The sequence below is a fragment of the Caloenas nicobarica genome, chromosome 28, assembly GCF_036013445.1.
Source record: "Caloenas nicobarica isolate bCalNic1 chromosome 28, bCalNic1.hap1, whole genome shotgun sequence".
Classification (NCBI taxonomy): Eukaryota; Metazoa; Chordata; class Aves; order Columbiformes; family Columbidae; genus Caloenas; species Caloenas nicobarica.
The window spans coordinates 4,966,680-5,037,220 of record NC_088272.1 but is presented as its reverse complement, the minus strand read 5'-3'; the positions used below and the strand labels follow the sequence as shown (position 1 = coordinate 5,037,220).

Sequence of the window (70,541 nt, the reverse complement as noted above, 5' to 3'; positions counted from 1 at the left end):
TCCCGGATGATGGTACAGCCTTTGCCTATGGAACTGAATAAGTCAATAAATTAACCACGGACTCCTAGGGCTCAGTCCACCCACACCTGACTCTACACCTCCGGGTAGAGCAGCTCCAAGACAAACACACACATGCAAAGACTGACGCTCCACAGAATGCTACAAACACCGCCACTCCAACAGCACCAAAAACGTTCAACAAGGAGAACAACAACAACAGATGGCACCAAAACAAACTACAGGGAGGCAGTGGTGAGGTGAGAGGCCTCTACTGCAACCCCAAAACAAGAAGGAGCCGAACATCACGGCTCCTTACGAGACGGCGGCACTGGCACCACAAACCGAGACAGCGGCACGGGCACCACAAGCTGCTGCAAGACCTCAAGACTTCAAGATGCTGGGACGAAGTGCCAGTCCATTAGACTGGATGGGTAGATGGCAGAGCTGCCAACACAGCCCAGAACAACACTATAAAACACAACTGACCAGAAATGTCTGAGGCGCAAGAACCATCTACGCTTTCGGCTGCTGATACAAGAAAACCAGCACCCAACTGGCAATAGGCCAATTGGCACCGGCATTCCAGACCCCGGGACAGCACCCGAGATGCCTGTGGTGCCCCTCGGGCACAACAAGACCCCAGGATCATCTGAACAGCGCAACACAGGCTTCCCGAAGTACACACCAACGCAGACACAGGCTGGAGCTGCCCTGCCCAAGCTGGCATCGCACTGTAAGGTTCCCTGCGCCCTTCAGCCACCCAAAGGGAACTGGTCCTGGACGGCCCTTTCCCCTCTGAGAACTTTAACTTCCCCCACCCCGCAATTCTCAGCCCCCGTGCCTCCACTTATCTTTCAGAGGGCCAAGGGACTGAATTCATCTGCAACATACAAAAACACCACATGGGCTCACGGGGATCTTCCTGCAGTTGCCACTTTCCCCTTCATCCCCTGCAATAAGAAAAGAAAACAGACACACACTATTGAGCACCAGGATAATATTTACCAGTACTAGTCCACTAGCCATTGCTCACCTTGGCTGAGTTCTGGGAAGGACATTTAAATGATCCACCAGGGGCCACCGCACACTGCAAGGGTTCTGGGGACAACACCGTGTTCTGTGGGTGATCAGGGAGGCGATGAGCCACCCCATAGCCAGAAAGACACTCTGCCTTATCGCCCCGCTGCTTCCTTCAGAAATGCTAGAACTCCATCTACAGATACGAGACACTCACTCTAACCCCCACTAGATAACCTGAGCATCAGTCCTAGGAGAAGAGATTATATCAGCAGCTTGGTATGCAGCAGTAAAACCAAAAAACAACACTGCGTTTTCATTGCAGTCAGAAGTTCAGGGAAAATGCAAAGCTCCTAGAACTGAATCAATAAATTAAGCATAGTTACAAACATACTTTCTAGTACAGCTGCTGTTGAACCTTTGCTGCTCCTGGAGCTCTTACCTCAAGCAGACACCTCCACTTCTCCAAACACGTCTGTCCATGCTGACTAAACAGCTCAAAAGCTGCCAACTGCTGAAGGAGCAGCAGAGAACCAGCACCAAAGCAGCCCTGGAGCAGAATGAGCTCTCTGCCCAGGGGCTGGGGCTCAAATACCCCGGGCCCCGCCCACCCCCTTCCCACAATCCTCTGGGGCAGGGGCGGGGAGAATCATCCTGGACCCCGCCCACCATCCTGACCAATCACCTGGGGAAGGGGTGGGGTCAATCACCCAGGCCCCACCCACCATCCTTAACAAACCACCTGGGGAAGGGGCGGGGTCAATCACCCAGGCCCCACCCACCACCTTTACCAAACCACCTGGGGAAGGGGCGGGGTCAATCACCCAGGCCCCGCCCACCAAGGGACCAAAGCACCTGGACCCTCACTGGCAATGACAGCACCTGCACTTTTCTACCTCTATTGCAACCGCAATGGAACTGAGTACAGATTTCAACTTAGTTTTTTTAGGATGTAGATAGAAAATTAAATACAATAACTATAGTATTAATAAAATTGTGTCTTGAAATTTCCGATAAAAAAATTAGGATGCTATTGTGTTACACTAAATTTCTAGCAAGACCACAGATACTACCTGACTTGTACCAGGTGTACATTCTGGGTAGGACTGAATGACAAAGCATAATTAGATTCCACAAGAATCTCTTCTAAGGAATAACCCAGCACTTGCTTTGTCTCCCCAGGACCCCCCTCATCTTCCAGGGCTCCCCGGACCCTCCCCAGCTATCGCCTCGTCTCCCTGGGGCTCCCCTGAGATCCACTGTCCTCCCCAGGGTTCACATCGATTCCCCGAGGCTGCCAAGTTCTCCCCAGGGCTCGCCTTGGTTCCCCAGGGCTCCCCAAACCGTGTCTTGGTTCCCCAGGGCTCCCCATTCCTCCCCAGGGCTCCCCAAAACGTGTCTTGGTTCCTCAGGGCTCCCCATTCCTCCCCAGGGCTCCCCAAAATGTGTCTTGGTTCCCCGGGGCTCCCCATTCCTCCCCAGGGCTCCCCAAAACGTGTCTTGGTTCCCCAGGGCTCCCCATTCCTCCCCAGGGCTCCCCAAAACGTGTCTTGGTTCCTCAGGGCTCCCCATTCCTCCCCAGGGCTCCCCAAAACGTGTCTTGGTTCCCAGGGCTCCCCATTCCTCCCCAGGCCCCCCCACAGGCCTCCGTCAGACTCTGTCAGACTCGGCCGGGCGCTGTCAGGCCCTGCCGAACCCTGCCAGGCCCTGTCAAGCCCTTGAAGGCTCCGTCGGGCTGTGTCAGGCCTTGGCAGGCTCCGTCACTCTTTGTCGGGCTGTGTCAGGCCCTGTGGTGCTTTCCTGGGCTCTGTTCAGCTCTGTCGGGCTCTCTCGGGTTTCTTGGGCTGTGCCAAGATCGGTCGGGCTTTGTCAGGCCCTGTCGCGCCTTGTTGGGATCTGTCAGGCCCTGCCGGGCTCTGTCGGGCCCTGTCGACCTCTGTCGGTCTTTATTGGGCTTTGACGGGCTCTGTCAGGCTCTGTTGGACGTTCTCAGGCTCTGTCAGATTTTGTCGGGCTTTGACAGACTCTGTCAAGCTCTATCAGACTTTGTTGGGCTCTGTCGGGCTTTATCGGGCTTTGTCGGGTGCTGTCAGGATCTGTTGACTTCTGTCAGGTTCTGTGGGGCTATGTCGTGCTCTTTCAAGTTTTGTCGGGCCCTGTCAGGCTCTGTTGGCCCTTATTGGGCTCTGTCGTGTTCTATCGGGCTTTGCCGGTTTCTGTCGGTTTCTCTCGGGATCTGTTGGGCTCAGGGCCGTGGTCTCCAAGCCGGGACTCGGTCCGGGTTCCCCTTTGGGTCCTAGAGCCCCCCCAGCCCCGGGGACCAGGACAACCCTTGGGGGATGGGAGGCGGGAATCCCCTTACTCCCATTTGGGGGTGCACAAAAAGGGGGCAGGTGATGGCCTGACACCAGCCCGGGGGCGTTGGGGGCTCCTTGGGGGGGTCACGGCAGCTCGTGGGTGCTGGGGAAGGAGCCGGGGGGATCCCCACGGCATTTGGGGGGCTCTGGAGGCGACGCCCCTACTCAGATCCAGGCGCCTTCGTGATTCCCAGGGCGGTCCCCTCGGTGTCCTGGGGGAGGATCTCTGGAGGTCCCCTCAGTGTCCCCGGGGGGTCCCCGCTGTGTCCTTGGCTCCCATGGAGAGGGGTCCCCCAGCCCCTATAGACTCTGCCCATAGCCCCCCCGAGCCCCCGCGTTCAGCACTGGGGGTGGAGCTGTGTCCCCAAACGGCGACCCGCCCCCCAGCCCCTCCCAGAGAGCAGAGACAGTGGTAAAATCCATCACTTTAACGCAATGGGGGGCCCAAGGGGTGACCCCACCAAGACAAAACCCAGGGCCCCACGGTCCCCCCAGTCCCACACACCCCAGGGGGGGCAACAGGAAATAAATTACGGAGGAGGGGCTGAAGGGCAAAGGGGCGCAGGGGGGTTGGAGGTCACCAAGCACAGGGTGCCGGAGGGGGTCAGGGGTCCCCAGGGTGCTGGGGGGGGGCTCAGGGGAGCTCATAGAGGCTCTTGAGTGTGTGGAACTCGAGGCACTGGGGGGCACAGAAGCAGCGGAGGCAGGGCAGGGGTGGCCCCATATTTTTTTCCTTTTTCTCCACTCTCTCTATTGAGTGCCACTTTACGGGCAAAACAATAAAGTAACACTGATGATTGAATTACAACCCCTTGGCATTTTGGTTGCCTTAATTTTGCGCTTCGAGATCAAGGTAAACGAACCATCACAAGCCCATCACCAAATGGACTGTGACAGGCCTGGAGCACAAGTCTTATGAGGAGCAGCCGAGGGACATGAGGGTCTTTACCTGCAAGAAAAGAGACTGAGGGGAGACCTTATCGGTCTCAACCACTACCTGACAGGAGGTTGTAGCATGGAGGGTGTTGGTCTCTTCTCCCAAGTAGCAAGGGATAGGACGAGAGGAAATGGTCTCAAGTTGTGCCAGGGAAGGTTCAGATTGGCTATTAGGAGACATTTCTTCATGGAAAAAATTGTGAAGCAGTGGAACAGGCTGCCCAGGGAAGTGGTGGAGTCACCATTCCTGGAGGTGTTTAGAAGACATTTAATTGGGTTTCTTAGGGACATGGTTTAGTGCCAGAGTTAGGTTAGGTTATGGTTGGACTTGATGATCCTGAGGGTCTCTTCCAGCTGAAATTATTCTATAATTCTATTGACAAATCAAATTCAGGGCAGTTATTCCCTTTAATGCCAGTTACAGGCCTGCAGTGTTACGTGAGGTGCCAAGGCTCTCGCACACCCCTACATGCACTGGGCAGGGACAGCGATGGTCCTGTCCAGGGCAGCCATCCCCATCCACAGCGAGTGTGGGACAGACACCCCAGACAGCACTGCAGACAGATTCGGTGCCTTTGTGCAAGAAACTCATTCCCACCTCTGAAGCATCGCAAGATCTGTCCCTTCTCTATCCAGTAGATGTAGGGCAGCCCATGAATAGGAAGCGCTTCACACCGCGGTATCCATGCATATAGCAACACTTCCAAATCTCCTTTTTTTCTTTTCACAAACCAGTTCTCAACCCCTTGATATCATAATCAAGGAACAGACAAACCATTGTCACATTGGGCCTGTCAGCAGCACCTTGTCATTCCTAGAGATCAGTGACACGTCTGCCCAAGTACCTCAGGGGCAGCAGAGACGCCACTGACAAAACACACGTTTCCTTCCAGGTCTGTCATTGCCAGCCCTGTTTCTCTCTGGCCTTGGGGACAGCAGGGCTTGCTCACTCTCCTGTTGCCCAGTTTCAGCCCTAACTTTCCATCTGCCAACCACTGTGACATTGCTCTGCTCTGAAGTCAAACCTTTGCACACATGGGGACCTGGATTCTTGAGACCAACCAGATTTCCCTAAGCCTCTCAGAGCTTGGCCGGGTGCTACAGCTGAGGTGCCACAGCCCAACTGTGCACTGATGCCCTGAGCCAAGGGCACAGCCAGGACAAGCTGCAGCCTGTGCTGTTTGACACCCATGGAGTCACCGCCAGGCGTGGTGGGACAAGTCACACAGCTTGGGGTGCTGCAATGGCTGGGTACAGGCTTTTCAGGAGAGACGGGCTGGAAGGGTCAGCAGTGGGATTCCCTCAGAGTGAAGAAGTTGCTGGGATGTATGGAGCTCCTTTATGTGGAGAATGACAAGATGGGTTTTCCCTTGTGAGTGTGAGCACCAATGACAAAGCCTGTGGGGGCACATGGCCATGCCCCCCAACAATCTGGTGCCACCGCAAGTGGGGCACAGCAGTCAGGGAGAGGCACCACCATAAGGAGGAGAAAGCAGCACTGAAAGACTGTCCTAGGGAAATTGGAAATTATTTCCTTTTTCTTGAATAAACTCTGGATGGAACCCTGCTACTGCTGCCATTTTAGTGGCCTCTTCCTGGGCTCAGGAGAGTCCTGGAGGCCGAGGCCCCTTTTCTTTAGGGGGCACCGGGGGCTCCCCGGGCGAGTGGTCCCTGCCCTGGCTGGAATTGGAGGGACCGTGGCTGCAGCAGCCCAGGGAGAGTCCAGACCTGGAGAAACTTTGGGGTTCCCCCATCAGGAATCTCTGAAGTTTTAAAAGGAGAAGCGGCCAGTCCTGTATCGGGGCAGGACAATAACCCCATCCATCAGGACAGAGCAGGACCTGACACGCTGAGCAGGGACCCTGAGGAGAAGGGCCTGGGCACTACAAGGGCCGCCACACAAGCCTGTGCCGCACGCTCACCATGACCAAGGCAGCTGCACACGGGGCTGCATGAGGAGGAGCGTGGGGACCCAGACACCTGGAGTTCTCATCCCATTCGGTTCAGCACTGGTGTGACCCCACACACACGGGTGTGTGCCAGTGTGCGGCTCCCAGTTTGGAGAAGCAGGGAGCAACTGGAGAGTGCAGGGCTCTGCCAAGGCAGGGGTCAGGACCTTGTGCACATGGTGTGGGATGCTGAGGGACCTGGGCTGCTCTGGCCCAGCAGCGCTGGGGAGGCTGCAGCAGTGTAGGAGTAGCCTGAGAGTGCTGGAAGGGTGGTTTCAGAGAGGGTGGAGGTTTTCTTCATAGTGGGAAACAGCACGAGAAAGAATGAATGGCACACAGTGCAGCTGAGGAGGTCCAGGCTGGACATGAGCAGGAAGGAATGTGAGTGGAAGGGCAGTGCTGTGGTGGAGCAGGTCACCCAGAGGCAGTCTGCATCAGCCCAAGGCTTTGTGCTTCAAGGAACAGCTGGGGAGGATGGAGAGAGATCAGCAAAGGAAGGAAGATGCTCAGACAAGAGCAAGGTGGGGCAGCAGGGGGGATGTCTCCAGCCTGCAGGGAAAGAGGTGCAGGGGATGCCACAGCACAGGACAGGCTGTTGTGGAGATGACCAAGGGATGTAAAGAGGCTGAAAGCCCCAACAGACATGAGCTCCTTCTCCCCTTGGCTATGGCTGTTGTCTCCAGCTCTGATGCCTGTGAGGAGACACCTTGTCCTTACAGCACAGGGGCCTCATGGCCTCCTTGTCCCCAGCCAGGAACCTGGGAGGTGTGGGACCATAGTCCTGCCCTTGGCCTTGCACAGCCCCACATCACACTGTCCCAGGAAGGGCCCTGGGCAACGTGGGAGGGACTGGATATGCCTTCCCAGGGCTGGGGGTCAGGGCTTGGCCCTTTGGTTAATGAAACACATCCAGGTTTACTCAGCATCAGAGAGACCTTCACCTTGCTTGTCGTGACCTGTGTTCTCTACCTCCAGTTTCCTTCTCTAACCAGACCCTGGGGACATTTCCTCAGTAGTGTTCCTCAGGGAGACCCAGTACCATTACAAGAAACTTTGGAGTTCGAATCTGACTTGGACTTCTTGAGAGGTTTCTTCAGCTTCCTCCAGGGTCTGAGGTTCATGGACTCAGCACCAAACCCACCAGAGGGGTCATTAAAGCGCCTTGGGCTGCTCCTGTGCTGCTGAGCTGGGCTGGGCTCCTGGGACAGAGGGAGCTCATGGCAAGCGGCAGCGCTGCAGAGAGACAGCTCTGCCCAGGAGCAGCTCCTCTGCAAAGCGCAGCAGGGCTGAGGGCTCTGCCTGGGGATCTCAGGGAGACGAGCAAGGCAGAGAGAGATGAAAGGTGGTCAGGATGGGGAGGATGACTGAGAGCTCACTGGAGGAGAAATCTTTGCAGCCCTTGCCATGGTAAGTCTCTGGGTGCAGGGCAATGCAGGTGCAGCTCCTGGAGGCATCTCCTCAAGTTAGCACAGGCACAGCTTGAGGGATCTGTAAGGAGGGGGCTCTTGTCAGGCAATTTTGAACAGCTGTGAAGGTGGGTGAGCAGCCAGGGGTGCCCAGGGCTGTCCTGCAGAGCAGGGTCCCTGCACCCCAGGGCTGTGCCGGGGCAGGGACTCTGCCGCCTGCCAGGGTCAGCGCTCAGCCTGCCCGGGGAGATCCCAACAACACTGAGGGGAGAAGCTGTGGAGGGAACGAATGACCCCTATCAGGGCAGGAAAGGTTCTTCTGCTGTGGAGAGGATGCTGTGTGGGTCAGGGCTGCTCACAGCTCCAGATCACCCACAGGATTTTTCCAAGTGGATGCCTCAAGCAGAAGATCAATGCAAGGATTACCAGAGAGATAGGGAGCTTTCCTGAGCCTGTCTTTTCAGTTTCCTATCCCAAGGGTTGGGGGGTGCAGGAAAGGATAAAATGAAGATGAGCTCTGAGTCACTGAGACTCCTGAACTGCAACTCAGAGTCTTCAGTACATCTGCCAGAAGCCTCATAACATCCCTTCAGCTGCTGCTCTGCCTGTGCACAGCACCAGCATCACATTGGCTATACCTGTCAGTCTTACTCTGACCTGTCCTTTTCCCCAACCTACAAACAGGAAGATGCCCCCAGGCAGTGCCCTGTGAACAGGCAGGATCTGTAGGGCCAGGGTGAGGGCACAGAGCATGGGATGGGGTCTGTGAGTGCTGACAGGGAAGAGACATGGACAGGGAAACACCTCCCAGGAGGAGAATCTCCAGGCAATAGGGAAATGATCAGAAATGAGAGGAAACTAAACCTGGAATTGTTCTGGGAGGAAGAACACAGAAAACTCCGTATGATCCCCGCAGTGCAGATCCCTCCTGTGAGCAGCCCCCTCGCCTCCCCTCCCACCCAGCAAAGCCTCTGCCCTCAGGGCCGGGGGCTCCAAGGCATGAAGCAGCTCCTGTGCAGCCAGAGCTCCAGTTCCCTCTGCAGAGCACAGGGGCTGAGAGCAGCTGCCCGGCAATGCTGGTGTGTGGGAGGTGGCTGCACAGCTGGGGAAGGGTGACGCTGTCTGAGTGCCCGGCTGCCTCTGCCCTGGCCTCTCTCACACCCACCCTCACCGCAGTTTCCTTCTTGCTCCACTGCTCTGGGTCACTGTTGGTGTGATCTGGTTCTTGCTGTCAGGCTCTCTGGGGATGGGAGTTTCAGCTGCAGAGTCACAGCCTGATCTTGTGGGTCCTTTCCTGCAGCTGTGTCCATGGGAACACGTGTCCCAGCTTTGCTCTGAGCTGTGGGGCTGCGGGCAATGCAGTCTGTGGGGCTGGGGAATGAGCATTATCTGAACTCCTCACAGAAAAGTGCAGAGATGCTATGATGGAGGAAATCCTGCTGGGTTTGTGAAATGAGCTGTGTGTGTCCTGGGCTAAACATGGGGTGCTGAGACCTTAGGAAAGGGTGGGACATGTTATGGTCTGAGGTAGATCCCTCTGCTCTCAGCAGTGCCTGTTGGCTTTTCTGGGTAACATGGCAGTGTGATCACCATCTCAGAAAGGTGCCGGCCCAGGGCAGCTGAAGCAAGACAGGAGGACAGAGCAGCTGCCCTCACTCTGCACTGACCCACAGGCATCCTCTGGTCTCGCAGGACTCGCTCTGTTCTCCCTGAGTGCAGCAGAAATGCTGAGGGTTTCTGACACCCAACAACACTCTCCAGGGGAGTTGCAGGAAGCTGCAAAAATACAAGCCTCTCAAACTGCCTTGTTCCGTCCTGGTTCATTATCACTAGGAGAGGAGATGCTGACAGTCCCTTCTGCACCAGGAACGGGTCCATCTGACACAGCTGAACCCCAGGTCTGTCCCCTGCCCCCCGTTCCATGACCCCTGCTGCAGAGCAGGGCTGACTCCTGGGCAGCCAGCGGGCACAGGCCCTGCTCCTCACGGCACCTCCAGCCAGCACCACCCAGGGCTCAGCCACGGACCCGAAGGAAGGTCTGCAAAAGGACAAGGGGTGTGGAGCGGGGGGAGGGGGTATGTGATTTTGCTCAGAGAAGTTTCTCCTAAATTGTCACTTTCTTTTGCTCCTGTAACAGTGCCCCACGGTCATCAGCAGCAAATGTCCAACAGCAGCTCCATCAGCCAGTTCCTCCTCCTGGCGTTCACAGACACACGGGAGCTGCAGCTCTTGCACTTCTGGCTCTTCCTGGGCATCTACCTGGCTGCCCTCCTGGGCAACGGCCTCATCATCACCACCATAGCCTGTGACCAGCACCTCCACACCCCCATGTACTTCTTCCTGCTCAACCTCGCCCTCCTCGACCTGGGCTCCATCTCCATCACTGTCCCCAAGTCCATGGCAAACTCTCTGTGGGATACCGGGGTCATTTCCTTTGCAGGATGTGCTGCCCAGGTCTTCTTTCTATGTTTCTTGTTTGGTGCAGAGTATTCTCTTCTCACCATCATGTCCTACGACCGCTACGTTGCCATCTGCAAACCCCTGCACTATGGGACCCTCCTGGGCAGCAGAGCTTGTGTCCACATGGCAGCAGCTGCCTGGGCCACTGGGTTTCTCGATGCTCTGCTGCACACGGCCAATACATTTTCACTGCCACTGTGCAAGGGCAATGCCCTGCACCAGTTCTTCTGTGAAATCCCCCAGATCCTCAAGCTGTCCTGCTCAAACTCGTACCTCAGGGAACTTGGTCTTCTTCTGGTTAGTCTCTTATTAGTATTTGGGTGTTTTGTGTTCATCGTAGTGTCCTATGTGCAGATCTTCAGGGCCGTGCTGAGGATCCCCTCTGAGCAGGGACGGCACAAAGCCTTTGCCACCTGCCTCCCTCACCTGGCCGTGGTCTCCTTGTTTGTCAGCACTGCCATGTTTTCCTACCTGAAGCCCCCCTCCATCTCTTCCCCATGGCTGGACCTGGTGGTGTCTGTTCTGTACTCAGTGGTGCCTCCAGCAATGAACCCCCTCATCTACAGCATGAGGAACCAGGAGCTCAAGGATGCCCTGTGGAAACTCGTATCTAAGTGTTTTCTGAAGCAATAAACTGTCCATCTCCTTCTACGTATCCGTTTTAATGTAACTAGTTGGAGGCCCAGCCTCTCATCTCAATTTTCTGTTGTTATTGATGTTTTTTTTTATTGTGATAACATTGTCATCCCCTTTCTAAATTACTTTCTGCTTTGCTTTTATAACCACTGGTTGTGTAAATGAGGAGCCATGATCTGTGTGTATTTAAACAAAATAAGGGGTCCTGTAGTGACTTGTTTTTCAATATATATCCTTCCTGCAAGGCCTTTTTGAGCTGCATGGACAGCTCTTGTGTACATGGGAGGAGGGGAAAAGAGTCCAGCCTGGCAGCACTGCCAGGGAGCACCAGCGCTTGGCCTTCCAGAGCTGTTCTCGTTCCACTCCCACACTCTCCTTCTCATCCCTTGTGTTGGTGCAAGGCCTGAGTGCTCTGGCAGCCTGGTCACCGTCCTGCTGTGTGTCAGTCCTGTGAGCGCAGGCAGGGACAGGCCATGGGCACTGCTGTGACAGAGCTGGCCTCTGTAACAGGACTTCTATAAAGAAGAGTGATCTCCTCAGGCAGTGCCGGAAGGCTTAGGTCTTCTTACAAACCTTCTCTCAAAAACTTGCCCACAAAAGTGGCCACAGATGCAGACACCAGTGTACAGCTGCACAGTGTGTGTGTGCAGGGCTGGGCACACAGCAGTGTCCTCTCACAGCCAGGCCTCCTGCCAGAGACCTGCAGGACCAGCAGAGCAGGGGCTGGGCTGTGCCCCTGTGCACTGGACACCCCGTGGAAGCTGCCCCAGGGCATCGCCATGGACTGGCCCCTCACAACCAACATTTCCTCTCTCCCCAGCTCAGAGAGGTTCTTTATCCCTCCATGGAGGGACACTGAATGAGTATTTCAGCTGTTCATGTTGCATCATACAGATGAGATGTGAGCATGCACATCATGCAGGAGAGGTGAGATGAACCCGAGTCAGCAGAAACGCCATGAGCTATTCCTGTGGGTTCCATTTTGGCCTGTAGGACAGACAGGGTCTTGAGGTCATTTCTCGTTGGGAGTAACATCCCATGGAAACTGCCTAAATGCAGCACTGGGATGTGCTTCCTTTAACCAATGTCCCTGTGTCCATTCCTCATGACGTGGGACATCTCAGATGAGTGCAGAGCAGGGTGACACACCACAGGGCTGAGGTGTCTCCCGTCCCTTTGAGTGGCAAGAGGAGGCCAGATGGACACTGTGACTCCTGCCTCTGTGTGTAAAAGGGACAGACTCTGTCTCTGAACATCCCTGGGTGCATAAGGAGTCCACGAGGCCGGTCCCAGAGGGAATTGTCCATGGATTTGGGGACAGTGGTGGAGATGGAGCCCAGGTCCAGGAGGGCGAGGTTGAGCAGGAAGAAGTACATGGGGGTGTGGAGGTGCTGGTCACAGGCTATGGTGGTGATGATGAGGCCGTTGCCCAGGAGGGCAGCCAGGTAGATGCCCAGGAAGAGCCAGAAGTGCAAGAGCTGCAGCTCCCGTGTGTCTGTGAACGCCAGGAGGAGGAACTGGGTGATGGAGCTGCTGTTGGACATTTGCTGTTTCTTGCTATGGGGGCTCTCTTCTGAAAAGCAAATGACAAGTTATAATCAGGACACACTTCTCCAAGAAAGCCACTCCATTTTTCGTATAAATAATCCCAACTGAAATGCATTTCCCTTCTCTGGTCTGTGCTGGCTGAGTGTGCTGTGAGGAGCAGGACCTCTGCCCATCTGGGGCCAAGCAGCCAGCTTTGGTCGGCTGCAGTGGGGACATGGGAGCTGGTTGGTGAGAGATCTGACATTCACAAACAATGTCAGATTTTATGCACCATTAATGGAAAAATTCAATATCTGCACTCGTGACACTTCAGAGTGTGGGCTGCAGATGAGAGGCTTAGCATGTCATTATTAAGATTTTGACTGTGTTTTTGATTTTCCACCATCACATCTCATGACTAGATTTTTGTAGGGGTGTATGTAAAAACAATTTTATAAACAAATCTCTCTTTAAAAGAAAACCCAAAACTGCACTCACACTGGAGCAGGGAGCCCTATGTGAAAGGGCAGATCTGCAAACTCTTCTCTGCCCCAGCCCAGAGGTGGAGACGTGATGGAGAGAGCAGGACACGACCCCTCACAGAGAGAAGCAAAGGACTCTGGCAGGAGAGTGTGGACCCCAAGGAAAGGCTCAGCACTCCTGGGATCCTACAGCAGAGCTGGGCCTTTCTGGGTCAGCTGGTGAGCCCAGCAGGACAGGCAGAGCAGAGTCAGGGCTCCTGGAGATGGGATGTGCTGAAGGGACAGTCCGATCATTGCCCAGCAGACAACCCCCAGCAGCCACCTGCAGAGCAGGAGCAGAAGAGCTCCTGACCAGCCCCTGCTCTGCTGCCTGGAGCTGTCTCTGCCTGCAGCTGTGTCTCTCTGCCCAGGTCTCCTCCTGTCAGTGTCACAGACCCCATCCCAGCCGCTGTGTGCTCAGCTCTGCCCTGCAGACCCCTCCCAGCAGCTGGCACTGCCCAGGGGCAGCTCTGTGTGGGCCGGCTCTGATCAGAACATCAGACCAACAATAATGAGCATGGAAAAGTGATCCTGATCCTGTCTGGAAGCCAGGGTGTGTTGATTTCTGATACTCGCAGGTTTATTCACCTCTAAGAGAAATGGATCTGGAATTTCAGTGCCTCCTCCTGAACTGAGACATTAATTTCTGTGTCCCATTGGCCACATAGACAATGCAGAGTATGAGATTGTTAGAATAAGATACTTCCCTTTCACAAAGCCGCTGTCTTACTGTGCTTCTTTAAAAGCCTCCTGAGAATGTCCTTTAGTGAACTAGAGCTGTGAACAGCCCTGACCCATGCAGCCCCCATTCTATTGCACGACCCTGCCCTACCAGATATTGCTCCTTCCCCCCACAGCTTCTCCCCACAGCACCGTGGGGATCTCCCCGGGCAGGCTGAGCACTGACCCTGGCAGGCGGCAGAGTCCCTGTCCCGGCACAGCCCTGGGGTGCAGGGACCCTGCTCTGCAGGCCAGCCCTGGGCACCCTTGGCTGGAAAACCATCTGCTTTGATTTTCAAAATTTGGGAACAAGAGTCCCCTCCATAGGGATCTCACAAGCTGTGGCTGTTCCAGCTTCAGGAGATGCCTCCAGGAGCTACAGCTGCATTGTCAGCACCCAGAGACGTACCATGGCAAGGGCTGCAAAGATTTCTCCTCCGTGAGCTCTCAGTCATCCTCCCCATCCTGACCACCTTTCATCTCTCTCTGCCTTGCTCGTCTCCCTGAGATCCCCAGGCAGAGCCCTCAGCCCTGCTGCGCTTTGCAGAGGAGCTGCTCCTGGGCAGAGCTGTCTCTCTGCAGCGCTGCCGCTTGCCATGAGCTCCCTGTGTCCCAGGAGCCCAGCCCAGCTCAGCAGCACAGGAGCAGCCCAAGGCGCTTTAATGACCCCTCTGGCAGGTTTTCTGCTGAGTCCATGAACATCAGACCCTTAGAGGCAATTGAGGAAACCTCTCAAGAAGTCCAAGTCATATTCAAACTCCAAAGTTTCTTGTAACGTTAATGGGTCCCACTGAGGAACACTACTGAGGAAGTGACCCCAGGGTCTGGTTAGAGAAGAAAACTGGAGGCAGAGATGACAGGTCAGGACAAGCAAGGTGAAGGTCTCTCTGATGCTGAGTAAACCTGGATGTGTTTCATTAATCAAAGAGCCAAGCCCTGACCCCCAACCCTGGGAAGGCAGATCCTGTCCCTCCCACGTTGCCCAGGGCCGTTCCTGGGACAGTGTGATGTGGGGCTGTGCAAGGCCAAGGGCAGGACTATGGTCCCACACCTCCCAGGTTCCTGGCTGGGGACAAGGAGTCCATGAGGCCCCTGTGCTGTAAGGACAAGGTGTCTCCTCACAGGCACCAGAGCTGGAGACAACAGCCATAGCCAAGGGGAGAAGAAGCTCCAGCTGTTAGTGTTTACATGCAGACGGTTTATCCTGATGAGGGTGTCTATCCCAAGATAACATCATGAGGAGTTACAGGACACTACGAATATCACCTGCAGGAGAAACTTTGCGGTCTTGGGGGGCTAGTGCTCATAATGCCAGAGGTCTGGACTTAGAGGGGAAGTTTCCCTTCATGTGGGAGAACATCAGGAATGCGTGGAGCTCTGCCTGGGGACAGAGAATATCAGCTGAAAGTTGAGGACTCAGCATGAGAGGGCAGAACAACATGGGCAATGTTGTGGTGACTGGACATCAGTTGCTGACTCACTGATGAGGAGGAGGAATTAGATGAGGCCTCCTTCAGACAAAGGAAAGAAGCTTCATGTTTCCAGGGCCGTGTCCTCATGGCAAACCTAAGATATCCCAATATCTGCAAGGTACCAGCCATGCAGGAGGGGTTTGGAGCTCATGGACAACATCTTCCTGACACGGGTGACTGAGGAGTCAGTGAGGTGAGGTGCCCTGCGGGACTTCACACTTACAAACCAGAAAGGGTTGGTCAGGGATGGAACAGTCAGGGATGGGGAAGTGGAGTTTAGGCTCCTGGAAGATGATAACAAGGCAAAGAGCAGGATTTCAGGAGAGCAGGCTTTGGCCTGCTGAGGGACCTGCTTGGGTTCTATGGGATATGACCTTGGTGTTTGCAGTGATTTTTCTCTCACATTTCCTCCCTCCTCTCTCCCACCTGCTGTTGTGCAGCATTTTTTACCCTTTCTCAAATACAATATCACAGAGGTGCTGCCAACATCCCTGAGTGGCTCAGATTTGGCAAGGAGTGGGTCCATCTTGGAGCCAGCTCATATCGGCTCTGTCTGACATCAAACTCCTGTTGTCTTCCCAGAGAGGTGACAACTGTAGCACACCCACACTCACCCCAGTTCCAAGACTTTGCCATGTAAACCCAATACAGGGTGATAACGTGTTGGGTGTTACAAACTACTTGACCATGGGGAAGAAATGGAAAAGATCTTCTGTTAGTAACCTGAGGAAGTCACAAGTCAATGAGTAGGTTCCTATGGGGAACTGTAATTGCCCTGACATTCACTGGCCAGGCAAAGCGGCAGGTGCCAACGGTCCAGAGGATCTTGGGACAACTTCTTAACGTGGCTGCCTGCTGGGCCAACAAGGGTGATGCTCACATGGATCTGGAACTGGGAAACAAGGAAGAGCTGGTGAGGGATGTGAACATCAGTGTCCACCTTGGCTGTGGTGACCCGGCAACAGTGGGATTCCAGGCACCAGAGGGGAGGGAGGAAGGCCAGCAGCAGAGCACAGGCTGGTGGTCTCCAGAGGAGAAGACATGGACATACTGGGGGATGGTGGCCAATAAAGGTGGTGACATGGAAGTAGGTCTGAAGGGTGAAGGAGCTCAGGAAATCTGAGAGGCCTCACAGGACAGCCTGCTCCAAGCACAAGAATGATCTCTCCAAGTACCCATGAGAAGAAGACTTTACATCATGAGGCTGCTTGTCTGAACTGACAGAGCTCCAGGGCAAAAAGGCAGCACATGGGAGGTGGAAGCAGGTCAAGCTGTAAAGGAGGAATTTAGAATCCTTGTCCATGGATGTGGGGATGATGCCAAAGCTGCCCTGGACGTGATACCTGCAGGGGAGGCTGAGGGCAGCAAGATGAGCTGACATTGCTTCCTTAGAGTAAAATTATAGACAGGGTGAACGTGGGCCTGCTGCTGAACTTTGTAAGAGTAGAATCAGACAGGACCGATGTACTTCACGGCTTCTTTGCCTCCATCTTCACCAGCAAGGTCTCCTGGGACTTTGTTCCTGAAGGCAGGAGTCTGGAGAACAGCCAGGAGTGGATGGGGCTCAAGTCAGGAGTTACCTGAGCAAACTCAGACACCATTAGAGAAAAGGAGATGAGTCATTTGACCATCTCCCTAAACACAAGTATCGCTGTGCTGTGGCACCTGAGATTCCCAGGAACTCCCACCTCTTGGTCCAGAGGAGGGTGATTCCTCTGGAGGTGCTCTGGTGATTTAGGCACCCACTTTTCTGACACATCCAGTCTTTATCAGGAGATGCTCCACATCAATATGAACAGGAGACTGCTGATACCACCTGTTGTGGAAAGGGAGGGAAGGGTGAGGAGGAAAGGAAATAGAAGAAATACTGTTTTATTGCTCTTTATTATGGAAATGCTCTCTGCTTGGCTATTCCTGAAATCTCTCTAATCATCCACACCAGACTTCAAGCATTTAGAAAAATGATGCACAAAGCCTGGCCATGTAAGGGCATTTTAGCTGTTAATGAGCCCTCTGCTGCCGTGATCCTGAACTGCAGCTACTGAAAGAATGAACAAACCCCTAATGAAGTGAAAGGCAGAAACAAACCCCAAGTTTCTGAGGGTGTTTGGGACCCCACGAGGGGCCATCGCTGACACAAGCAGTCCCTGTCCCTAGAGGCTGCTGAAGGAAAAGCCTGGAGACGATGGTCAGAGGTGGTAAAGGCGATGTGGAGGTGGCTCTGGTGCCCTGTCAGCCCTTCATGGTTGTTTATCACCAGAATGGCCAAGCCCTGACCCCCAGGGCCTGGCAAAGGAGACCCTTTCAGTCAGATGTTTCTCAAGGCTCTGCCTGTGGTCACTGGGAGGGTATTTGTGGTTTGGGTGTGGGTTTGGTGCCAAGTGCTGCTGCTTTAACCACAGGGCTCTAGTTTTCTGAGGATTTGGCAATGCATATGAGGCTCCCCAAGCCCATGCAGCTTCTTTCATAGACCTGCAATGGTCACCAATCACCTGAGCTGTCCCGGTCCCAAACTTGCTTGAATCCGCTCTTTGGATCCATGCCCCAGCACTGAAAGCACACGTTCCTTCTTCTGCTGCCCGAAAATAAAAAAGAAAAATCAATCTATTCCACATTAGCACGATCATCCAATAGTCTTTAGGTCTTCTTCTTTAGCACATTTACTACTACGCATAGACCCGTCTCTTCCTGCACTCCCATGTGTCTCTCAGACCTTTCACTCTTGTCCTCCAGTAATGGGGCAACACTCCAGGAGGTTGGTGCTTCCTCCGGGCTCATGGATGATTCCTGAGGACCATCCAAGCATGGGGAGTGCAAGAGAGGAGCAGAGCAAGGTCAGCTCATGGGCCATGCCTGAGCACAGCCCCCCCAGCAGCAGCCATTCCCATCTCCCAGGCACAGCCATGCCCACAGCATGCAAATGTCACTGCCATGTATGACTAGTCCAAGAGAAGGCTGCCTTCTTTCCAGGATCCCCCAAAGTCTTTCTCCTATTCCTCCTCCACCCACAAACATCAACCACATCCCACTTGCAGGCTCAGACATGGTCGTAAGGATTTGCTGAATTCATCAGCTGTCACCCTTCTCTACCTCACATCCCCTGACCCTCCCACACCACACATGGCCGCTCACTGCTGCTCAGGGCCTCTCACTCTTCAGAAGAGGCCTTGAGCTTCCTGGTTCTTCCTGGTGCTTATTATCATCTGCCTCACTCCCTCCAGAGCTCATGGTGAGGTTTCTTGTCCATAACAGCACCTTTATGACCATGTTTTACTAAGTGGGTGTCTTTTTGTGAGCATTTGTGCAGAAAGAGTAGTCACAGGAAAGCACCAAATATATAAAAACTGATGCCAAGTGAAATGCCATGAAGACCTGATGAGTTACTCCCATTGCTGTGTCTCTCCTGGAAGGAGTCTGTCCCAAGAAGGGCATCCAGCTTCTGCCACTCTCTGGAGAGGCACATGAGCAGTGTCCGTGCACCTGGGGAGGAACAGGGTGATTTTTGCCAGACCACCCTTCATCTGAACCACTTAGATATGTACTTATGGATGGGGTGTCATGCCTTATACTGCAAATACCTATTGGATTGGCACTGCCAGTGGGGCTACCACAGATGCAGACTGCTGTGTTACAGATATTTATATGTAGGCAGATGAACCCTTTTCTATTTTTTTAATTATTATTATTTTTAATACTGACACTCTTAGGGAAATTACACAAAGATTTGAATGATTATTGATGCCTTTTAACATGACTATCCACAGAAGGCCCAGCAGCTTTGCATCTCAAGAAATGGGATGCCAGAGGGCAAGGGAAGGATGGCTTGGGCTCTGTCCTGGCATCTGGAAACTGAAGTGTGCGCCCATCTCCCAACACCTGCCCTGCTCAGTGAAGGGTGTGAGAAACTCTGAAGTCACAGCCATGACAGGTATCTTATGTCTAACTGCAGACAGTGTTGTCCTGCCAGCTCAGGATTGGAGCTTCCATCCCTGAAGGTATTTAAAAGATGTGTAGACATGGCGCTTAGGGATATGGTGTAATGGGTGGACTTGGCAGTGTCGTATTTATGATTGGACTTTATGACCTTAAGGGTCTTTTCCAACCTAATTTATGATTTGAGCTAAAACCATTTCAATTCCCATCACCTCCAGCTTCCCCTGAGGTCGACTGCTGTGTGGCACCACTCACCTGGCTCTCCAAGCAGGTTGGACACTGGTTTGGTGCCTGCATTGGGAGTTTTCCCCTTTCTGGGGTAAAAGATCTTCGATGAGAGACAGTTGTAGAGATCTGAGTTGCAGAGATTTCAAGCAGTCCTTTCAAAATCTGAGCAGGCTCAGTTTTGGAGCCAGCGAAAAATAGAGACAATCTCAAGGATGTTTTTGAAAAGTGGTACAATCACTAATAAGAATAACAGGGAATTCCTTATTCCTGATGATGATGATGATGATGATGAACTAAAGTTTTTTAACTTCATTCCCAACAGTCGTTCTTGCTTCTCAAAACAGCTGCTATGTCTCAGTAGCTGACCTCTTGCATGGAGTTCTTTTTAAGAGCTTTTCCTCTCACTTCTACCATTTTTATCATTTAGAAAGTATTTCTTTGGACAGAATTGCCCTGAAATCACCCCTTTCATACTTTTCCCCCTTTTTTTCTGGTGTGAGTGGAGGTGATACAGGGCAGATTACTTCTTTTTTAGGCAAAGAAGGCCAAGGAACAGATCTCAGGTCAGTGCAAAGGCAGAAAGGAAGCCAGAATGTTTATGTGGTGTGCACTGACACACACCGTCACCTGCATTTCCAGTCTCTGAAGTTCCAACAGTGCAGCAGAGACTGGAGTTCTGAGCTCCCTTCATCTGCCCTTCGTGACACATGTAAAATGAAACTACCCCAGCCAAAGAGTTGGTTTTGATTCTCTTCACAGCCTGAAGCACCACATGGGTCAGGAGACAAGCCAGGATACCCAACGAGGACTCGCATGCTCTGCACTTAAAGTTCAGGTGTTCCCGAGAATCTCAGCAGACAAGTTGTGCCGATTCCTGGGTGCAATGAGCTGGTCAAGAGCCTCGTCTCCATTTCTGTAACGATGGCTTTGCTGCCTGGCTGGTGTGCAGACTCTGTACATGGATGCTGACACCTGTTGAGCAACCTGCTCGGAAAGGATGAACAAGGTGGGCATGAGGACAGCAGAACAGAACAACCTGGGTGGGGGCAAATGAAAAGGGATGCACAAGATGTGGTCAGGGCTGTTTGGGGGCACTTGTAAAGCAGCCCTGCACCTCATGTGAATTATTCCTGTGGTCAGAGAGAACCTGAGAGCTGTCCCTAAATTGAAAACATGAAGGGGATGAAAGGACAGCATCATTCAGGCTGGATGAGACCTCGGAAGGTGTCTTGACCAACCTCCTGCTCAAAGCAGGGTCAGACCAGATTACTCAGTGCTTTATCCAAACACATCTTGGACACTTTCTGGGACAGAGTGGATGTGCACCCCTGGGAAACAGCTTCCAGTGCTTGACTGTCCTCATGACTGGAAAGTTTTTCCCTTTCTATAGCACCTTTCCAAGCCCGACCATCCAGATTGGTTTTTACCCATCTACTTACACACTGACACAGATCATAATATCCTACCTTGGACACAAGAATATTGTGGGGGATGATGCTGAATGCCTTGCTGACTGCCAGGTAACAGACCACTGCTCTCCCCACATCCAGCAACCCTGTCCTTTCCTCACAGAGAGCAAAGAGGATGGACAGACACAACCTGCCCTGGGTAAACCCTGTCACCTTCAGACACCCAGAACTGGGGTCCCAGTGAACATGCTCTGGGGCACAGCCCTCAGTTCCCCTGCTCACCCATTGGCCATTTTTGAAAAGTGCACCCAATGTGTGAGAGCTGCCAGTGGTCAGGGAGTCCCCCCAGTCTCCATGAGCTTTCCAAGAAGGTGGAGAGTGGCCTCACTGTGACATGGTCCTGCTGTCTCAGCTCCTGGGATGCTGCCCCTCCTGTCCCATAGACTGGAAAGGATTGTGTTAGTTCCAGGGACCCCTGACTTGATCCCCATCCACTGCTGGTTGTTCTGCCTCCAGTGACAGAGGCCTGGGAGAGCTTGCTGGTGAAGATGGAGGACCAGAGACACAGAGAATATCACTTCTTTCCCTTATTAAATTCATCAGTAACTACAAGTTGTTTGTTTCTCCTTTAACGGTTCCTACAGGAGTAACAGCTCATTATAGGGCTCTTGAATTGACTTACAGATCTAGACTGAGTTTTGATCTGGACTGTTGCTGTGCTTGGAGGCTGCTGTCCTTGCAGACCAGATGAACTAACTTCTGCCACCCTGCCTTGGCAGTTTATTCCATCCGTGTCACAGGTCTGTCTGCAACGCTGACAGCTCCAGCTCAGCCAGTCAGGTCCCTGGCTGAGGACATTGCCTCACATCTGGGCTGAACCACCCCAGCTGTGGCTCCAGGAAACCTCTGAGTTGCCCCGTGGAAACCTGGTACCAAGTGTCCAAGATCCCATGTGTGCAAAGGCTTTGCTTCAGAGCACAGACGTGACGTGGCCAAAAGATTGCTGGATATCTCTCTAGACCTATGAGTATAAAACCAAAATATAATGCCTAAATTCATTCTGGTGAACATATTCCTCCTCCAGTTTTTAGAAATTAGATCCTTTCCTGTAACGTTCTTTTTGTCCTGCCTAATGATGAGAGAAGAAAAGATGATCCTCATACCAATTTACTTTTTAATACAAAGAACACAATGCTGGCAAGAAGTGTCACTGCTGAAGAGAGAGAATCAACATCACTGATTACTTGAGGTTGTTTCAAAGGATGTGCCCCTGGAGCCCCAGGGACAGCTTGAGGGAGCCCAGAGGGGACAGAGGAAGGGACATCATGGGCTGCTCCTGTGCTGCTGAGCTGGGCTGGGCTCCTGGGACACAGGGAGCTCATGGCAAGCGGCAGCGCTGCAGAGAGACAGCTCTGCCCAGGAGCAGCTCCTCTGCAAAGCGCAGCAGGGCTGGGGGCTCTGCCTGGGGATCTCAGGGAGACGAGCAAGGCAGAGAGAGATTAAAGGTGGTCAGGATGGGGAGGATGACTGAGAGCTCACTGGAGGAGAAATCTTTGCAGCCCTTGACCCGGTAAGTCTCTGGGTGCAGGGCAATGCAGCTGTAGCTCTGGGAGGCATCTCCTCAAGTTAGCACAGGCACAGCTTGAGGGATCTGTGAGGAGGAGGCTCTTGGCAGGCAATTTTGAACAGCTGTGAAGGTGGGTGAGCACCCAGGGGTGCCCAGGGCTGTCCTGCAGAGCAGGGTCCCTGCACCCCACGGCTGTGCCGGGGCAGGGACTCTGCCGCCTGCCAGGGTCAGCGCTCAGCCTGCCCGGGGAGATCCCCATGGTGCTGTGGGGAGAAGCTGTGCGGGGAAGGAGTGACCCCTATCAGGGCAGGAAAGGTGCTTCTGCTGTTAAGGGGGTGCTGTGTGGATCAGAGCTGCTCACAGCTCCAGATCACCCCCAGGATTTTTCCAAGTGGATGCCTCAAGCAGAAGATCAATGCAAGGATTACCAGAGAGATAGGGAGCTTTCCTGAGCCTGCCTTTTCATTTTCAAATCCCGAGGGTTGGGGGGTGCAGGAAAGGATAAAATGAAAATGAGTTCACATGCTTAAACAAGTCGATACTCTTGAACTGCAACTCCAATTAATCATTACATGTTCCAGAATCCTCATTAACATTCCTTCAGCTGCTGCTCTGCCTGTGCACAGCACCAGCATCACATTGGCTATACCTGTCAGCCTTAGTCTGACCTGTCCTTTTCCCCAGTCTGCAAACAGGAAGATGCCCCCAGGCAGTGCCCTGTGAACAGGCAAGATCTGTAGGGCCAGGGTGAGGGCACAGAGGGTGGGATGGTCTGTGAGCACTGACAGGGAAAAGACATGGACAGGGAAACTGTTCCCAGGGGGAGAATGTCCAGGCAGCAGGGAAATGATCAGAAATGAGAGGAAACTAAACCCGCAATTGTTCTGGGAGGGAAAGCAGAAAAAACTCCGTATGACCTCTGCAGTGCAGATCCCTCCTGTGAGCAGCCCCCTCACCTCCTCTCCCACCCAGCAAAGCCTCTGCCCTCAGGGCCGGGGGCTCCAAGGCATGAAGCAGCTCCTGTGCAGCCAGAGCTCCAGTTCCCTCTGCAGAGCACAGGGGCTGAGAGCAGCTGCCCGGCAATGCTGGTGTGTGGGAGGTGGCTGCACAGCTGGGGAAGGGTGATGCTGTCTGAGTGCCCGGCTGCCTCTGCCCTGGCCTCTCTCACACCCACCCTCACCGCAGTTTCCTTCTTGCTCCACTGCTCTGGGTCACTGTTGGTGTGATCTGGTTCTTGCTGTCAGGCTCTCTGGGGATGGGAGTTTCAGCTGCAGAGTCACAGCCTGATCTTGTGGGTCCTTTCCTGCAGGTGTGTCCATGGGAACACGTGTCCCAGCTTTGCTCTGCCCTGTGGGGCTGTGGGCAATGCAGTGTGTGGGGCTGGGGAATGAGCTGAGTCTCCCTGAATCAAATGCCATCATTAGGACACTTGGATATCTCCTGGGGGTTTCCATAGATGCTCTGAACTATCCTTCAGGATGCAAACCGGTCCTACAGCATCTGTGTGGTATCTGAAGGCTCCAAGGAGAAGCTGTGACAGACAAAATGCTGTTTGGTTTGTGAAATGAGCCGTGTGTATCCTGAGCTAAATAGGCTGAGACCTTAGGAGAGGGTGAGACGTGTCATGGTCTGAGGTGGATCCCTCTGCTCTCAGCAGTGCCTGGTGGCTTTTCAGGGTAACATGAAAGCAGTGTGATCAGCCTCCATCTCAGAAAGGTGCCAGCCCAGGGCAGCTGGAGCAAGACAGAGGGACAGAGCAGCTGCCCTCACTCTGCACTGACCCACAGGCATCCTCTGGTCTCGCAGGACTCGCTCTGTTCTCCCTGAGTGCAGCAGAAATGCTGAGGGTTTCTGACACCCAACAACACTTCCCAGAGTGGGAGGGGAGAAGGAGCTGTAGAAGCGCCAAACCTCTCAAACTCAGTTTCTCAGCCCTGCGAGTACAAATGCTGACAGTCCCTTCTGCAGCAGGAGCGGTTCCATCTGACAAAGCTGAACCCCAGGACTGGCCCCTGCCCCACCCATCACACAGGGTCAGGCTGACTCCTCAAGAGCCCGTGGGCAGAGACCCTGCTCTTCATTGCACACTTGTCACGCACCGACGAGGGCTCCAGCCAGGACGTTCTCCTGGAAAAAGAAAAGGGCCTCTTTGTGGGAGGGTCTGTGGGAAATGGCTTTGGTTTTGCTCAGAGAAGTCTCCCCTAAATTGTCACTATGTTTTCCTCCTATGACAGTGCCCATGCTTAGATACAGCAAATGTCCAACAGCAGCTCCATCACCCAGTTCCTCCTCCTGGCATTCACAGACACACGGGAGCTGCAGCTCTTGCACTTCTGGCTCTTCCTGGGCATCTACCTGGCTGCCCTCCTGGGCAACGGCCTCATCATCACCACCATAGCCTGTGACCAGCACCTCCACACCCCCATGTACTTCTTCCTGCTCAACCTCTCCCTCCTCGACCTGGGCTCCATCTCCATCACTGTCCCCAAATCCATGGCCAACTCTCTGTGGGATACCGGGGTCATTTCCTTTGCAGGTTGTGCTGCCCAGGTCTTCTTTGTATGTTTCTTAATTGGTGCAGAGTATTCTCTTCTCACCATCATGTCCTACGACCGCTACGTTGCCATCTGCAAACCCCTGCACTACGGGACCCTCCTGGGCAGCAGAGCTTGTGTCCACATGGCAGCAGCTGCCTGGGCCACTGGGTTTCTCGATGCTCTGCTGCACACGGCCAATACATTTTCACTGCCACTGTGCAAGGGCAATGCCCTGGACCAGTTCTTCTGTGAAATCCCCCAGATCCTCAAGCTCTCCTGCTCAGATGCCTACCTCAGGGAAGCTGGGCTCCTTGTGGTTAGTGTCTGTTTAGGATTTGGGTGTTTTGTGTTCATCGTGCTGTCCTATGTGCAGACCTTGAGGGCCGTGCTGAGGATCCCCTCTGAGCAGGGACGGCACAAAGCCTTTTCCACGTGCCTCCCTCACCTGGCCGTGGTCTCCCTGTTTGTCAGCACCATCATGTTTGCCCACCTGAAGCCCCCCTCCATCTCCTCCCCATCCCTGGACCTGGTGGTGTCTGTTCTGTACTCAGTGGTGCCTCCAGCAGTGAACCCCCTCATCTACAGCATGAGGAACCAGGAGCTCAAGGATGCCCTGTGGAAACTCATATCTGAGTGTTTTATGAAGCAATAAACTGTCCATCTCCTTCTACATAGCAGTTTTAATGTCATTAGTTACAGGCCCACCCTCTCATCTCTATTTTCTGTTGTTATTGATGGTTTTTTTTGTTGTGATAACATTGTCATCCCCTTTCTAAATCACTTTCTGCTTTTCTTTTATAACCACTGGTTGTGTAAATGAGGAGCCATGATCTGTGTGTATTTAAACAAAATAAAGGGTCCTGTAGTGACTTGTTTTTCATTATATCCTTCCTGCAAGGCCTGTTTGGAGCTGCAGGGACAGCTCTTGTGTGCATGGGAGGAGGGGAAAAGAGTCCAGCCTGGCAGCCCTGCCAGGGAGCACCAGCGCTTGGCCTTCCAGAGCTGTTCTCGTTCCACTCCCACACTCTCCTTCTCATCCCTTGTGTTGGTGCAAGGCCTGAGTGCTCTGGCAGCCTGGTCACCGTCCTGCTGTGTGTGAGTCCTGTGAGCGCAGGCAGGGACAGGCCATGGGCACTGCTGTGACAGAGCTGGCCTCAGAACGGCCTTTCCAGAAAGAAAGGTGATCTCCTACGGTCAGGGCCAGAAGGTTTAGCTCTTCTTCCAAGCTTCTCTGCAGAACATGCTGAAGTGACATGCAGATGCAAACACCAGTGTACAGCTGCACAGTGTGTGTGTGCAGGGCTGGGCACACAGCAGTGTCCTCTCACAGCCAGGCCTCCTGCCAGAGACCTGCAGGACCAGCAGAGCAGGGGCTGGGCTGTGCCCCTGTGCACTGGACACCCCATGGAAGCTGCCCCAGGACATCGTCATGGAGTGGCCCCTCACAACCACCTTTTCCAGCCTCTCACCACAGCTCAGAGTTCTTTGTCCCTCCATGGAATTACACTGAATGAGTATTTCAGCTGTTCATGTTTGCATTGTACAGATGAGATGTGAGCATGCACATCATGTACGAGAGGTGACATGAACCCGAGTCAGCACAAACACCATCAGCTATTCCTTGGGGTTCCGTGAAGGCCTGTGAGACAGACAGTTTATTGAGGTCACATCATGTTGGGACTAATATCCCATAGGAAACCACCAGAATGCAGCACTGTGATGTGCTTCCTTGTACCAATGTCCGTTCCTAATGATGAGGGACATCAAAGATGAACGCAGAACATGGAGACACACCATGGGGCTGAGGTGCCTCCCATCCTTTGGGAACAGGAACAGGAGCACAGATAGGCACTGTGACTCCTGCTTCTGCGTGTAAAAGGAAAAGTGTCCAACCCTGAATATCTCAATGTGTTTTATGAGTCCACGAGGCCAGCTCAGATGTGGACACCTGACAGAACCTGACATTTCTGTGTGTGACTCCAGGGACAAACCCCAGTGGCCTGGTGAGATTCATCTCAGCTCCCTTGGACAGGCTCATCTCAAGTGTCCCTATTTGCTACATCACCTTTGCCATCTCCATCACATGCTGTTCTACACAGTCCTACACCTGCCCCTCTTTCCCTGTGGGAACTTCTGGATTGTGGTCTCAAAAGTGACAGAGTAACCAGAGAGGTTCAGAGGTCCCTCAGAAAGGCAGACGTCAAACCCATCTTCAAGAATGGCAGGAAGGAGAACTGGGAGAATTACAGGCTGCTCAGCCTACGTCTGTCCCTGGGAGGAGGACGGGTCACATTCTCCTGCACCATCAGTTGTAGGACAAGGAAGGGATTGCTGAACCCAAAGTGGCAGGGGAAAGAAAGGCCTGTTGTGTACATGGAGCTTTGCAAGGCTCCAGACATGGTCTCCTGTGGTGGCCTTAGAGAAGATTGGTGAGATCTGGGATGAAGATGTGGATGTTATGATGGGTGGGAAGGTGGCTGGATGACCAAACCCAAATATCATCAGTGGTACAAAGTCCTGTATTTAGCCAGTTTCTAGCGGCATCCCTCAGTGATGAGTACTTGGGCCAACTCTGTTGAACGTCTTTATTCTCCCCGTGCATCATGTCACGGAGCACATTTTCAGCTCCTTTGTGGATGATGCAAAGCTGGGCCTAGAACAACCTCACCTGGTTGGCCCTGCCTTGAGCAGGAGAGTCAGACAAGATGATGTTCAGGGCTCTCTTCAAACCTGAGTTATTCTATGATTCAACGAACCTTTACCTTGGAGAGGTGTTTGAAGACAGAATAAGTAGTCCTTACCAGTTGAAAGAATGAATCCTGCCTGCAATTGCTAACCTAAACTATCTAAATCCTCTCAGTTTTGGTCAGTCTGCTCCTCTAACAAAGGTAAAAGTGACTTTTAAAACACCTAATCAGAACCTGCAAAGAACACTGTCCTTGCAGTGCAGACACTCTGGAGCCCGCACTATTAGTTGAGTCTTGTTTTAACATCTATCACAAGACTGTTACATAAAGTGTCCTTTAGCTGAACTTTTCTTGTTATACACTCATTATAATAGAAAAATACACATCGCTAGGATGGGAGACCCAGGCTCAGCCCGGGTCCCTTCCTCAATAAGTCTACGTAGTGGTAAAACGACTCTGTAACCAATATGCCATTGTGTAATCACTTGGCTCTTTAGGACTGCATGAGGGTCTGAATGTAGAGATAAGATTTTGTATGTAATGGCTATTCCATCTCTGTCCGATGTGCTGGTTTCATTCCAGCATCCAGACTTGCACAACTCTGTAATAAACAATATCTCATCTCTGGGTGTGGGATTGGCTTTGCACTTTGGGTAGCAAATTCGCAATTAGCAACCAGGAAGAAGGAAAAAAAAAAATAGAAGAGGCAGGAAAGGACATAGAAAAGGTGTCAACATTTCACAGTCCTGTAAAGAATGCTTCTCCACTCAGATCTTTAGTAGGAAATAGATTTGATCAATTTGATAACACAAGCATACTTTTATCTAGTCAGGTTGTGGCCCATAAGGAGGGTGATGGATGGGTATGGGATTATGAGATCACTTGTGTCTAGGAAACTCATAACTGAGTTCAGAGACTTTGGCTGTGAAGGGGAGAGTGAGGTCAGTTCTGTCTCTGGAGGTGACAGCCCAGTAGTAGGAACAGAGCGGGGAAGGTATCTCTGCCTACGTACCCACAGGCCCTACCCAGGAAGAGGCCTTGGAGACATGTTGTCATGTCCATTCTGCCTGAGAACATGACGGGTCAGCAGCAGGAACATGGTCGTGTCTATCAGAGAAGCTGAAAGGTCAGCAGCACTCATGGGATTTAGAAGATCATGGTGAGGTGACTTCTCTCTGGCCAAGTAAAAGACCACAAGAAGCCTAACAGGTTGGGTTCCCTGCATGAAGGGCAGTTTCTGAGATGGTCGAGCTTTCCTTGATAGAGCAAAAAAGCAGGAGAGAGAAAAAAATAATCATAAAATGCAACTTGAAAGGTGAGGACAGGATACCAGGAGGAAGAAATGTCACTGGAAGGGCAGGGCTGTGGTGCAAGAGGTCACCCAGAGGGAGCTGGATCAGCCCATGGTTTGTGCTCCAAAGAACAGGCAGGGAGGGTGCAGACACATCAGTGAAGGGACAGAAATGCTGGGGTGAGAGCAGGTGGGGAAGCAGATGGGTGTCTGCAGCCTGCAGGGAAAGAGGGGCAGGTGTAGGACCGTGCAGAACAGCCTGTGATGGAGATGGCAAAGGGCGCTGGTGAGGCTGGAAGGGACCAAGAGAACCCAGGTCTCTGTCCCCTTGGCCATGGCAGTTGTCTCTACCACTGAGGCCTGGGAGAAGACATGTTGTCCTCACGGCACTGGGGCCTCGTTGCCTCCTTGCAGCCCCATGGGGAAGCTGGAAGGTGCTGTACCAGTGTTGTCCTTCCCTCGGCCTTGCACACCCACATCCCACGGTCCCAGGAAGAGCCCTGAGCCGTGTGTGAGGGACAGGATCCCCCTTCCCATTGCCTGGGGCTCATGGCTTCTCCTTTCTGCTTCAGAAAGCAAGCCAAGCAAACTCCCCCTGAGAGTTACATCACTTTTCTTTACATCAGATTCTCCACTGAAGTTTGCACCTGGTTGTTACAACTTTTCTGCAGTTGTCATACATGACGCCCATCTACAGGAAGGGCCGGAAGGAGGATCTGGGGACCTACAGATCTGTCAGTCTGACCTCCGTGCTGGGGAAGGTCGTGGAGCAGATGATCTTGGCTAACATCACACAGCACTTACAAGAGAACCATGTAATCAGGCCCAGTCAAAATGGGTTTGTGAAAGGCAGGTCCTGTTTGACCAACCTGATTTCCTACTACAACAAGGTGACCCAACTAGTAGAGGAGGGAAAGACTGTGGATGTTGTGCACTTAGACTTCAGCAAAGCCTTTGACACCGTATCCCACAGCATCTCCTGGAGAAGCTGCAGCTCATGGCCTGGATGGTGTATCTGTGATGAATAAAGAACTGGCTGGAGGGCCGGGCCCAAAGAGTTGTGGTGAATGGAGCCAAACCCAGTTGTCTAGTCACAAGTGGTGTCCCCGGGGCTCAGTATTGGGGCCAGTTCTGTTTAATGTCTTTATCAATTATCTGGATGAGGGGATTGAGTGCACCCTTAGTAAGTTTGCAGATGACACCAAGGAAGGCCACACAGAGGGATCTGGACTGGCTGGATCATTGGGCTGAGGCCAGTTGTCTGAGGTTTAACCAGACCAAGTGCCAGGTCCTGTACTTGGGTCACAACAACCCCAGGCAGCGCTACAGGCTCGGGGAAGAGTGGCTGGAAAGCTGCGTGGCAGAGTGACATGGGGGTGTTGACTGACAGCAACTGAACATGAGCCAGCATGTGCCCAGGTGGCTAAAAAGGCCACCAACAGCATCATGGCTTGTATCAGGAATAGTGTGGCCAGCAGGACTAGAGAAGTGATTGTGCCACTGTACTTGGAACCGGTGAGGCAGCACCTTGAATCCTGTGTTCTGTTTTGGGCCTCTCGTCATAAGAAGGATATTGAAATACCAGACAGAGTGCAGAGGAGGCAACGAATCTGGTGAGGGGCTGGAGCACAAGTGTGGTGGGAGTGGCTGAAGGAGCTGGGGCTGTTCAGCCTGGAGAACAGGAGGCTGAGGGGAGACCTCGCTGTCTGCAACTGCCCGAAAGGAGGTTGGAGCATGGAGGATGTTGGTCTCTTCTCCCAAGTAACAAGTGATAGGACAAGAGAAAATGACGCCAAGTTGTGCCAGGGAAGGTTCAGATTGGATATTAGGAAAAAATTCTTCCTGGAAAGGGTTGTTGGGCATTGGAACAAGCTACCTAGGGCAGTGTGGAGTCGCTATCCCTAGAAGGGTTTAAAAGGCATTTAGACGAGCTTCTTAGGGACATGATTTAGTGCTAGAGTTAGGTTATGGTTGGACTCAATGATCCTGAGGGTCTCTTCCAACTGAAATGATTCTATGATTCTATGATATAACTAGAAAACTCTTCTATCACTTCTTCTCAGTGCTCTTTACATACCTGCCTCTTTACCTACAGTCCCGAAACTTATCTAATTAAGTGCACAAGTCTTGAATACTAGTTGCAAATGACAAAAGTGACATGGCTCTATCAGTCTTGTCTGATACCTGCCAGTCCCAGGCAAACACCTCAGGTACACGGGGGCCTCTCGAGATTTGCCCTGGGTGCTTATAGTGAGACCATGGAGCTCAGCCCGAAAACCTGAGAACACCCCTCAAAACTGAAAAACCAAACCAAACCACCACCATGCTCACATCTCCCCTCAGTGCACACCTGGACTTCTGATCTAGTCATCTGGTGTCCTTCCATGGGGGTAGAGCAAGCTCTCTGAGCCCTGGTGAGAGGACAATGATCAAAATGGTGTGGTGGCTGCAAGAGGCAACAGCCCCAAGCTGGCACCCGGCAGCACGACAGACTGTTTCCATGTCTCTCTTGCACACACACTGTGTCCTGCTCTTCTCCTGGGACATCCCATCTCCCCACAAAGCCTTTCCCTAGGGAGAGCACACCTGCACTGGCCTGGCTGCCATTCCTGCACCCTGTCCCCACGCTCCCCACAGCCCCCGAGCTGGGGGTTTTGCTCTGTAGATCAAGTGGGCTGTGGTGCCCGGGCTGTGGTGACTCTGCGGGGCCGTACTGGCCAGACTGGGAGGCAGCCCCAGCTGATGGTGGTCACTGCCACTGCCCGTGTCCTACACAAACTCTTGGGTGGCCACGGAGGGTGCTCAGAGGGACCCTGCCTTATTCACCATGTGCGTGGGTGCTGGCCACCAGCAAGCAACTGCTGAACAACCAGCCTGAAGTCCCTCGAAAGCCACACTGGGACCCTGATCCCATCACACTGAGCCCACAGAGAAACAAGCCAAACAATGAGCCCCTTGAGAGTCTGTTCCTTAGGAATGTTCTTTAAAACAACTCTGGAAGAAGATCTAAACCTTCAGGCACTGTGCTAAGGAGATCCCCTTGCTGCTGGAGATGCTGTTCCGAGGCCAGCTCTGTCACACAAGTGCCCAGTGCCTGTCCTGGTCACAGGACCGACACACAGGTCGACTGTGACCAAGCCCTGGGAGCCCTCAGGCCTTGCAGCAGCACAAGGGCTGAGAAGGAGAGTGGGGAAGTGGAAAGAGAAGGACTCTGGGAAGAACAAGGCTGGTGCTCCCTGGCAGAGCTGCTCTGCTGGGACCGTTTCCTCCATCTTTGCCGACAGACACCTTGTATTGACCTTCACAAAGGTTGCAGAGGAAAGATCTCAGACAAACTGTTCACTGCAGGGTCATTTATTTTGTTTAAATACACAGAGAGCACAACTTCTCATTTACAAGGTCTTTCACTTGAACTATAAAGGTGGACAGAAAATTAGAAGTGGGATGAATAATAACATTTCTTTGTGGGCAGTATTATCATAGTTAAAAAAGCAAAACCAAACAAGCCTTCCCCTAACTCCAAAAAATCATCTACAACGACGAAATATAAAAAAGACAGGTTGGACCTGTCATGAGTTATGTCATGAGTGATATGCAGAAGATGGGAAGTTTAAAGCCTTTGAAAATTATCCAGCCATGAGTTTCCTCAGGGCATCCTTTAGCTCCTGGTTCCTCATGCTGTAGATGAGGGGGTTCACTGCTGGAGGCACCACTGAGTACAGAACAGACACCACCAGGTCCAGGGATGGGGAGGAGATGGAGGGGGACTTCAGGTAGGCAAACATGGCAGTGATGATGAACAGAGAGACCACGGCCAGGTGAGGGAGGCACGTGGCAAAGGCTTTGTGCCGTCCCTGCTCAGAGGGGATCCTCAGCACAGCCCTCAAGATCTGCACATAGGACACCACAATGAACATGAAACACAAAAAGAACACACAGACACCAACAACAATAAGCCCAGATTCCCTGAGGTAGGCATCTGAGCAGGAGAGCTTGAGGATCTGGGGGATTTCACAGAAGAACTGGTGCAGGGCATTGCCCTTGCACAGTGGCAGTGAAAATGTATTGGCCGTTTGCAGCAGAGCATTGAGAAACCCAGTGGCCCAGGCAGCTGCTGCCATGTGGACACAAGCTCTGCTGCCCAGGAGGGTCCCGTAGTGCAGGGGTTTGCAGATGGCAACGTAGCGGTCGTAGGACATGATGGTGAGCATAGAATACTCTGCTACTATCAAGAAGGCAAACGAAAAGAGCTGTGCAGCACATCCCGAGTATGAGATGGCCCTGGTATCCCAGAAGGAATTGGCCATGGATTTGGGTACAGTGGTGGAGATACAGCCCAGGTCGAGGAGGGCGAGGTTGAGCAGGAAGAAGTACATGGGGGTGTGGAGGTGCTGGTCACAGGCTATGGTGGTGATGATGAGGCCGTTGCCCAGGAGGGCAGCCAGGTAGATGCCCAGGAAGAGCCAGAAGTGCAAGAGCTGCAGCTCCCGTGTGTCTGTGAACGCCAGGAGGAGGAACTGGGTGATGGAGCTGCTGTTGGACATTTGCTGTCTCTGGGCATGAGGACCTGTGCAAGGAGGAAAAGACAGTGACGGTTTAGATGAGACTCCTCTGAGCAAAACCAAAGTCATTTCCCACAGAACCTCCCACAAAGAGACCCTTTTCTTTTTCCAGGAGAACGTCCTGGCTGGAGCCCTCGTCGGTGCTTGATGAGTGTGCAATGAAGAGCAGGGTCTCTGCCCAGGGGCTCTTTAGGAGTCAGCCTGACCCTGTGTGATGGGGTGGGGCCGGGGCCAGTCCTGGGCTTCAGCTTTGTCAGATGGAACCGCTGCTGCTGCAGAAGGGACTGTCAGCATCTGTACCCCCAGACCTGAGAAACTGAGTTTGAGAGGTTTGTAGTTTCTATAGCTCCTTCTCCCCTCCCACTCTGGGAAGTGTTGTAGGGTGTCAGAAACCCTCAGCATTTCTGCTGCACTCAGGGAGAACAGAGCGAGTCCTGCGAGACCAGAGGATGCCTGTGGGTCAGTGCAGAGTGAGGGCAGCTGCTCTGTCCCTCTGTCTTGCTCCAGCTGCCCTGGGCTGGCACCTTTCTGAGATGGAGGCTGATCACACTGCCATGTTACCCTGAAAAGCCACCAGGCACTGCTGAGAGCAGAGGGATCCACCTCGGACCATGACATGTCTCACCCTCTCCTAATGTCTCAACACCCCAAATTATAGCCCGGAAACTGCTCATCTCACAAACCCAACAGCATTTTCTCTGTCACAGCAGCTCCGCATTTCTCCGTGGGGCTTTCGGATAACACAAGGATGCTGTAGTACAGGTTTGCATCCTGAAGGATAGTTCAGAGCATCTATGTAAACTCCCAGGAGATATCCAAGTGTCCTAATGATGCCATTTGATTCAGGGAGACTCAGCTCATTCCCCAGCCCCACACACTGCATTGCCCACAGCCCCACAGGTCAGAGCAAAGCTGGGACACGTGTTCCCGTGGACACACCTGCAGGAAAGGACCCACAAGATCAGGCTGTGACTCTGCAGCTGAAACTCCCATCCCCAGAGAGCCTGACAGCAAGAACCAGATCACACCAACAGTGACCCAGAGCAGTGGAGCAAGAAGGAAACTGCGGTGAGGGTGGGTGTGAGAGAGGCCAGGGCAGAGGCAGCCGGGCACTCAGACAGCGTCACCCTTCCCCAGCTGTGCAGCCACCTCCCACACACCAGCATTGCCGGGCAGCTGCTCTCAGCCCCTGTGCTCTGCAGAGGGAACTGGAGCTCTGGCTGCACAGGAGCTGCTTCATGCCTTGGAGCCCCCGGCCCTGAGGGCAGAGGCTTTGCTGGGTGGGAGAGGAGGCGAGGGGGCTGCTCACAGGAGGGATCTGCACTGCAGGGGATCATACGGATTTTTCTCTGTTCTCCCTCCAATAACAATTCTCGGCTTAGTTTCCTCTCATTTCTGATCATTTCCCTGCTGCCTGGAGATTCTCCTCCTGCGAGGTGTTTCCCTGTCCATGTCTTTTCCCTGTCAGCACTCAGACCCCATCCCACCCTCTGTGCCCTCACCCTGGCCCTACAGATCCTGCCTGTTCACAGGGCACTGCCTGGGGGCATCTTCCTGTTTGCAGGTTGGAAAACAGGTCAGACTAAGGCTGACGGGTTCAGCAGATGTGATGCTGGTGCTGTGCACAGGCAGAGCAGCGGCTGAAGGGATGTTATGAGGCTTCTGGCAGACATACCGATCACTTAAAGTTGCAGTTCAGGAGTCTCAGTGACTTTTTTCAGGAGGAGGGCTCATTTTCCTTCTCTCTTTTCCTGTACCCCTCACCGCTTCGGATAGGAAACTGAAAAGAAAGGCTCAGGAAAGCTCCCTATCTGTCTGGTAATCCTTGCATTGATCTTCTGCTTGAGGCATCCACTTGGAAAAATCCTGGGGGTGATCTGGAGATGTGAGCAGCTCTGATCCACACAGCACCCCCTTAACAGCAGAAGCACCTTTCCTGCCTTGATAGGGGTCGATCCTTCCCCCCACAGCTTCTCCCCACAGCCCCGTGGGGATCTCCCCGGGCAGGCTGAGCGCTGACCCTGGCAGGCGGCAGAGTCCCTGCCCCGGCACAGCCCTGGGGTGCAGGGACCCTGCTCTGCAGGACAGCCCTGGGCACCCCTGGGTGCTCACCCAGCTTCACAGCTGTTCAACATTGCCTGACAAGAGCCCCCTCCTTACAGATCCCTCAAGCTGTGCCTGTGCTAACTTGAGGAGATGCCTCCAGGAGCTGCAGCTGCGTTGCCCTGCACCCAGAGACTTACCATGGCAAGGGCTGCAAAGATTTCTCCTCCAGTGAGCTCTCAGTCATCCTCCCCATCCTGACCACCTTTCATCTCTCTCTGCCTTGCTCTTCTCCCTGAGATCCCCAGGCAGAGCCCTCAGCCCTGCTGCGCTTTGCAGAGGAACTGCTCCTGGGCAGAGCTGTCTCTCTGCAGCGCTGCCGCTTGCCATGAGCTCCCTGTGTCCCAGGAGCCCAGCCCAGCTCAGCAGCACAGGAGCAGCCCAAGGCACTTTAATGACCCCTCTGGTGGGTTTGGTGCTGAGTCCATGAACTTCAGACCCTGGAGGAAGCTGAAGAAACCTCTGAAGAAGTCCAAGTCAGATTCAAACTCCAAAGTTTCTTGTAATGTTAATGGATGCCCCTGAGGAACACTATTGAGGAACTGACCCCAGGGTCTGGTTAGAGAAGAAAACTGGAGGCAGAGATGACAGGTCAGGACAAGCAAGGTGAAGGTCTCTCTGATGCTGAGTAAACCTGGATGTGTTTCATTTAACGAAAGGGCCAAGCCCTGACCCCCAACCCTGGGAAGGCAGATCCTGTCCCTCCCACGTTGCCCAGGGCCCTTCCTGGGACACTGTGATGTGGGGCTGTGCAAGGCCAAGGGCAGGACTATGGTCCCACACCTCCCAGGTTCCTGGCTGGGGACAAGGAGGCCATGAGGCCCCTGTGCTGTAAGGACAAGGTGTCTCCTCACAGGCATCAGAGCTGGAGACAACAGCCACAGCCAAGGGGAGAAGGAGCTCCAGCTGTTAGTGTTTACATGCAGACGGTTTATCCTGATGAGAGCGTCTCTCCCAAGATAACATCATGAGGAGTTACAGGACACTACGAATATCACCTGCAGGAGAAACTCTGCGGTCTTGGGGGGCTAGTGCTCATAATGCCAGAGCTCTGGACTTAGAGGGGAAGTTTCCCTTCATGTGGGAGAACATCAGGAATGTGTGGAGCTCTGCCTGGGGACAGAGAATACCAGATGAAAGTTGAGGACTCAGTGTGAGAGGGCAGAACAACATGGACAATGTTGTGGTGACTGGACATCAGCTACTGACTCACTGATGAGGAAGAGGAATTAGATGAGGCCTCTTTCAGACAAAGGAAAGAAGCCTCGTGTTTCCAGGGCCGTGTCCTCATGGCAGACCTAAGATATCCCAATATCTGCAAGGTACCAGCCATCCAGGAGGGTTTTGGAGCTCATGGACAACATCTTCCTGACACGGGTGGCTGAGGAGTCAGTGAGGTGAGGTGCCCTGTGGGACTTCACACTTACAAACCAGAAAGGGTTGGTCAGGGATGGAACAGTCAGGGATGGGAAAGTGGAGTTGAGGCTCCTGGGAGATGATAACAAGGCAAAGAGCAGGATTTCAGGAGAGCAGGCTTTGGCCTGCTGAGGGACCTGCTTGGGTCCCATGGGATATGACCTTGGTGTCTGCAGCAATTTTTCTCTCACATTTCCTCCCTCCTCTCTCCCACCTGCTGTTGTGCAGCATTTTTTACCCTTTCTCAAATACAATATCACAGAGGTGCTGCCAGCATCCCTGAGTGGCTCAGACTGGGCAAGGAGTGGGTCCATCTTGGAGCCAGCTGAAATTGGCTCTGCCTGATGCCGGTCAAACTCCCGTTGTCTTCTCAGAGAGGTGACAACTGTAGCACGCCCACACTCATCCCCAGTTACAAGACTTTGCCATGTAAACCCAGTAGACGGTGACAATGTGTTGGGTGTTACAAACTACTTGATCATGGAGAAGAAATGGAAAAGATCTTCTGTCAGCAACCTGAGGAAGTCACCAGGAAATGAGCAGGTTCCTATAGGGAACTGTAATTGCCCTGGCATTCACTGGCCAGGCAAAGCAGTGGGTATCAACAGTCCAGAAGATCTTGGGCCGACTGCTTAACGTGGCTGCCTGGTGGGACAACAAGGGTGATGCTCACCTGGATCTGGAACTGGGAAACAAAGAAGAGCTGGTGAGGGATGTGAACATCAGTGTCCACCTTGGCTGTGGTGACCAGGCAACAGTGGGATTCCAGGCACCAGAGGGGAGGGAGGAAGGCCAGCAGCAGAGCACAGGCTGGTCGGCTCCAGAGGAGAAGACTTTGACATACTGAAGGACACCAGCCAATATAGGTGGTGACATGGAAGTCTCTCTGAAGGGTGAAGGAGCTCAGGAAATATGAGAAGCCTTGCAGGACAGCCTTGTGCTCCAGAGGAGTGTGATTCCTCTTGAGCTGTCCTGGCATGTCTCCTCACTCAAGTGGTGCATCAGGCACCCACTTTCCTACACATATTGTTTTGTGTTCATCAGAAAATGCTCCAGATCAATAAGATACCACCTCTTTGGGAAACGGGGAGGAGGGAGAGGGGCAAAGACAATAGAAGAAATACTGATTTATTCTTCTTTATTATGGAAATGCTCTCTATTTGGCTATTCCTGAAATCTCCCTAATCATCAAGACCAGACTTGAAGCCTTTAGGAAAAGGATGCACAGAGCCTTGGCTTGTAAGGGCATTTTGGATGTTAATGAGCCCTCTGCTGCCGTGATCCTGAACTGCAGCTGCTGAAAGAAGGAACAAACCTCTGATGAAGTGAAAGGCAGAAGTGGAACTCAAGTTTCTGAGGGTGCTTGGGACCCCATGAAGGGCCAGCACTGACACAGCTGTGAAGGAAACAACCAGTCGAGGTCCCTGTCCCTGGAGGCTCGTGAAGCAAAGACTTGGAGACACTGGTTACAGGTGGTGAGGGCAATGTGGAGGTGACTCTGATGCCCTGTCAGCCCTTGATGCATGTTTATCACCAGAATGGCTGAGTCTTGATCCCTGGGACCTGGTAGATTTTTCTCAAATGTTTTTCAAGGCTTTTTGTGTGGTCAGTGTGAGTGTTTTGTGTTTTGGGGGTGGGTTTTATGTCAAGTGCTGTTGCTTTAGCTGCAAGGCTCTGGTTTTCTGTGGAGTTGGAAATGCCTGTGAGTTCTTCACAACTCATCAATCTTCTTTTATACCCCTGGCAATGGTCACCAATCACCTCAATGTCCCAGTCTCAAACTTGCTTGAATCTTCTATTTGGATCCATATCCCATCACTCCAGGATGTTCATGCATCCACCAGGTTCATGGGTATTTCCTGAGGTCCATCCAGGACTGGGCAGTGTAAGAGAGGAGCAGAGCAGGGAAACCTCATTGGCCATGCCTGAGCACAGCCCCCCCAGCAGCAGCCGTTCCCCATCTCCCAGGCACAGCCATGCGCACAAGATGGAAATGTCACTGCCATATATGATTAGCCCAAGAGAGGCCTTTCTTCCTTCCTTCCATATTCCCAGGAAAGTCTTGCTCCTATTCCTCCTCCACCTGCAGACAACAGCTGCTTTCCATTCCTGGGCTCAGCCATGGCTGTAAGGGTTCACTAAACCATCAGCCATCTCATTGCTTCTCCCTGACATGCCCTGTCCCTCTCCCATACCTACACATGGTCAATCTCTGCTGCTCAGGGCCTCCCGCTCTTCAGAAGAGGCCTTGAGCTCTTTGGTTCTTCCTGGTGCTTATTATAAACTTCCTCGCTCTCCCCAGAGTTCATGGTGAGCTTTCTTGTCCATAAGAGCCCCTTTATGACCATGGCTTACTAAATGGGTGTCTTTTTATGATCATTTGTGCAGAAAGAGTAGTCACAGGAAAACACTGAATATGTCAAAACTGATAGTGAGTGCAGTGCCGTAAAAACCTGATGAGTTACCCCCATTGCTGTGTCTCTCCTGGAAGGAGTCTGTCCCAAGAAGGGCATCCAGCTTCTGCCACTCTCTGCAGAGGCACATGAGCAGTGTCGGTGCACCTGGGGAGGAACAGGGTGATTTTTGCCAGACCACCCTTCATAGGAACCACTTAGATATGTACTTCCGGATGGGGTATCGTACCTTATGCTGCAAATACCTATTGGATTGGCACTGCCAGTGGGGCTACCACAGATGCAGAGTATCATTTTACAGATATTTAAATATAAGCATGCTAAACTTTTTTTTTCTTTAAAAACTGACATTGCTAGACAAATTACACAAACACTTGATTGATTATTGGTGGGTTTTAACATGATTATCCACAGAAGGCCCACCAGCTTTTCATCTCAGGAAATGGGATGCCAGAGCTGAAGGGAAGGATGGCTTGGGCTCTGTCCTGTGATCTGGGAAACTGAAACATGCTCCCATCTCCCCAACACCCTGCCCTCCTCAGTGAGGGGTGTGAGACATTCTGCCAGCAAGATCTGAACTCACAGTCATGACAGGTATTTTGTGTCTAACTGCAGCCAATGGTGTCCTGTCAGCTCAGGATTTGGGCTTCCATTGCTGGAGGTATTTAAAAGAGGCGGAGATGTGGGGCTTTGGGATATGGTTTAGTGGTGGACTTGACAGTGTTTGATTTATGGTTGGAATCCATGTTCTTAAGGGTCTTTTCCAGCCTAAATGATTTTATGATTCTTTGATTGTATGATTATCTGATTCTCTGATTCTATGATTTGGGTTGAAACCATTTCCATTCCATCGCCTCCAGCTTCCCTCAGAGGCTGCTGTTGTGTGGCACAACTGTCCTGGCTCCCCAGGCAGGTTGGGCACTGGTTTGGTGCCTGCATTGGAAGTTTTCCCCTTCCTGGGGTAAAAGACTGTTGAGGAGAGACAGTTGTAGAGATTTGGGTCACAGAGGTTTGAAGCAATCCTTCCAAAATCTGAGCAGGCTGAGCTTTAGTACAAAGGCACAAAGGAAGCCAGAATGCTTATGTGGTGTGCACTGACACAACACTGTTACCTGCATTTCCAGTCTCTCAAGTCCCAACTGTGCAGCAGAGTCTGGAGTTCTGAGCTCCCTTCATCTGCCCTGTGTGGCACATGTAAAATGAAACTACCCCAGCCAAAGAGTTGGTTTTGATTCTCTTCACAGCCTGAAGCACCACATGGGTCATGAGACAAGCCAGGATACCCAACGAGGACTCACATGCTCTGCACTTACAGTTTAGATGTTCACTGTAATCTCAGCAGACAAGAAATGCTGATTCCTGGGTGCAAGAAGCTGGTCAAGTGCCTTGTCACCATTTCTGTAATAATGGATTTGATGTCTGGCTGGTGTGCAGAGTCTATACATGGATGCTGACACCTGTTGAACAACCTGCTCTGAAAGGATTAGCAAGGTGGGCTGTTCTTTCTGGAAGGGCATTGAGACAGCAAAAAAGAAGATCTTGTGTCAGGACAAATGGAAAGGGATTCAAAACTTGTGGTTAGGGCTATTTGAGGGGACTTGTAAAGCAGCCCTGCACCTCATGTAAATTATTTCTGTGGTCAGGGCTTTTTGGGGGTACTTGTAAAGCAGCCCTGCACCTCATGTAAATTATTTCTGTGGTCAGAGAGAACCTGAGAGCTTTGTCTAAATGGAAAACATGAAGGGGATGGAATGACAGCATCATTCAGGCTCAAAGGGACATCAGGAGGTGTCTTGACCAACCTCATGATCAAAGCAGGGTCAGACCAGATTACTCAGGACTTTATCCAAACACATATATGGGCACTTTCTGGGGTAGAGTGGATGCGCACCCCTGGAAAACAGCTTCCAGGGCTTGACTGTCCTCAGGATTGGAAAGTTTCTCCCTTTCTGTAGCACCTTTCCAAGCCCAACCATCCAGATTGTTTTTACACATCTACTTGCATAGCAGTGCAGACCATAATATCCTACCTTGGACACAAGAGTAGTGTGGGGGATGATGCTGAATGCCCTGCTGACTTCCAGGTAACAGACCACCACTGCTCTCCCCACGTCCAGCAACCCTGTCCTTTCCTCACAGAAAGCAAAGAGGATGGACAGGCACAACCTGCCCTGGGTAAACCCTGTCACCTTCTCTTTCACACACTCAGAAATGGGGTCCCAGTGAACATGTTCTGGGGCACAGCCCTTAGTTCCCCTGCTCACCCATTGGCCATTTTTGAGAAGTGCACACAATGTGTGAGAGCTGCCAGTGGTCAAGGAGTGCCCCCAGTCTCCATTAGCTTTCAAAGATGGTGGAGAGGAGAGTGTCCTCACTGTGACATGGTCCTGCTGTCTCAGCTCCTGGGATGCTGCCCCTCCTGTCCCATAGACTGGAAAGGATTGTGTTAGTTCCAGGGACCCCTGACTTGATCCCCATCCACTGCTGGTTGTTCTGCCTCCAGTCACAGAGGCCTGGGAGACCTTGCTGGTGAAAATGGAGGACAAGAGACACAGAGAATATCACTTCTTTCCCTTATTAAATCAATGAGTGGCCACAAGGTGTCTTTGTTTCTCCTTTCCTGAACTAGGAACAGCTCATTATGGGGCCCTTGAATTGCCTTACAGGTCTAGACTGAGTTTTGCTCTGGACTGTTGCTGTGCTTGGAGGCTGCTGTGTTTGAAGACCAGATGAACTAACTTCTGCCACCCTGCCTTGGCAGTTTATTCCATCCGTGTCACAGCTCTGTCTGTAACACTGACGGCTCCAGCTCCCCCAGTCAGGTCCCTGGCTGAGGACATTGCCTCACATCTGGGCTGAACCACCCCAGCTGTGGCACCAGGAAACCTCTGAGTCGCCCCATGGAAACCTGGTACCAAGTGTCCAAGATCCCATGTGTGCAAAGGCTTTGCTTCAGAGCACAGACATGAGATGGTCAAAGATTGCTGAATTTCTCTCTAGACCTAGGAGTATAAAACCAGAATAAAATGCCTAAATTCCTTCAAATGAAGATTTCCCCCTTCCAGCTTGGAGAAATTAGATCCTTTGCTGTAACCTTCCTGGTGTCCTGTCTAATGATGGGACACGAAAAGATGATTGTCACACCAGTTTATTTTTTAACACAAAGAACACAATGCTGGCAAGAAGTGTCTGTGCAGAGGAGAGAGAATCAACATCACTGATTACTTGAGGTTGTTTCAAAGGATGTGTCCCTGGAGCCCCAGGGACAGCTGGAGGGAGCCCAGAGGGGACAGAGGAAGGGACATCATGGGCTGCTCCTGTGCTGCTGAGCTGGGCTGGGCTCCGGGGACAGAGGGAGCTCATGGCAAGCGGCAGCGCTGCAGAGAGACAGCTCTGCCCAGGAGCAGCTCCTCTGCAAAGCGCAGCAGGGCTGAGGGCTCGGCCTGGGGATCTCAGGGAGATGAGCAAGGCAGAGAGAGATGAAAGGTGGTCAGGATGGGGAGGATGACTGAGAGCTCACTGGAGGAGAAATCTTTGCAGCCCTTGCCATGGTAAGTCTCTGGGTGCAGGGCAATGCAGCTGTAGCTCCTGCAGGCATCTCCTCAAGTCAGCACAGGCACAGCTTGAGGGATCTGTGAGGAGGAGGCTCTTGTCAGGCAATTTTGAGCAGCTGTGAAGCAGGGTGAGCAGCCAGGGGTGCCCAGGGCTGTCCTGCAGAGCAGGGTCCCTGCACCCCAGGGCTGTGCCGGGGCAGGGACTCTGCCGCCTGCCAGGGTCAGCACTCAGCCTGCCCGGGGAGATCCCCACGGTGCTGTGGGGAGAAGCTGTGGGGGAAGTAGTGACCCCTATCAGGGCAGGAAAGGTGCTTCTGCTGTGGAGTGGATGCTGTGTGGGTCAGGGCTGGACACAGCTCCAGATTATCCCCAGGATTTTTCCGAGGGGATGCCTCAAAGAGAAGATCAGTGCAAGGATTACCAGAGAGATAGGGAGCTTTCCTGAGCCTTTCTTTTCAGTTTCCTATCCGAAGCGGTGAGGGGTACAGGAAAAGAGAGAAGGAAAATGAGCCCTCCTGCATAAAAAAGCAACTGAGACTCCTGAACTGCAACTTTAAGTGATCGGTATGTCTGCCAGAAGCCTCATAACATCCCTTCAGCCGCTGCTCTGCCTGTGCACAGCACCAGCATCACATCTGCTGAACCCGTCAGCCTTAGTCTGACCTGTCCTGTTGTCCAACCTGCAAACAGGAAGATGCCCCCAGGCAGTGCCCTGTGAACAGGCAGGATCTGTAGGGCCAGGATGAGGGCACAGAGGGTGGGATGGGGTCTGAGTGCTGACAGGGAAGAGACGTGGACAGGAGAACACTTCCCAGGAGGAGAATCTCCAGGCAGCAAGGATATGATCAGAAATGAGAGGAAAATAAACCCGGGATTGTTATGGGAGGGATAACAGAGAAAACTCCGTATGATCCCCGCAGTGCAGATCCCTCCTGTGAGCAGCCCCCTCGCCTCCTCTCCCACCCAGCAAAGCCTCTGCCCTCAGGGCCGGGGGCTCCAAGGCATGAAGCAGCTCCTGTGCAGCCAGAGCTCCAGTTCCCTCTGCAGAGCACAGGGGCTGAGAGCAGCTGCCCGGCAATGCTGGTGTGTGGGAGGTGGCTGCACAGCTGGGGAAGGGTGACGCTGTCTGAGTGCCCGGCTGCCTCTGCCCTGGCCTCTCTCACACCCACCCTCACCGCAGTTTCCTTCTTGCCCCACTGTTCTGGGTCACTGTTGGTGTGATCTGGTTCTTGCTGTCAGGCTCTCTGGGGATGGGAGTTTCAGCTGCAGAGTCACAGCCTGATCTTGTGGGTCCTTTCCTGCAGCTGTGTCCATGGGAACACGTGTCCCAGCTTTGCTCTGCCCTGTGGGGCTGTGGGCAATGCAGTGTGTGGGGCTGGGGAATGAGCTGAGTCTCCTTTAATCAAATGCCATCATTAGGACACTTGGATATCTCCTGGGGGTTTCCTTAGAAGCTCTGAACTACCCTCCAGGATGCAAACCTGTCCTACAGCATCTGTGTGTTATGTGAAAGCCCCATGGAGGAGCACAGAGATGCTGTGACAGAGAAAATGCTGTTGGGTTTGTGAAACCTGTGGTTTCTGGGAGAAACAGAATCACAGAATCACAGAATGTTAGGGATTGGAAGGGACCTCGAAAGATCATCTAGTCCAATCCCCCTGCCAGAGCAGGAACACCTAGGTGAGGTTACACAGGAAGGCGTCCAGGCGGGTTTTGAATGTCTCCAGAGAAGGAGAATCCACAACCTCCCTGGGCAGCCTGGTCCAGTGTTCCGTCACCCTCACTGAGAAGAAGTTTCTTCTCACATTTAAGTGGAACCTCTTGTGTTCCAGCTTGAACCCATTACCCCTTGTCTTACTGTTGGTTGTCACCGAGAAGAGCCTGGCTCCATCCTCGTGACACCCACCCTTTATATATTTATAAACATTGATGAGGTCACCCCTCAGTCTCCTCTTCTCCAAGCTAAAGAGACCCAGCTCCCTCAGCCTTTCCTCAAAAGGGAGATGCTCCACTCCCTTAATCATCTTCGTTGCCCTGCGCTGGACTCTCTCCAGCAGTTCCCTGTCCTTCTTGAACTGAGGGGCCCAGAACTGGACACAATATTCCAGATGAGGTCTCACCAGGGCAGAGTAGAGGGGAAGGAGAACCTCTCTGGACCTACTGACCACCCCCCTTCTAATACACCCCAGGATGCCATTGGCCTTCTTGGCCACAAGGGCACAGTGCTGGCTCATGGTCATCCTGCTGTCCACCAGGACCCCCAGGTCCCTTTCCCCTACACTGCTCTCTAATAGGTCATTCCCCAACCTGTACTGGAACCTGGGGTTGTTCCTGCCCAGATGCAAGACTCTACATTTCCCCTTGTTATATTTCATTAAATTTTTCCCTGCCCAACTCTCCAGCCTGTCCAGATCTCGCTGGATGGCAGCACAGCCCTCTGGCGTGTCAGCCATTCCTCCCAGCTTGGTGTCATCAGCAAACTTGCTGATAGTACACTCAATTCCCTCATCCAAGTCATTGATGAATATATTGAACAGTATTGGTCCCAGAACTGACCCTTGAGGCACTCCACTAGATACAGGCCTCCAACCAGACTCCGCCCCATTGATCACAACTCTCTGGCTTCTCTCCTTCAGCCAGTTTGCAGTCCACCTCACTACCCGATCATCCAGTCCACACTTCCTCAGTTTAGCCGTGAGGATGCTGTGGGAGACGGTGTCAAATGCTTTGCTGAAGTCAAGGTAGACCACATCCACTGCTCTGCCATCGTCAATCCACCTTGTTATGTCTTCATAAAAGGCTATGAGGTTTGTCAAACACGACTTCCCCTTGGTGAAGCCATGTTGACTGTCCCTGATGACCCTCTTACCCTTGATATGTCTTAAGATGGCACCAAGGATAAGGTGTTCCATCACTTTCCCAGGGATGGAGGTGAGGCTGACCGGTCTATAGTTGCCCGGGTCCTCCTTCTTGCCCTTTTTGAAGACCGGAGTGACATTTGCTTTCCTCCAGTCCTCAGGTACCTCTCCCGTTTCCCAAGACTTGGCAAAGATGATGGAGAGCGGTCCAGCAATGACTTCAGCCAGCTCCCTCAGCACCCGCGGGTGCATCCCATCTGGACCCATGGATTTATGGATGTCCAGATTGCTTAATTGCTCCCTAACCCAGTCCTCATCAACTGAGGCAGACTCCTCCATTGCCCTGCCTTCCTCTGGGGCCTCAGGGGTACGGGGCTCCTCAGGACAGCCTCTGGCAGAGTAGACAGAGGCAAAGAAGGCATTCAGTAATTCTGCCTTCTCTGTATCTTCTGTCACCAGGGCACCCACCCCGTTCATCAGTGGGCCTACATTGCCTCTGGTGTTAGTTTTATCTGCCATGTATTTGAAGAAGCTCTTCCTGTTGTCCTTGACCCCTCTCGCCAGGTTTAACTCTAAGGAGGCCTTAGCTTTCCTAGTTGCCTCCCTACATCCTCTGACAACAGCCTTATATTCTTCCCAAGTGGCCAGCCCCTCCTTCCATGATTTGTAAACCCTCCTCTTCCACTTGAGCTTACGCAGCAGTTCCCTGTTTAACCACGCAGGTCTCCTGGCTCCCTTCCTTGACTTCCTGCGCGTCGGGATGCACTGATCTTGAGCTTGGTAGAAGCAGTCCCTGAATGTTAACCAACTATCTTGGGCCCCTTTACCTTCAAGCAGCCTTGCCCACGGGATTTCCTCCAGCAACTGTTTGAAAAGGCCAAAGTCAGCCCTGCTGAAGTCCAGGGTTGCAATTCTGCTCGGTATTCTGCTCCCACCACAGGAGATTCTGAACTCCACCATCTCATGGTCACTGCAACCAAGGCAGCCCCCCACCTTTACTGCTTCGACCAGACCCTCCTTGTTCGCGAGGACGAGATCCAGCAGCGCACATCTCCTAGTCGGCTCCTCCACCATTTGCGTCAGAAAGTTATCGTCAATGCACTGGAGGAACCTCCTAGACTGAGGCTGACTGGCTGAGTAGTCCTTCCAGCAAACATCAGGGTAGTTAAAATCCCCCATAACAACCAGAGCCTGTGACTGTGAGGCCACGCTCAGCTGCCTGTAGAGGCCTCATCACCATCCTCACTCTGATCTGGTGGCCTGTAATAGACTCCCACAACAGTGTCACCCCTGCCAGCCTGCCCCTTAATTCTCACCCACAGACTCTCCACTTGCTCCTCAACCGCACCTGGACAGTACTCTATACATTGTAGTTGCTCTCTCACGTAAAGAGCAACTCCACCACCACGCCTGGCTGGCCTGTCTTTCCTGAAAAGGGCATAGCCATCCATGACCACATTCCAGTCATGTGAGCTGTCCCACCATGTCTCTGTGATCGCCACCAGATCATAATCTCCTGACCGAACGCAGGTTTCTAACTCCTCCTGCTTATTCCCCATGCTGCGCGCATTGGTGTACAGGCACTTCAGGGAGCGAGCCGAGTACACCGATTTCACCCTAGGGGCCTGAGGGGCCTCCCGGTCTTTATCGATTCCAGCATGCTGCCCCACTGATGCAAGCCCAGCTACAACCCCATCCCCCTTCAAATCTAGTTTAAAGCCCTCCAAATGAGCCCTGCTAATTCCTGTCCCAGCATCCTTTTACCCCTGTGGGATAAACCTTTCCCACATATCACTGACCGGACTGGCGTCTTATAAAACCAGCCGTTATCAAAGAACCCAAAGCCCTGCCTGTAGCACCAGTCCCGAAGCCAATCATTTACGGACTTAATTTTTCTATTCCGTCCCACATCATCACCCAAAAATGGAAGGAGGGAAGACAAGATAACTTGAGCCCCAGACTCTTTCACCATTCGTCCCAAGGCCTTGAAGTCTTTCTTCATTCCCCTCAGACTACGGGATGCCGCTTCCTCCCCATCTGTCTGGAAGATCAGTAGGGGGTAATAGTCCGTTGGGCGCACCAGTTTGGGGAGCGCCCTGGCGATATCCCTGATCTGAGCTCCAGGTAGGCTACAGACTTCCCGATGATGAGGGTCAGCTCTGCACATCGGGCCCTCCGTCCCTCTCAGAAGGGAATTGCCGACCACAATTACCCTTCTTTCTTTCTTATCGGAGGCAGTCTTGAGGCGTGGAGTCGATCGCCTCTTCCTATGTGACCTCGTAGGTGGCCCTTGCACCACATCCCCACCTACGACTTCTTCAATATCTAGGGCCTCAAACCTATTCCGGAGGGGCACCTGGGGAAGCAAAGCAGGAGGGAGGGGGGTTGCCCGTGACTCCTAACTGGAACTCGCTTCCAACCCTCCTCAGCTGTTTGACCCCCTACCTCTGCCCAACAGCGACAGGACAGGGGCTGTCTCAGGTCTTCCCTCTCTGCCCAACAGGGCAGGGGGTCCATCACCTTTTGGGGGGTTCCCCCTTGGGGGGAAATGAAGTCATTACAGGATGCTTTATTTTGTTTAAATACAGACAGATCATGGATCCTCATTTACACAGCCAGTGGTTATAAAAGAAAAGCAGACAGTGAATTAGAAAGGGGACGACAACATTATAACAGTAAAAAAACCCCAACCGATAACAACAGAAAATACAGATGAGAGGCTGGACCTGTAACTAGTGACATTAAAACTGCAATGCAGAAGCAGATGGGCAGTTTATTGCTTCAGAAAACACTAAGATATGAGTTTCCACAGGGCATCCTTGAGCTCCTGGTTCCTCATGCTGTAGATGAGGGGGTTCACTGCTGGAGGCACCACTGAGTACAGAACAGACACCACCAGGTCCAGGGATGGGGAGGAGATGGAGGGGGGCTTCAGGTAGGAAAATATGGCAGTGCTGACATAGAGGGAGACCACGGTCAGGTGAGGGAGGCACGTGGAAAAGGCTTTGTGCCGTCCCTGCTCAGAGGGGATCCTCAGCACTGCCCTTAAGATCTGCACGTAGGACAGCACGATGAACACAAAACACCCAAATCCTAAACAGACACTAACCACAATAAGCCCAGCTTTCCTGAAGTAGGTGTGTGAGCAGGAGAGCTTGAGGATCTGGGGGATTTCACAGAAGAACTGGTCCACAGCATTGCCCTTGCACAGTGGCAGTGAAAATGTATTGGCCGTGTGCAGCAGAGCATTGAGAAACCCAGTGGCCCAGGCAGCTGCTGCCATGTGGACACAAGCTCTGCTGCCCAGGAGGGTCCCGTAGTGCGGGGGTTTGCAGATGGCAACGTAGCGGTCATAGGACATGACAGTGAGAAGAAAATATTCTACTGAAATGAAAAAGAGAAACAAAAGCATCTGTGCAGCACATCCTATATATGAGATAGCCCTGGTGTCCCAGAGGGAATTGGCCATGGACTTGGGGACAATGGTGGAGATGGAGCCCAGGTCGAGGAGGGCGAGGTTGAGCAGGAAGAAGTACATGGGGGTGTGGAGGTGCTGGTCACAGGCTATGGTGGTGATGATGAGGCCGTTGCCCAGGAGGGCAGCCAGGTAGATGCCCAGGAAGAGCCAGAAGTGCAAGAGCTGCAGCTCCCGTGTGTCTGTGAACGCCAGGAGGAGGAACTGGGTGATGCAGCTGCTGTTGGACATCTGCTGTCTCTGGGCACAGGGTGCTCTCGTAGGAGAAAAAGTCAGTAACAATTTAGTGGAGACTTCTCTGACATAAACCAAAGCCATGTCCCACACACCCTCCCCTGTGACACACAGACACACTTTTCTTTTTCTACAAGACCTTCCTTCAGCACTGTGGCTGCAGCCCTGCTTGGTGCTGGCCGAGTGTGCAACCAAGACAAAAGGGTCTCTACCCATGGACTCTTAATAAGTCAGCCCAACTCTGCAGAATTTGGCTTGGGCAGGGGTCAGTCCTGAGGTTCAAATTTTTCAGATGAAATCACTGCTGATACAGTCTGTCCTGTCTGCACTCTCAGTGATAAAGAAAATGAATTGTAAAGGCATTTTAAAAGTCACAGGTTTTCTTACAGCTTCACCACCATCTCCCCTGGAGAGTGTTCTCGGACATCAGAAATCCTCAGCATTTCTGCTGTACTCAGGGAGAACAGATCGAGTCCTGCGAGACCAGAGGATGCCTGTGGGTCAGTGCAGAGTGAGGGCAGCTGCTCTGTCCCTCTGTCTTCCTCCATCTGCCCTGGGCTGGCACCTTTCTGAGATGGAGGCTGATCACACTGCCATGTTACCCTGAAAAGCCACCAGGCACTGCTGAGAGCAGAGGGATCCACCTCAGACCACAACACGTCTCACCCTCTCCTAATGTCTCAGCATCCCACGTTTAGCCAAGAAACTGCTCGTCTCACAAACCCAACTGCATTTTCTCTGTCACAGCATCTCTCTGCTCCTCCATGCGGCTTTCACATAACAAACAGATGCTGTAGGACAGGTTTTCATCCTGGAGGGTAGTTCAGAGCTTCTAAGGAAACCCCCAGGAGATATCCAAGTGTCCTAATGATGGCATTTGATTAAAGGAGACTCAGCTCATTCCCCAGCCCCACAGACTGCATTGCCCACAGCCCCACAGCTCAGAGCAAAGCTGGGACACGTGTTCCCATGGACACAGCTGCAGGAAAGGACCCACAAGATCAGGCTGTGACTCTGCAGCTGAAACTCCCATCCCCAGAGAGCCTGACAGCAAGAACCAGATCACACCAGCAGTGACCCAGAGCAGTGGAGCAAGAAGGAAACTGCGGTGAGGGTGGGTGTGAGAGAGGCCAGGGCAGAGGCAGCCGGGCACTCAGACAGCGTCACCCTTCCCCAGCTGTGCAGCCACCTCCCACACACCAGCATTGCCGGGCAGCTGCTCTCAGCCCCTGTGCTCTGCAGAGGGAACTGGAGCTCTGGCTGCACAGGAGCTGCTTCATGCCTTGGAGCCCCCGGCCCTGAGGGCAGAGGCTTTGCTGGGTGGGAGAGGAGGCGAGGGGGCTGCTCACAGGAGGGATCTGCACTGCAGAGGATCAAAGGGAGTTTTCTGTGTTCTTCCTCCCATACCAATTCCAGGTTTAGCTTCCTCTCATTTCTGATCATTTCCCTGCTGCCTGGACATTCTCCCCATGGGAGGTGTTTCCCTGTCCATGTCTCTTCCCTGTCAGCACTCACAGACCATCCCACCCTCTGTGCCCTCACCCTGGCCCTACAGATCCTGCCTGTTCACAGGGCACTGCCTGGGGGCATCTTCCTGTTTGCAGACTGGGGAAAAGGACAGGTCAGACTAAGACTGACGGGTATAGACAATGTGATGCTGGTGCTGTGCACAGGCAGAGCAGCAGCTGAAGGGATGTTATGAGGCTTCTGGCAGATGTACTGATGACTCTGAGTAGCAGTTCAGGAGTCTCAGTGACTTGTTTAAGCAGGAGAGCTCATTTTCATTTTCTCCTTTCCTGGACCCCTCACCACTTCGGATAGGAAACTGAAAAGAAAGGCTCAGGAAAGCTCCCTATCTGTCTGGTAATCCTTGCATTGATCTTCTGCTTGAGGCATCCCCTTGGAAAAATCCTGGGGGTGATCTGGAGCTGTGAGTAGCTCTGATCCACACAGCACCCTCTCCACAGCAGAAGCACCTTTCCTGCCCTGATAGGGGTCGCTCCTTCCCCCCACAGCTTCTCCCCACAGCAACATGGGGATCTCCCCGGGCAGGCTGAGCGCTGACCCTGGCAGGCGGCAGAGTCCCTGCCCCGGCACAGCCCTGGGGTGCAGGGACCCTGCTCTGCAGGACAGCCCTGGGCACCCCTGGGTGCTCACCCAGCTACACAGCTGTTCAAAATTGCCTGACAAGAGCCCCCTCCTCACAGATCCCTCAAGCTGTGCCTGTGCTAACTTGAGGAGATGCCTCCAGGAGCTACAGCTGCATTGCCCTGCACCCAGAGACTTACCATGTCAAGGGCTGCAAAGATTTCTCCTCCAGTGAGCTCTCAGTCATCCTCCCCATCCTGACCACCTTTCATCTCTCTCTGCCTTGCTCGTCTCCCTGAGATCCCCAGGCAGAGCCCTCAGCCCTGCTGCGCTTTGCAGAGGAGCTGCTCCTGGGCAGAGCTGTCTCTCTGCAGCGCTGCCGCTTGCCATGAGCTCCCTGTGTCCCAGGAGCCCAGCCCAGCTCAGCAGCACAGGAGCAGCCCAAGGTGCTTTAATGATCCCTCTGGTGGGTTTGGTGCTGAGTCCATGAACCTCAGTCTCTGAGACGCAGTAGAAGAAACCTCTCAAGAAGTCAAAAGTCAGATTCAAACTCCAAATTTTCTTGTAATGTTAATGGGTCCCACTGAGGAACACTACTGAGGAACCAACCCCAGGGTCTGGTTAGAGAAGAAAACTGGAGGCAGAGATGACAGGTCAGGACAAGCAAGGTGAAGGTCTCTCTGATGATCAGTAAACCTGGATGTGTTTCATTAACCAAAGGGCCAAGCCCTGACCCCCAGCCCTGGGAAGGCAGATCCTGTCCCTCCCACGTTGCCCAGGGCCCTTCCTGGGACAGTGTGATGTGGGGCTGTGCAAGGCCAAGGGCAGGACTATGGTCCCGCACGTCCCAGGTTCCTGGCTGGGGACAAGGAGGCCATGAGGCCCCTGTGCTGTAAGGACAAGGTGTCTCCTCACAGGCATCAGAGCTGGAGACAACAGCCACAGCCAAGGGGAGAAGGAGCTCATGTCTGTTGGGGGCTTTAAACCTCTTTACATCCCTTGATCATCTCCACGACAGCCTGTCCTATGCTGTGGCATCCCCTGCACCTCTTTCCCTGCAGGCTGGAGACATCCCCCCTGCTGCCCCACCTTGCTCTTGTCTGAGCATCTTCCTTCCTTTGCTGATCTCTCTCCATCCTCCCCAGCTGTTCCTTGAAGCACAAAGCCTTGGGCTGATGCAGACTGCCTCTGGGTGACCTGCTCCACCGCAGCACTGCCCTTCCACTCACATTCCTTGCTGCTCATGTCCAGCCTGGACCTCCCCAGCTGCACTTTGTGCCATTATCTCTTTCTCATGCTGTTTCCCACTATGAAGAAAATCTCCACCATCTCTGAAACCACCCTTCCAGCACTCTCAGGCTACTCCTACACTGCTGCAGCCTCCCCAGCGCTGCTGGGCCAGAGCAGCCCAGGTCCCTCAGCATCCCACACCATGTGCACAAGGTCCTGAACCCTGCCTTGGCACAGCCCTGCACTCTCCAGTTCCTCCCTGCTTCTCCAAACTGGGAGCCGCACACTGGCACACACCCGTGTGTGTGGGGTCACACCAGTGCTGAACCGAATGGGATGAGAACTCCAGGTGTCTGGGTCCCCACGCTCCTCCTCATGCAGCCCCGTGTGCAGCTGCCTTGTTCATGGTGAGCGTGCAGCACGGGCTTGTGTGGCGGCCCTTGTAGTGCCCAGGCCCTTCTCCTCAGTGTCCCTGCTCAGCGTGTCAGGTCCTGCTCTGTCCTGATGGATGGGGTTATTCTCCTGGCCCGGTACAGGACTGGCCGCTTCTCCTTTTGAAACTTAGGAGATTCCTGATGGTGGAACCCCAAAGTTTCTCAAAGTCTGGACTCTCCCTGGACTGCTCCAGCCACGGTCCCTCCAATTCCAGCCAGGGCAGGGACCACTCGCCCGGGGAGCCCCCGGTGCCCCCTAAAGAAAAGGGGTTCCATCAAGAGTTTATTCAAGCAAAAAGAAATAATTTCCAATTTCCGTAGCACAGTCTTTCAGTGCTGCTTTCTCCTCCTTATCCTGGTGCCTCTCCCTGACTTCCGTGCCCCAGTTTTGGTGGCACCAGATTTTTGGGGGGCATCGCCATGTGCCCCCACAGCCCCAGGGCTTTGTCATTGGTGCCCTCACTCACAAGGGAAAACCCATCTGGTCACTCCCCACATAAAGGAGCTCCATACATCCAAGCAACTTCTTCACTCTGAGGGAATCCCACTGCTGACCCTTCCAGCCCGTCTCTCCTGAAAAGCCTGTACCCAGCCATTGCAGCACCCCAAGCTGTGTGACTTGTCCCACCACGCCTGGCGGTGACTCCATGGGTGTCAAACAGCACAGGCTGCAGCTTGTCCTGGCTGTGCCCTTGGCTCAGGGCATCAGTGCACAGTTGGGCTGTGGCACCTCAGCTGTAGCACCCGGCCAAGCTCTGAGAGGCTTAGGGAAATCTGGTTGGTCTCAAGAATCCAGGTCCCCATGTGTGCAAAGGTTTGACTTCAGAGCAGAGCAATGTCACAGTGGTTGGCAGGTGGAAAGTTAGGGCTGAAATTGGGCAACAGGAGAGTGAGCAAGCCCTGCTGTCCCCAAGGCCAGAGAGAAACAGGGCTGGCAATGACAGACCTGGAAGGAAACGTGTGTTTTGTCAGTGGCGTCTCTGCTGCCCCTGAGGTACTTGGGCAGACGTGTCACTGATCTCTAGGAATGACAAGGTGCTGCTGACAGGCCCAAGGTGACAATGGTTTGTCTGTTCCTTGATTATGTTATCAAGGAGTTGAGAAGAGGGTGGTGAAAAGAAAAAAAGGAGATTTGGAAGTGTTGCTGTACGCATGGATACCGCGGTGTGAAGCGCTTCCTCTTCCTGGGCTGCCCTACATCTCCTGGATAGAGAAGGGACAGATCTTGCGATGCTTCAGAGGTGGGAATGAGTTTCTTGCACAAAGGCACCGAATCTGTCTGCAGTGCTGTCTGGGGTGTCTGTCCCACACTCTCTGTGGATGGGGATGGCTGCCCTGGACAGGACCATCGCTGTCCCTGCTCAGTGCATGTAGGGGTGTGCGAGAGCCTTGGCACCTCACGTAACACTGCAGGCCTGTAACTGGCATTAAAGGGAATAACCGCCCTGAATTTGATTTGTCAATAGAATTATAGAATAATTTCAGCTGGAAGAGACCCTCAGGATCATCGAGTCCAACCATAACCCAACTCTAGCACTAAACCATGTCCCTAAGAAACCCAATTAAATGTCGTCTAAACACCTCCAGGAATGGTGACTCCACCACTGCCCTGGGCAGCCTGTTACACTGCTTTTCCATGAAGAAATGTCTCCTAATATCCAATCTGAACCTTCCCTGGCACAACGTGAGAACCTTTCCTCTCATCCTATCACTTGCTGCTTGGGAGAAGAGACCAACACCCACCGCGCTACAACCTCCTGTCAGGTAGTTGTAGAGACCGATAAGGTCTCCCCTCAGTCTCTTTTTTTCCAGGCTAAACAGCCTCAGGTCCCTCAGCCGCTCCTCATAAGACTTGTGCTCCAGGCCTGTCACGGTCCATTCGGTGATGGACTTGTGATGATTCATTTACCTTGATCTTGAAGTGCAAAATTAAGGCAATCAAAATGCCAAGAGGTTGTAATTCAATCATCAATATTTCTTTATTTATTTTGCCCATAAAGCGGCACGTGATAGAGAGAGTGGAGAAAAAGGAAAGGAAAGAAAGGGGGAAAAAAAAGGGTTGGCTACCACTACGAGATCCAAAGGCATCCCTATGGTCTCAGGTGCTGTGAGAAGAGTCCTGCCGGTCCTCCGTTGTGATCCGTGATCCTTTGGTGGGGAGAGCTCAGCGATGTCCCGTCGGGAATCGTCTTTCATGCTTCTTCACCCTGCTTCGCTCCCATGGATTGAGGCCAATCTCTGCCTTTGTTTCGCAATCCAGGCTGAACTGCGCAGGCCTGAAGAGTCCCCGCTTCGCTTGCCAGAACCCGTCTGTGCCTGCATCGCCTCGGCTCAGGGGTCTCTTACTGGTCCATTGGGTGACCTCAAGACCTTTGGAGAGCCTCTGCGCATGCTCTTCTTCACTGGCCTTAGTAGCAGGGAGGAGGTGGGGGCAAGTTTGGCTGAGGCAGCAGGTGAAAATCCATCTTCTGCACAGCAGCTATAGTCCCCAGGTGGGAGAGACCTGTAGAACACAATTCCTTTTAGGAGGTGGGGGCAAGTCTGGCTGCGGCAGCAGGTGGAATCCGTACAGCAGCCATTGTTACCTGTAGCCCCCAGGTTGGAGAGACCTGTACAAGACAATTTTTTTCGTCAGGCCTCTCTCCAAGTCGTTGTCCAATTCTTTCTATCAGGACATCTGTTCTCCAAGTCCCTGATGGAGATGTTCAGGCAAATACTGTTCTTTGGACCAACTCTTATACCTTCCAATCCCTGATTTCTGTGATTCTGTGAGATGGAGGGGCCAGGAGAGGGAGATGTGAGGAGATGGATGGATGAGGAGATAGAGACACCAAGAGAGGGAGGGTCGGGTGGGTGGTGGGTGAGGAGCTCGGGATGGACAGATGGACAGAGACATGAGGTGATGGAGACACCAGGGGATGGAGACGGAGGGACCAGGAGATGGGTGAGAAGATGGGGATGGACAGATGGACAGATGAGGGTGGAGACACCAGGAGATGGAGAATGAGGGTCAGGTGGGTGGTGGGATGAGGAGATGGAGGGATGGCCATGTGGAGGGATGGATGGATGGACAGATGGATGATGGACAAGTAGACGCCGGCCAACTAGATGGCCCCTGCTGGGCCCTCCGCCCACTCACACGTCTTGTTGGGTGACACCAACTTCCTGGTGGCCCCAAAATGGATCCAGATGAACTTCCCTGGGAGAGCAGCAGTGGCCACTGCCCCTGGCAGGCCCCACCCACAGACCCCACCCACAGGCCCCACCCCCTCCACTCACCAATCAGGAGGAGTTCGTGGGAGATGTTAGGGTCTTGTGTTTTCCATCCACCAGATGAGATTGGATGAAGTTGGGAAGATGTTTGGGGGTCTCAGTTGGGATTCAACATCCTCCAGGTGGGACAAAGTTGGGGAGATCTTGGAGTCTTGGAGTTCAACGTTGTCAGCGTGAGGTGGGACAACATTGGGGGAGATGGTTCATGTCTTGGGTTCTCCATCCTCCCAGGGGAAGATGGATGAAGTTGGGGAGATGTTTGCGGGTCTTAGTTGGGGTTCAACATCCTCTGGGTGGGACAACACTGAGGGAGATGTTGGGGGTCTTGGAGTTCTCCACCGGCTAGATGAGGAGAGATGAAGTTGGGGGAGATGGTTGGGTCTTGGGTACTCCATCCCCCAGGTGGGACAACACTGCGGGAGATGTTTTGGAGTCCTGGGTTCTCCACATTCCAGATGAGGTAGGACAAAGTTGGCAAAGATGTTTGGAGTCTTGGTTGGGGTTCAACATCCTCCAGGTGAAGAAGGCATGAAGTTGGGGAGGTGTTTGGGGTCTTGGGGTTCAATATCCTCCAGGTGGGACAAAATTGAGTGAGATGCTGGGGTTCAACATCCTCTGGATGACGTGGGACAACACCGTGGGAGACGTTTGTTGTCTTGGGGTTCTCCACCCTCTAGATGAGGTGGGACAATGTTGGAGAGATGTTTGGGGTCTTGGTTGGGGTTCAACATGCTCCATATGAGGTGGGGTGAATTTGGGGAGATGGTTGGGGTCTTGGGATTCTCCACCGGCTAGATGAGGTAGGACAAAGTTGGAGAGGTGTTTGGGGTCTTGGGTTCACTATTCCCCAGATGGGACAACATTGGAGGAGATGTTTGGTCTCAGCTGGAGTTCAACCTCCTCCATGTGAGGTGGGGTGAAGTTGGGGGAGATGTTTGGTCTTGGGTTCCAACATCCTCTAGATGAGGTGCGGTGAAGTTAGGGAGATGGTTGGGGTTGAACATCCCCAGGTGAGGAGGGGGTAAGTTTGGGGAGAAGTTTTGAGGTCTTGGAGTTCAATACTCTCCACATAAGGTGGGATGAAGTTAGGGGAGATGTTGAGGTTCTGGTTGGCCCAAGGGGTCCAGACATGGGACATCGGGGCCTGGGTGGCACAATGGAGCTGGAGATGGGACATCATAAGTCTTAGTGTCCCCAAAGTGTCCACGAATAGGACATCCTGAGTCTTGATGGCTTCACAGGGTCCAGGGATGTGACATCTTGGCCTGGGTGGCCCGAAGTGTCTGAGGATGGGACATTCTAGGTCTTTTTGGCCTAAGGGGTCCAGGGATGGGACATCCTGCTCTGCGTAGCCCAGAGGATACAGGGATGGGAAATTTTGGCTCTTGATGGCCCAAGGGGGCTGGAGATGGGATAATTTGAGTCCAGGGATGAGATATCCTGGGTCTGGGTGTCCCAGGTGGTCCAGGGTGGGACACCTTGGTCTTGGTGTCCCAAGATGGTTGGACATGGGACATCCTGATCTCGGTAGCCGAAAGGGTCCAGAGACGGGATATCCTGGGTCTTGGTGGCCTCACAGTGTCCAGGGATGGGACATCTAGGCCTGGGTGTCCCAAAGTGTCCAGGGATGGGACAGTTTAGGTCTTGGTGGCCCAAAGTGTCCAGGGATGGGACATCCTGGCCTGGGTGGTCCATGGGTTGGTGCATTTAACATCTCGATGGCTCAAGATGGCTGCAAATGGGACATCTTGAGTACAGAGAAGGGACGTCCTTGGTCTTATTGTCCCCAAAGTGTCCAAGGATGGGACATCTTGGGTCTTGGTGGTCTAAGGGGTCCCAGGATAGAACATTTTCAGTATTGGTGGCCCAAAGTGTCCAGATATGGGACATTTTATGTCCCGGTGGCCTAAGGGTTCCAGGGATGGCACATCTTGCGCTGAGTTGCCCAAGATATCCAGGGATGGGAAATTTTGGCTCTTGACGGCCCAAGGGCGCTGGAGATGGGACATTTTGGGTCCAGAGATGGCACAACCTTGGTCTTGGTGGACCAAGGGGGCTGGAGATTGGGCATTCTGCATCTTGGTGGCCCAAAGTGTCCAGCGATGGGAAATCTTCGGTGCAAGATTTGGACATCTTGGCCCGGGAGCTCCAGGGGTCCAAGGGTTGGGACATCCTGGGTCTTGGTGGCCCCAAGAGTCCAGGGATGGGATATTTGGGGTCCAGAGATGGGACATCTTCGCTCCAGGAAAGGGACATATTGGTCTCGGTGACCCAAGGGGTCCAGTGATGCGATATCTTGGTCTTGGTGGACCAAGATGACTGGAGGTGGTACATCCTCGTCTTGGTGGCCCAAAGTGTGCAGGGATGGGACTTCTTGTGTTCAGGAATGGGACATCTTGGCCTGGGTGGTCCAATGGGCCCAAGGGTTGGGACACTGTAGGACTTGGAGGCCCAAGATGCCTGGAGATGGGACATTTTGGGTCTTGGTGGCTTAAAAGTTCCAGAGATGGGACATCCTGCATCTTGATGGCCCAAAGTGTCCAGGGATAGGACATTTTGTGTCCAGAGATGGGACGTCTTGGATCTAGGGATGGGACATCTTGGTCTCAGTGGCCAAAGTTGTCCAGAGATGGGAAATCTTGGTCTGGGTGGTCCAAGGGGGCTGGACATGGGACATCTCAGGACTTGGTGTCCCCAAAGGGTCTAGGGATGAGACATCCTGGGTCTTGGTGTCCTCACAGTGTTCAGGGATGGGACACCTTGGCCTGGGTGCTCCAAGGGGTCCAAAGGTTGGGACATTTAAGGTCTTGGTGGCCCAAGATGGCTGCAGATGAGACATCTTGGGTCCTGAGATGGGACAACCTGGGTCTTGGTGGCCCCAAACTGTCCAGGGATGGGACATCTTGGCCTGGGTGTTCCAAAGAGTCCAGGTATGGTACATTTTAGGTCTTGGTGGCCCAAGGTGTTCAGGGATGGGACATCTTGGCCTGGGTGTTCCAAGGATGGGACATTTTGGGTCTGATTGGCCCAAAGTGTCCAGGGATGGGACATCTGTAGTCTGGGATGGGACTTCCTGGGTTTTGGTGGCTCAGTGGGTCCAGGAAAGGAACATTTTAGGTCTTTTGGTGGCCTAAGGGGTCCCGAGATGGGACATCTTGGCGTGGATGGCTCAAGGGGGCTGGAGATGGGACATCTTAGGACTTGGTGTCCCCAAAGGGTGCAGGGATGAGACTTCTTGGGTCTTCATGGCCTCACAGTGTCTAGGGTTGGGACATCTTGGCCTGGATGGTCCAAGGGGGCTGGAGATGGGACATCTTGGGTCCCAGGATGGGACATCCTGCGTCTTGGTGGCCCAAAGTCTCCAGGCATGAGACATCTTTGATCCAGGGATGGGACATTTTAGGTCTTGGTGGCCCAAAGTGTCCAGGAATGGGTCATCCTGGGTCTCGGAGGCTTCATGGGGTCCAGAGATGGGATATCTGGGCCTGGGTGGCCTAAAGTGTCTAGGGATGGGACATCTTGGATCCAGGGATGGGACATTTTAGGTCTTGGTCCCAAAGTCTCTAGGGATGGGACATCCGGGGTCTGGCATGGGACATTCTGGCTCTCAGTGGCCCAAGGAGTCCAGGGACGCGACATTTTAAGTTTTGGGGCCCTAATGGGTCCAGGGAAAGGAAATTTAACCCTGAGCGGCCCAAGGTGTCCAGGGATGGGAGATTTTGGCTCTTAGTGGCCTCACAGTTTCCAGGGATGGGACATAGCAGCAGCGAGAGCGGCTCCGGTAGCAGTGCCGGCCATGGCAGCGTGTCTGGCTGCCACCACATCTCCTCTTTCACCAGGACCGGGCCACAGTGGGGTGGCCACGTCCCTGTCCTGCCAGAGGATGCAGCTCTGCACCCCCGGCCCTGCTTTTAAAGGGGTGCCTGGGTGGGGCCCTTTGTGACATCACCAGTGACATCACAATGCCCCACTGTGGCAGTTGCACATCCCCCTGGGATCCAGAGCCTTCAATGGGGCAGTTGATGGCTCCTTCGCACCTTTTGTGCCCCACTGTGCCTGTCCCCACGTACACACCAGGGTGGTACCAAGGTGCTGACAGTCACATCCTCCCCTGCCCCGGGCAGGGTGACTTCACCTGCACCAGCTGGGGGGCAGGACGGCTGGGACCCTCAGTCAATTGACAGGGTCCTCAACAAAGGAGGTGCCCAGAGAGACTGAGAAGCTTCTGGACTATGTTGTAATGCCCACAGCCTGTCACGTCCTGCCCTCAGGTATGAGTGCGGAATGGAGGGAATGGAGGTTCTAGTTTTCCTGTTCCTGGGAGAGTTTCATCCTCGGTGGAGGAGGGAGCTGAAGGTGTAACGGGTAGGACTTCTTTCATGCTCTGTGAATGTTCTTTTGGATTATGCCACCGTGATACCAGTTTACTCAGTTTATCAAGGGGTAAGTAAGCCTTCCATTATATCTCCGGGAACTCCCTTTTAAATTCCCAAAACCCACCATTGTTGTCGGATCTTAGGTTGTTCCCCCTTTCCTCTTCTAATATGCGGATGCTTCTTTCTCGCAGCACTGGTAGCAGCAGCAGTACTGGTAGAAAGGGGCAGATTCTTGACTTCAATGTGACGGATTCCTCTCGACCTTTCTTCTAGGATTTTTACAGGGCCATATTTCCTATTATAATGTATCAATTCTTGTGCTGTTTCCCCCCACGTCCACACCTTTTTAGTATTTGGTTGGTTGGGGAAAGTCAGGGCAGGGGTGAACAGTGAATCAATGGTAGTGTCAGCTCCATCCCTCTGGCTCCCGCTTCTGGTACCCTGGCTTCTGATCAAACCTTCCAATCTTTCTACTGGGCTCATCAATGCGATTGTCCTTTGAAGGTTTAAGTGACTCTGGAAGTCCCCTTATCAAGGGAGTCATCATGTCAGGACTCACTGCCAGCATCATTGAGGATTCACATTCAGGAATCAATTTTCTTTCATGTATCATTTGCAAGCAGGCTGCTTTGTGTACACTTTCTAGCAATTGATCAGGTGTGCCAGTGATTGCCAGGGGGTCTCCCGTATCTAAAGGGCTTAGCCCTCCAGCCCAATAAGCAGCTCGCTGGGTTAGGGACCACGGGGCACGTCTGTCACCAGTTGTTAAGAAAACTTCATACCCCCAGTAACCATTAGCTTCCTGTTCACTTAACTGAATTTGGTCTCTCCCAGTTAGGGATACGCGCCACACGTACTCAGTTCTTTAGGGAGGCGCCCATACTCTTTCTTTAGTTTGCCAGCTCGGTGACAGTGTAAGGTGTTTGCTTAGTTGTAATGTGAGGGTCAGTATCCTCCTCATTTGCATAAAAATATTCTGTTTTCACTAAGGGTCTCACGTGTGGGTATTCCTCATCACGTTTTCTCATCTCCTCCAATTCTTTCTGAGGGTAAATCTGATTTATTTGTCTGATACCTTTCTCCTCTAGCTCCCGCTCCCTCAGCACTCCTGTGTTTTATAAACATTCCTCCTTTAGAGTAGCTTGTAATGAGCGGTTTTCTTCCATCGCTTTTTCTAGTTGTGGTGAACAATTTTCTAATTTTTGTTCTAAATTGGAGATTGTTTTTTGCAAAATCTGCACCAGATTTTCAAGGGATTCTATAATTTTGCTTTCATTACTACATCACCTGAGACGATCTTCAATCGCTGCTACTAGGATGGCTCCTACGACAGCACAGAACATAGCTTTGTTCTTATCTGATCTAAACTTAGTCTGTAGAGAAATTACTTGGTCCACTACACTCTGTAAATTAGCCCAGTTATTACGAGCCCAGTCTTCTCTGGATACAGAGGGTCGAGCCCCATACTTTGCTAAAAGTGTGTAGAACGAGCTTCGATCTTTCACTAGCCAAAACTCTTGACTATCAGCCTTTTCAGTCATTCTTATTATGAAGGGACCAAACCCACTTTGGGAAGGCACAACTTAGTTACACAAATCCACAGCAACTGCTGTGTCACCTTTCTCTTTCCCGAGTGGTTAGAGGGGCCAAATATCTGCTACAGGAAGGCTCAACTTAGTTACACAAACACTCAAAGTTGCCCCTTCACTCTCTCTAGCAGACAATTCTCATCAACATGAGAACAACACCCATTTTTGCACTTTGAGATCCGAGAGACGGAGCCCTCAACTCAAGTTTGGAGTGCTCAACACCAAGGTGTGTGTGGTGTGTGGGAAATCTGAATTGCCTCCCTCGCATTCTGGACACCTCTCACCTTATTGGTTAGGGCAAGTTGTGGCTGGAGTGAAACTTTCTTCCCCTAATACTGACCACACAATACCTGCACTCCTCTGTATTCTCAGAATCCTGTCTGTGACACCAATTTAATGTCATGGTCCATTTGATGATGGACTCGTGATGGTTCGTTTTCCTTGATCTTGAAGCACAAAATTAAGGCAACCAAAATGCCAAGGGGTTATAATTCAATCAAACAGTGTTAACTCTATAATTTTGCCTGTAAAGTGGCATGTGATAGAGAAAGTGGAGAAAAGGGGAAGAGGAAAAAAAGGGGGAAAGAGGATTAGCTACCAGTTTTCCAGAACTGGGAATGGATTTAGGACACAAATGTCTTCAGCTCCAGGGACACAGACACCTGGTGCCAGTGTAGATGCCCCGGGAACCCCTGCCCAGGCTCCACCTGCATTGCAAGGTGCTCTGGTCTCCCCCAGGTCCTCTGTGATAGAGGCCAATCCCAGGCCAGCACCTCAGGTGCACTGGGGCCCCTCAAATGGCGCTGGCTGTTTATGGTGAGACAACTGATGACTGATGTCTGCCTGGAAAAGTGCACTTCGTTGTTGTTGTTGTTGGTTTGGTTTGGTTTGTTTTTTGGGGGGTTTTTTGGGTTTTGCTTGTTTGGTTTTTTTATTTGTTTGTTTCTGGGGGTTATTGTTTGTTTGTTTTTTAACATATTAAAACAAAAATTCCAAAACAAACAAAAAAAACCCCACCAGAAACACAAAAAAATGCTAAACAGTGAATTACCAGGAAGTGTACTAAGGGTACGAAAAGAAATATTGGTCTTCCCTTGTACTTCTATTTCCAGCACTCTATTATTTCAACACCCTCGTCATTCAGGGGTTTCCACCTCTCCTGATTAAATGGCTATGTCAAAGGACAACTTCCCAGCAGACTGTCTGGACGTTTGCCCTTCCCAGTGCTCTCAGGTTTCCTCCTCCACTTGCTCTTTGGTCATTCAGTTGCCTCTCAACTCTCTGGTTTCTGCTTTGAGCTTCAGGGAGTTACAAACTTGCCTCATTCTTCAGAAGTCTAATTAACATGGTAGTTAACGTGTTAATTGTGTTTATATATATCCTTTCCTATCTCTCTGTCTAAAACAGTTCTTGTGTGGATGTCCCTTGTGGATGGTGGACCTCATTAGACCCAGCTTACACACACAGTTGAGGAAACTGTTTTAGTGTTTATGAAATTGTGTAGTGTTTACACAGGAGAGCAGGTGGGAGCTGGTGTGCAGGAGCTGCAGCATCCACCTGCAGAGCTCAGTGCAGAAGTCTGATGTGAGGAAAAGTGATGCAAGTCCCAGGTGGCCAATGAGGGAAGGGGCAGACTGGGGGTGGGCGGTGAGGAGCAAGGGTGTCCATACAGTGTCCAGCCTCAAGGGACTGTTCTCCTGCCTGTCCAGATGTCTTCAGGAGACCCTCTGGATCAATGTCCATTGTAGAACACTGCTGTCACTTCTTCTACACACTGAAAAATGACAGAAAATACCCTTGAAAGAAAAAACCCTCCTTTATGAAATCTTCTTTGAAGTCTTCATCAGTAAGTGTCCCATTGAAACCTCTCCAGTTAGTTCTACAAGTCTTGAAGATTGGAAGAAAATGAGGAAAGAAACATGGCTCGTTAGGGCTTTCTGTGTTTTAATGAGCCCCATGGCGTATTTGGTGCTGAGTCCATGAACCTCAGATCCCAAGGACAGACTGAAGAATCTCCTCAAGAAGCCCAAGTCAGAAGCAAAGCCCAAAGTACCTTGAAGCATTAATGGGCCCCACTGAGGGCTGTTACTGACAAAGCCTCCCCAGGGACTCGTTAGAGCAGATAATTGGAGGCAGTGATTGCATCAGGCAAAGGCAAAGTGCAGCAGCTCTGATGCTGAGAAAACCCTTGATTTGTTTGATGAAGGACAATGGCCAAGCCCTGACCCCCTGCCCCTGGGAAGGGAGATCCTGTCCCTCACGTGTGTCTCAGGGCTCTTCCTGGGGATGTGGGGATGATGCCCAGTGCAGGACAATGGTGTGACACTCCCTGGGGGGTGCAAGGAGGCAATGGGGTGCCATGGCCATGACAACCATGTGTCTCCTCTTCGGCCTCGCTGTCAGGGACATCAGCCATAGCCAAGGGGACAAAGACCTTGGGTCTTTCAGGGACATCCAGCCTTGCCAGCACCCTTGGCCATCTCCACCACGGTCCATCCTACACTGTCCCAGGCCTGTGGCTGTTTCCCCACAGGCTGCAGACACCCCATGCGCTTCCCCAGCTTGTTCTCACCCCGATGTGTCCCCACCTGTGCTGCTGTCTCTCCATCCCCACCAGCTGTTCCTTGAAACACAAAGCCATGGCTGATCCAGAGTCCTTCTGAATGACCTTAGCACTGTGCTCAGAATGACATTTCTTTATCCTGAGGTCCACTCTGGACCTCCAGAGCTGCAGTTTCTGACGGTTTTCCTTTCTCATGTTGTTTCCCTCTACCAAAAAAAAAAAAACCAAACCCAAAAAAGTGCCATCATCTTGGAAAGTGATTTTCAAGATTTCTGAAGCTACTAGTACTCTTTCTTGTCGTGGTTTTACCACAGCCACCAACTAAGACCATGAGAGCTGCTCATATCCTGCTCCCAGTCTTCAAGTGGGATAAGGGAGAGAACTGAAGGGGAAGGGAGAAACCTGTGGGTTTAGAAAAAAAAAAATAATAAGACAATAAAATAATGCACTACTACTACTAATATACTAGAATATACATAAAGTAAAATATATGATACTCAGTGCAATCCCTCACATAACTCCAGTTGTGCCAAACAGACAGCCCAAGAGAAGGGAGTGCCCTGGTCCTGAACAGCTGATCCCAGCAAGAGAAAGTAAAAGTGCAAAAGGCCCAAGGGCCAACTGCAAAATGGCAGAACGGCAAAAGGCCAGACTGACATCGAACACTCCAGTTGCGTGACTCCTCCCAGTGCAGCCCAATGTGCTCATGGGCATATTCCTGTTTAGCACCACTGAGAACTGACTGAACAGCCAGGCTCAGAGGGTTGTGACCAGCGGCACAAAGCCCAGCAGGAGGTGCCATGAGGAGCACTGAAGGACATCGAATCCCTATCCAGCATCTCCTCCCCACATGTGTCTCTTGGGTCCTTGGAACCACCTCAGTGACAAGGGGGAGAGCACTGCCTGTATGGGCTGGAGGAGATGGGGTCTGGAATGAGGGTCCTGGGGCAGTTTCTCCTGGTTGTTCGTGCAGCAACAAGCTGGGTCGGATATTTGGAGAGAGGAACTCTTCCTAAGGGCCTCCAATGGGCTTGGGGATGGTCTACAGTTTCCTGCATGCTGCCTTTTCTGGTGGAGATCACAGAGGCTGCCGGCCCTTTAGAGGACCCAGGACAGGCCTTGTCCTTCCTCTGGTCACAGCTGGACCCCAGTTCTCCAGCTCGGCCCCAGCTCAGGAGCCTTGTCTAGGGGTGACTTTTGGGGTAAGGTTGACAAGAGTGGTGCATAAGTTTGTCTTAAGGACATGTGATGAGCACCAGGACTGAAGTACCAGAGCAAAATGATGTGGCTTCTGGGTGAATACTTTCTTCGGTGCAAATCCTGAAACAGAGTCCCAGACTTGCTTTCCATGCCACCCTTCACGAGGGATGATGCACTAAGAGATGGCAAGTGGGGGACACCGATCCTTCTCCAGCTACTTCCCAGGCCTGGTGAAGCACCAGGACAGCAAGGACCTCTGGCCCTGCACCCTGAACTCTGGGTATTATCTTGGGGCAGCTGAACACCAGCATTTTTCTCTCCAAGGCAATTTCCAGCCCCGGTCAGCTCCTGTCTGATCTCCCCCCATCCCTCCTCTGATCTGGTCTGGTGCTCCTGGCCCCTTCCCTGTGCTCCCCACAGGGCCCCAACCTGGCACTGATGCTCTACAGAGCAGGTTGGCTGCAGGACCATGGGGTGACTCCACACTGGTTGTGCTGCTCAGTGAGGGACACAGATGCAACTGCATGGGCTGCACTGTCACTGAGCTCTTTCCCGGGGGTCTAAAGCTCTGGAACGGGTTCAGAGCATTTCTTGGGACTCACTGGGTTTTCCGCTCATTTTGGTTCAGCAATCCCTTCCTTGTCCTTCAGGTGCCTGGAGATCGGTGCAGGAAGACGCGCCCTGTCCCCTTCCCAGGGATGGAGGTAGGCTGACCAGCCCGTAATTATTCAAATTGTCCTTCCTGCCCTTCCTGAAGATGGGTTTGACATCTTCCTTTCCCAAGGACCTCAGAACTCCCGTGTTTCTGCTGTCACTTTTGAAAGCACAATCAAGAATCATGGGCAAGGGTGATGTAGCAGACAGGAGCACTTGCAATGAGCCTGTCCCAGCAGCTGAGATGAATCTCACTGGGCCACTGAGGTTTATTCCTGGAGTCACACACAGAAATGCCAGGATTCCATCAGGCATCCGTGTCTGAGCTGGTCTCTGGACTCCTTATGGACCCAGGGATGTTCAGAGACAGAGTCTGTCCCTTTTACACACAGAGGCAGGAGTCACAGTGTCCCTCTGGCCTCTGTTGCCACTCCCAAAAGACAGGAGGCACCTCAGCCCTGTGGTGTGTCACCCTGCTCTGCACTCATCTGAGATGTCCCACGTCATGAGGAATGGACATGGGGACCTCAGTCCAAGGAAGAAGATCCCAGTGGGTGGTTTTCCATGGGCTTTTACTCCCAATGTGAAGTGACCTTGAGACACGGTCTGTCCCACAGGCGTTCATGGAACCCCCAGGAATAGCTGATGGTGTTTGTCCTCACTCGGTTTCATCTCACCTCATGTACATGATGTGTGTGCTCACATCTCATCTGTACAATGCAAACATGGACTTCTGACCTACTCATTCAGGAAAAAATTCTCAATCTGGTGTGACAGCCCAGTGCTGGAAAGGGAGGTTGTGAGGGGCCAGTCCGTGACGATGCCCTGGGGCAGCTTCCGCGGGGTGTCCAGTGCACAGGGGCACAGCCCAGCCCCTGCTCTGCTGGTCCTGCAGGTCTCTGGCAGGAGGCCTGGCTGTGAGAGGACACTGCTGTGTGCCCAGCCCTGCACACACACACTGTGCAGCTGGACACTGGTGTTTGCATCTGTGGCCACCTTCTTGTGCATGTTCTTGACAGAAACTTGAAGAAGACCTAAGCCTTCCGGCACTGCCCTGAGTAGGTCACTCTTCTTTATAGAAGTACTGTTACAGAGGCCAGCTCTGTCACAGCAGTGCCCATGGCCTGTCCCTGCCTGCGCTCACAGGACTGACACACAGCAGGACGGTGACCAGGCTGCCAGAGCACTCAGGCCTTGCACCAACACAAGGGATGAGAAGGAGAGTGTGGGAGTGGAATGAGAACAGCTCTGGAAGGCCAAGCGCTGGTGCTCCCTGGCAGGGCTGCCAGGCTGGACTCTTTTCCCCTCCTCCCATGTGCACAAGAGCTGTCCCTGCAGCTCCAAACAGGCCTTGCAGGGAGGATATAATGAAAAACAAGTCACTACAGGACCCTTTATTTTGTTTAAATACACACAGATCATGGCTCCTCATTTACACAGCCAGTGGTTATAAAAGAAAAGCAGAAAGTGATTTAGAAAGGGGATGACAATGTTATCACAACAAAAAAAACCATCAATAACAACAGAAAATAGAGATGAGAGGCTGGGCCTGTAACTAATGACATTAAAACTGCTATGTAGAAGGAGATGGACAGTTTATTGCTTCATAAAACACTAAGATATGAGTTTCCACAGGGCATCCTTGAGCTCCTGGTTCCTCATGCTGTAGATGAGGGGGTTCACTGCTGGAGGCACCACTGAGTACAGAACAGACACCACCAGGTCCAGGGATGGGGAGGAGATGGAGGGGGGCTTCAGGTGGGCAAACATGGCAGTGCTGACAAACAAGGAGACCACGGCCAGGTGAGGGAGGCACGTGGCAAAGGCTTTGTGCCGTCCCTGCTCAGAGGGGATCCTCAGCACGGCCCTCAAGATCTGCACATAGGACAGCACAATGAACACAAAGCAGCCAAAAGTTAAACAGACAGTACCTACAAGAAGCCAAACTTCCCTGAGGTAGGCATCTGAGCAGGAGAGCTTGAGGATCTGGGGGATTTCACAGAAGAACTGGTCCAGGGCATTGCCCTTGCACAGTGGCAGTGAAAATGTATTGGCCGTGTGCAGCAGAGCATTGAGAAACCCAGTGGCCCAGGCAGCTGCTGCCATGTGGACACAAGCTCTGCTGCCCAGGAGGGTCCCGTAGTGCAGGGGTTTGCAGATGGCAACGTAGCGGTCGTAGGACATGATGGTGAGAAGAAAATACTCTGCACCAAACAAGAAACATACAAAGAAGACTTGGGCAGCACAACCTGCAAAGGAAATGACCCTGGTATCCCACAGAGAGTTCGCCATGGATTTGGGGATAGTGATGGAGATGGAGCCCAGGTCGAGAAGGGCGAGGTTGAGCAGGAAGAAGTACATGGGGGTGTGCAGTTGCTGGTCACAGGCTATGGTGGTGATGATGAGGCCGTTGCCCAGGAGGGCAGCCAGGTAGATGCCCAGGAAGAGCCAGAAGTGCAAGAGCTGCAGCTCCCGTGTGTCTGTGAACGCCAGGAGGAGGAACTGGGTGATGGAGCTGTTGTTGGACATTTGCTGATGAGCATGGGGCACTGTCGCAGGAGCAAAAGACAGTGATAAGTTAGGGGAGACTTCTGTGAGCAAAATCAAAGCCGTGTCTCATACACCCTCCCCTGCTCCACAGCCCCTTGTCCTTTTCCAGACCTTCCTTCAGCTCCGTGGCTGAGCCCTGGGTGGTGCTGGCTGGAGGTGCCGTGAGGAGCAGGGCTTGTGCCCGCTGGCTGCCCAGGAGTCAGCCCTGCTCTGCAGCAGGGGTCATGGGAATGCGGGAACAGGGTCCAGTGCTGGGGTTCAGTTGTGTCAGATGGACCCGTTCCTGGTGCAGAAGGGCCTGTCAGCATCTGCTCTCCTAGTGATAATGAACCAGGACGGAACAAGGCAGTTTGAGAGGCTTGTTTTTTTGCAGCTTCCTGCAACTCCCCTGGAGAGTGTTGTTGGGTGTCAGAAACCCTCAGCATTTCTGCTGCACTCAAGGAGAACAGAGCGAGTCCTGCAAGACCAGAGGATGCCTGTGGGTCAGTGCAGAGTGAGGGCAGCTGCTCTGTCCCTCTGTCTTGCTCCAGCTGCCCTGGGCTGGCACCTTTCTGAGATGGAGGCTGATCACACTGCCATGTTACCCTGAAAAGCCACCAGGCACTGCTGAGAGCAGAGGGATCCACCTCAGACCTCGACATGTCTCACGCTTTCCTAAGGTATCAGCACCCCACTTCTATCCCAGGACACACACGGCTCATTTCACAAACCGAACTGCATTTCTTCCATCATAGCATCTCTGCACTTCTGCATGGGGAATTCAGATAATGCTAACGTGCTATAGGACAGGTTTGCATCCTGGAGGGAAGCTCGCAGCTTGGAAGAAAAACTTAAGGAGACAGCCAAGGGTCCTAATGATGGCATTTGATTCAGGGAGACTCAGCTCATTCCCCAGCCCCACACACTGCATTGCCCACAGCCCCACAGGGCAGAGGAAAGCTGGGACATGTGTTCCCATGGACACAGCTGCAGGAAAGGACCCACAAGATCAGGCTGTGACTCCGCAGCTGAAACTCCCATCCCCAGAGAGCCTGACAGCAAGAACCAGATCACACCAGCAGTGACCCAGAGCAGTGGAGCAAGAAGGAAACTGCGGTGAGGGTGGGTGTGAGAGAGGCCAGGGCAGAGGCAGCCGGGCACTCAGACAGCGTCACCCTTCCCCAGCTGTGCAGCCACCTCCCACACACCAGCATTGCCGGGCAGCTGCTCTCAGCCCCTGTGCTCTGCAGAGGGAACTGGAGCTCTGGCTGCACAGGAGCTGCTTCATGCCTTGGAGCCCCCGGCCCTGAGGGCAGAGGCTTTGCTGGGTGGGAGA

At 52.8% G+C, this 70,541-nt stretch overlaps 3 protein-coding genes across 3 annotated transcripts; 1 reads left to right on the top strand and 2 right to left on the bottom strand.

Annotated features, from left to right (window-relative positions):
* Positions 1–9,825: 9,825 nt before the first annotated feature.
* On the top strand, positions 9,826–10,758 carry LOC135999417 (olfactory receptor 14J1-like). Its single transcript, XM_065652972.1, has one exon. The coding sequence runs from the start codon at positions 9,826–9,828 to the stop codon at positions 10,756–10,758; it is 933 nt and encodes a 310-aa protein (XP_065509044.1).
* Positions 10,759–32,279: 21,521 nt separating this feature from the next.
* LOC135999485 (olfactory receptor 14J1-like) lies at positions 32,280–33,197 on the bottom strand. Its single transcript, XM_065653053.1, has one exon. It carries the CDS (start codon positions 33,195–33,197, stop codon positions 32,280–32,282), a length of 918 nt encoding a protein of 305 aa, XP_065509125.1.
* Positions 33,198–37,335: 4,138 nt separating this feature from the next.
* LOC135999416 (olfactory receptor 14J1-like) lies at positions 37,336–68,824 on the bottom strand (the record flags this gene model as incomplete). The annotated part of the gene is made up of 2 exons (XM_065652971.1): positions 37,336–37,419; positions 68,363–68,824. Coding segments are annotated over 2 exons (546 nt in total), but the record flags the coding sequence as incomplete, so codon positions are not given.
* Between the last annotated feature and the right edge of the window lie 1,717 nt (positions 68,825–70,541).

What these genes read in the sequence shown, in the direction of transcription:
- LOC135999485 (XM_065653053.1), bottom strand. Translation starts at nt 33,197, where the DNA reads ATGTCCAACAGCAGCTCCATCACCCAGTTCCTCCTCCTGGCGTTCACA.
- LOC135999417 (XM_065652972.1), top strand. Translation starts at nt 9,826, where the DNA reads ATGTCCAACAGCAGCTCCATCAGCCAGTTCCTCCTCCTGGCGTTCACA.